The following is a 72,089-nucleotide window of genomic DNA, read 5'->3' on the forward strand; positions in this document are numbered from 1 at the left end:
GAAAAATGTGTAACATTTCCGATCGTTCAATTATACGGTTGCTAAAGGGTGAAGTCCGGCCGGTCCTTGTGCCATTTGGTACATTAAATTAATTTTCCCAAGATGGAATCTGTATGAAGTTCCAAACTTCTACCTCAAAAAACACAAAAACTATGCCATTTTCGGTCAATCAGTTATATCAAAGTTATAAAATACATGTGGCCATCCATGGTGCAGACGTTTTGAGGTATGCACAAAGCCCAAGTTTTGTGAATGTTCCGAGCACATCGTAAAGGACGGAGAGAAGAGGCACACTACATATGCACTTAGCATGCCGGCTGTGCACACGAAATTGCGGAACCTTGCAGGAGTGTCCGGCAACGCCGCATTCCTTGCGGAATGGGCGGCATCATCATAAACGTCATCTTCCCCTTTTACATCGAGGCCACAGGGATCCCGTCCAAGCCAGTTGCTGTGCACACCGACAAGAGGGTGTGGCAATGCTGTTGAGGATATAGTCAGAGACTTCTAATGTGAATGGTGGACAAGCCAACTCGTATGCATTCATCGACGACGGGTCATCCCCAACCTTGATCGATGCCCCATTGATAGGGGACCTCGGAGTAAAGGAAGGAGATGATGTGCACATGATGTTATGTTATAAATTTTGGGTTATTTGCATAAATCATTGATAATAGAATTCTTATGTCCGTTCACATGTCCGTACTGAATGTCTTTAAATTCTTACCAGCTAAATGGAACGCATTAATGAAGATTTAAATTGGACTTACCATTTTTTAAATCAGACGCATTTCTTATAAATATGGCTTTTGTCGGTGTCAGGGAAGCTAGCAGCATAAATGGACATTGGTTAATTAATTTTGATTGGTTTATGTCAACTGTATATGTTTATGTCTGGATGCCAATTGAATGGAAAAGGAGGAGCGTCTAACCTATTTGAATTATTCCCACATTACGATCTGAAATTATGTTTTTATATGAATTAATAGGTATTATAGGGTATTCTGGTTGTATCCAGGTTTCAATATCTAGGGTATTTGCGGGAACACATGGGAACGTTTTATGAAAAAAATGAACTTTTTGGTCACTAGAAATTTCACTAAAAAATTTATTTCGGCGAAAAAAAGTTTGTGCGTGAAAAGTCGATCGTTCAATCTCAGAAAAATTTTATTACGAACATTTTAAAGAATTTGAAGAAAATCGGAAAATCGGTAGCAGTTTTTCGCCAATCCACGTCACCACAAAGTCATTTTTCAAAAAACACCATTTCGAAATTTTCGCGTTTAAAGTTTAAAGTTCAGTGTATAAAAGTTAGTCAAGTGAACTTACACGTCATCGTCGATTCCAGGACCATATAGCGAATCATCTGCGCCATCTTCACCCTCCAAAGAACCGATTTGCCTGCGTCGGCTGGCTATCCGATCCTCCCTTTTCGCCGCTTGCGACTGTACCTCGGCCGTCGAAATGCGATTATCGTCTTGTTGCGCTGCGTAATCGTACGCATTTCTGCCACAGGGCACTCCCATCGCATCGAAGATCTTCAAAACAGATGCTTGCCCCTCTTTGAAAATGCAGGCTTCTGTGTAAGCTGAAATTCCCACTGGCACAGCACCTCCTGGCTGATGTTGCGGGCTCAATTTCCAAATCAGATGGTTGTAGCCGAAGAAACACTTCCTTCACGGTGGTAAAAATGTTTTTCCTGATGGAATCGTACGATTTCTGTTTCAAAAACAGTGACATATCCATGAATCCACAAAACTTGGTACAACCCGCCAACCCCAAACCAAGCAATCGCATTGTCATTATGAAACGTCGGTTGACTTCATATGCACCATTAATAACAGCACTTGCGTTTATTTTACGCTGCTCACAATTATCACAAGTCACAGCTATTTTGAATCTCAGTCCTCGCATCTCGATAGGATTAAATTGTACCGCTCCGTCTAATAATAAAGATTTTTCTGCTTGGAATCGAACCAATGACCTTACGATTATCAGACAGATACCTTAATCATTGAACCATGGGGTTGAAGTTTTTCGAGTAGAATATTTAGAATGACCATGAATAAATATGCGTAATCTCGAACTTTAGCAGCAGCAGAGAGCCGGAGAATTACTTCGCTTACTTTGTTTTGACGTTCGAAGGACAAACCTTATTGAAATTTGACATTACGGCCGGAAAAGGTGGTGACAGGAATTTCAGTACTGCTGGGTTTTTTGAGCTTGTTCATGTATGTATGTGTGCAATAAACTGGAAAATATAGAGTAAATTCTTTGAACTTTTACTTTATTTGTCTATCGGACGACTATATCCTATAGCTGCCATATAACTGATTGATCGGAAATGCCATAACTTTGGGGTTTTTTAAGTTGGAGGGTTGGGACTTTCCACAAATGGTATATTTGGGCAAAACATCTTATGGGCAAAATTCATAAGGATCGGCCACTTAAATCCTATAGCTGTCATATGATAATGCTGTAGCATGTTTTTTAAGTTAGAAAGGGGGTTAAGTTAGAAATCCTATGTTTCATAAGGATCGGCCGACTATATCCTTTATCTGCCATATAACTGCACGATCGGAAATGGCACAACCTTGCTATTTTTAAAGATGCTTGTTTCCAATATTTTGATTATAAATTTTTTTGATGGTGAAATTCTCATAAGGATTGGAAAACTATATACGATCCGATATATATAATAATAATATAAGCTTCTTCTTAACTGCAAGGGTATATCAACTTCGGCTCTATTCGAAGTTAGCTTTCCTTTCTTGTTTTTTTTTTTTATTATTTTTTTTATTTAAAAAAAAATCTAATGCAGACGTATAGGGTTGATGGGTGAAAGTGCTCACTTACATGACTTTTACGTTGGGTGTCAGCTAATTAAGTTAATTTGTAGTAATAATAGTTGGTCCCTCGTTGATGACGAAATCTTCTGATGCGGGAGGTGAATATTGTCCCTGGCGGTTGCATAGGGGGTTCTTCCTTCTTGCGGGAAGTTATGGTGGGAGTTACTAACTCCGTTGCTACTGCCCTTAAGGCCAGGTAACCAATTTGACAAGACTTTTAGTGACTTTTTGACTTTTTGAATTGACTTTTACGGCTATGCCGGAGTATTAATGAAAGACTTCTTTATTGTATGAAGCTCAAATATAAACTGAAACTTAAAGCTAACAAAATATATTTCTTGGCGGCCACGCAAATAGGCAGTGTTCGCCGGCTATGCATGGGCATCCGGCCAGACGCTGTGTCACCAGTTTGGCAAGAGCGAGCTCTTAAGTAATCGGACATTGCCGTTGCGCGGTTAACTTTAGTTAACTTAAAAATTGAATTTAATTTATATTCTTCCCACCTCGCCATTCATCTTCAACCCATCTGTGCATATGTCTAGGAAGCCACTTTTCCCTGGGATTAGTGCGCTCCATTCCTCTCTCGAGGTGATGGAGACTTGATGATGAGCGGCGGGATGATCCACGGATATACAGTAGTCTGTACCCTTCCTCCATAGACCACCCCCTCGCATCCTTATTACTGAGAGTCTAGCTATTTTGACCCGCATAATCTCTACTAGTAGTAAGTCAAGGATAAAGTCTAGGGCTTCCCCCTCGACCACCCCCTCGCATCCTTATTACTGAGAGTCTAGCTATTTTGACCCGCATAATCTCTACTAGTAGTAAGTCAAGGATAAAGTCTAGGGCTTCGATTGGTGTGGTGCGCAGGCTGCCTGTTATGCACACCTCCGCCATGTGTCGCGTTGCAGTCCACATACGCAATCACTCAGCAGCCACCCCTCCAAGGATCTTAGTAGTTTATAGACCGCCCTTCGGAGTGTCTCTCCCAAAGTATCTCTGAATAGACGATCCTCCTAGTGCCGCCTCGACACGATTCTCCAAGTATCGTCCTGACACTCCCCTTGACTAGGATCTGTCATATTAGGTGAACGGATGGATCGTCTGCTTCTATGTACAGCCGTCCCTGCATCGGTAATTGAGCATGGCAGGATGTTGTTGAGAGCACCTTTGTTTATTTTTTTTTATTACATTTTGTGTGAAGTTTTATTTTTTGTTACGCCTTCTTCAGACTCCAAAAATGGAATCTTTCCGTAGCCCCAGTTAAAAAAGTTATTATGCAAACTTTACCCAAATCAAAACCAAAACAAATAATTTTATTTTAAGAGACATTTTATTTAAAATTGTATCTAGAACACAACATTTACCCAAGTCGAATTTATCGAATTCGTTTTAAGAGAAGTTATCGACTTTTCCACTTCCTTCCTTTCTCGACTGTTTCACTTGTATCACCGAATCCCAAAATTTATGCAACAAAATTTATGCACACAAGAGATTGATACGACTTAGATCAGCAGTACCCTACCTTTACCCTTCGCACATTTTTTGACTATTTTTTGATACAGCTAATCCAATGCAAGTGGCTCGTTACTTAGAGTTCGTTACTTTTGTATCCAACAAAAAAATTTTTTCCGCGGCTGCAAGAGATGTTGATATTTGCTTATCGAGCAACAGAACATTTACTATTCCTAATAACAAGTAACCATCTGGATGCCCTATTAAAATTATATATGTAATAACATATTAATAAAGATATTTACTTGATATACCCCTTCAGCGGGAATTATAATTTTGGACAAAAGTGTGCAACGCAATGAAGAAAACATTTCCGACCCTATAAAGTGTACATATTATGATATGATCAGGTTCATCTCCTGAGTCGATAAGATCATCTCCGTCTGTCTGTCTTTCTGTCTGCCACTAATCTCTCAGTATTAAACTATCGAGTTGAAACTTTGCACACATCCTTCTTTTGTTTGCAGGCATAAGTCGGAATGGCCGATAGCTGATAGACAAGTTCGAGCAGAAATAAATTGACGGACGGATTGTTAGTATCGGCTTAGCAGGTGATCCTGATAAAAAATGTATAACGTTTATAGGGTTCTTTACTGAGTTGCACACTTTTAACCAAAATTATAATACCCTCTGCAAAGGTATAAAACCGGGAAAATTGTTTTTTTTTAGTTCGGTTGTTATTTCGTTTAGTTAGTTAGTAATCAACTCGTATTAAAGAGAATTAGTATAAGTGATTAGTAAATATAATTAGACGAAAAAAAACTACGATGTTCCCAATGACCAATTGGTCGAATTTGACCAAAATTATAAATATATACAAATCCTCTTTCGATTTTATTTATTCAAATAAAGGAAATTCCCCATCAAATATACATGGATCCATGGATGTACACATGTACATATGTACATATGTGTACGTACCACCAAGCTTTGCAGGTGGCTGCACAAAATTGGTAGCTCTACTTATAAGAGTATATCTTGAATTTTGCCGGATATAAGGCCTGGCATTTGTACGCGGACTGGCAAAATGAGGTGTGACTTCCAAGTAAGCTAAGAAGCTTGGATGTTATGATAATTATTTTTTATTCTTGTGTGCTTATGAAAACATATATATAATGAAAACATAAACATAAATATAATATTTATCAATTTAATGTCTCGAGCTGTCCCTCCGCGGAAGCTAGAACCCGCCCTAGGGACAAACTACAATGGGTAAGGAGTAGAGGACGCATGTATCTAGTCCTTCTAGTAGGAACGTTGAATTTTAAGCGTGTTAGTAGATGATGGCAGTCTACATTACCTGTTGGGACTTGCGCCAGCATTAAATATTGTTATTATCACTAAGCGGTTCACTAATTGCCCGTGTTCACATGTGTGTTTGAAATGATCCGGTGAAAATTCATTGAGATACACATGTTTAAAGGTAGGGGCGTCCGGTTTATGTAATAGTGAGTTGAAACTTTAAACACGTTTTTCACAAAACTACGTTTTTGAAGTCGGTGACCACTCTTACTCGAAAAGTAGTGACCCGATTGTCTTGAAACATAATACATAATAATCGAGTACTTAATAGAAGGATTGATTTTTTTATGCAAAACTTTTTTTTTACAGCTGAAAAACAACCGCTTTTTTTAACGAAAAACGATTGTTCAACTTTGATAGGTCGCCATTTTGTCGAATATTTTTTTTTTTAATATGCGTCGATCAAGTACTAGATAAACTTTCAATAAATGTAAATCCGTTTTATTTTTTGATTTCCGACAATATATCCTCAATATTTTCTACTTTTTTTCAAATTTAAGTTAAAACAAGAAAGGAAAGCTAACTCTGGGTGAAGCCGAAGTTGATATACCCTTGCAGTTGTGCCATTTCCGATCATTCAGTTATATGGCGGCTATTGAATATAGTTGGCCGATCCCTATGAAATTTGGCAAATAAGATTATTTTGCCCCAAATGGAATCTGTACCAAGTCCCATATTTCTAACTTACAGTAAAACAGCAAAGTTATGCCACTTCCGATTGTTCTATGACAGCTATAGGATATAGTCAGCCGATCCTTATGAAATTTTGTACACAAGATATTTTGGTCAAACATAACATGTGTAGAAAGTCCCAACCCTCTAACTTAAAAAACACCAAAGTTATAGCATTTTCGATCAATCAGTTATATGGCAGCTATAGGATATAGTCGACCGATCCCGGCCGTTCCGACTTATTGCCGTACTGCCTGCAACAGAAAGAAGGGTGTGTGCAAAGTTTCAACTCGATAGCTTTAAAACTGAGAGACTAGTTTGCGTAGAAACAGACAGACTGACGGACATGCTCATATCGACTCAGGAGGTGATCCTGATCAAGAATATATATACTTTATAGGGTCGGAGATGTCTTCTTCACTGTGTTGCACACTTTTGACCAAAATTATAATACCCTCTGCAAGGGTATAATGATGTACTTTCACATAATAAAGCGATATTTCAAAAAAATTCAATAGTTTACGAGAAAAAATTCGGGAAAAATGTCTATTTTTTGGCACTCCAACTGTGCATGCCCCCTTAAAGTGCCTATAGGAAACCTTTTAAAGGAAAACTTGTTACTTTTGCTCGAAAAAGCAGAGGTGACCAATTAGGATATGGAAGCCCTGCATCATAAAGTCAAGGCTGCATTGGAGAAGAACGATTTTATTATCATGGTACTGGAGCCTTTGGAAATTTTGTTGCGTAATAAATTCACCATGCTATTTTGCAAGTTCTCCCAGCTTGCTACTGTTGTGTGTGTTGACATCCATGTGGTAATAGCCAAGCACTCCATGAGGCTAGCTCCACTAGTCTTGACGGCAACAATAGTCCCAGTGCTTCGTCGCTCATGCAGTCAGGATTTCCCGCTGGACCACGACATTCAATGGGGTTCTTGCGATTTGAAACTGGAACGAAACCTGAAAAACGATCACGATAACCAGAACGTGGCCAATTGCATTTCATTAATAGCCCCGCGTTAACCTGTATTAATTGTTCTAAAGCTGACCCATATAGAAAGTAGGTAGCCTGGTAAGGGATCAATAAAATTACATGAATTTACATATTGATCCAATAAGCTTTAGGTTTAGGAATTAGTTATGGCATTGGCTTCCTTGGGGCACACCAGATTTGACGCGGACTAAACGCGAGTGAGCATCTTTAAAAAGACACGTTTAGTTTTTCCATTTTTTTTTTTTTTCGGCCGACTGTCGTCGCATGCAGACGTGTTTTTTATTGTGCTCCGGGAAAAAATATTCAATAAAATCATAAAAGTGCAGTGACTGGTCTAAGAAATTTACAATAACGCGAAAAGACGCTTTTTGCGATGAAATCGCTAATGTTTATATTGAATAATTAATTAATTAATTAATATAAAACACAACTCTCAAAACTCAAACTAAATTAATCTCGACTGCAATGAGCTTAAACGACGTTCGCACACAACGTCAACGTGAGCAAGACGAGAGACGGCTCTCAGTACAAAGAAACAACGGGTACTTCTCTTTTAAAGCAACCGAAAACCATGCAAGCTCTGATCAAGCGCGGTCAATTACCCCCAACTTGACCGAATTCTTAAACGTAGAGAGCGAGAGAGCGCGTTCCTGCTCCCCCTCGATACCATCGATGTCTCTGCAGCCAAAGAGTGCAGTAACTAGCACCTCAATTTCTTTAACAACGTCAACAGTAACAACAACAACAACCGCAACTGTATCGACAGCGCGTTTAACGACGTCATCAGCTAGCAGCGCAAATAGTAATACGTCCGCGCTGCCCGAAAACCAAAACAAAAACAATGACTATATTAAGCCGGCTGTGCAGACTGGCATGGATCGCTACATCCAAATCAAAAGGAAGCTGAGCCCCCTCAATTCCAAACGCAAAATAACCCGTGGCAATGCTAGCCTAGCAGCAAAAGAAACGCCCATTAACTCAAACCGATTTAAAATCTTGGCAGACGCCGATGAGGTTGAGGCGGGCGAATCCACTGAAGTTGAGAAAAGGAAGCCGAAACCTCCGCCTATCTATATACGCGAAAAAAGTTCCAATGTTCTTGTCAACAAAATTATTGAGCTTATTGGTAAGGAAAACTTCCACATAATACCCCTTGTAAAGGGCAACATTCAAGAAACAAAAGTTCAAATGAAGTCTGAAGATAACTACAGAGTATTATCAAAACATCTAACCGAGAATAAAAAGAACTTTTACACATATCAGCTAAAAAGCAGCAAGGGCCTGCAAGTCGTACTTAAGGGCATAGAGCCCGAAGTAACGACTGCAGAGATAAAAAGGCGCTACAGGAGAAGGGTTTTAGCGCCAAGACAGTCTTTAATATCCTTAACAGGTTCGAACCAAAAACCATGCTCCTGAAGAAATACGAAGTGCACCCAATATACAATCTTCAGTACCTGCTGCACCGCAGAATTACAGTTGAGGAACCGCACAAACGCAATGGCCCGGTGCAATGTGCGAACTGCCAGGAATATGGCCACACAAGGTCATACTGTAAACTGCGCCCGGTGTGTGTAGTTTGCGGAGAGCTTCATGACTCCGCACACTGCCCAGCGAGCAAAAATGACAGCAACTCGAAAAAGTGCGGCAACTGCGGTGGCAACCACACTGCTAATTATAGAGGATGCCCAGTCTATAAGGAGCTGAAAAGTCGCATCCACCAGAAAGGAATAGCTGCCCGCACCCAAAATGGACAGTTCACGGCGTCCAGATTAAACCCTGAAGTCTTCTTCTCGACTGCAGCCAGATCCTCACTAGGACCCATTAACTCTGACAAAAACGTGACATATGCAAGTGCCTTAAAATCAGGACCGGCGACACCTGCCTCAAGAAGCTCATTTCTGCAATCAGCATATCAAGAACCGTACACGGCTCAGCAACATCAACCAACAGAGCAGCCAAAAAGCAACTCTGAAGCTATGATATGCAGCCTACAACAAAGCCTGACGGAATTTATGCCGTTTATGCGCACAACTATGCAAGATTTAATGCGAAACCAAAATCTATTGATTCAAATGCTGGTTTCACAACAATCCAAATAATGGCTTTCCTACGGATATCTACGTGGAACGCTAACGGCATTTCGCAACATAAACTTGAGTTAGCTCAATTCCTACTCGACAATCATATCGATGTAATGCTGCTTTCGGAAACACACCTTACAAACAAATACAATTTTCAACTACGAGGATATTCATTCTACGGAACAAATCATCCAGATGGTAAAGCTCATGGTGGGACTGGAATTCTAATCAGAAGCCGCATAAAGCACCATTATCAAAACAAATCTGCTAAAAACTACCTACAGGCCACATCTATAAATATACAACTAAATACTGGCAACCAACTTACACTAGCCGCCGTATACTGCCCCCTCGCTTCAATATAGCTGAAGATGAGTTTATGCAGTTTTTCAACACACTTGGAGACCACTTCATAGCAGCAGGAGACTACAATGCCAAGCACACACACTGGGGATCCCGTCTCGTGACTCCAAAAGGGAAGCAGCTCTATAATGCAATTATCAAAGCCAAGAACAAGCTCGACTATGTTTCTTCTGGCACACCAACATACTGGCCGGCAGACCCAAGGAAACTACCAGATTTAATAGACTTTGCGATTACCAAAAACATCCCTAAAAATCTGATAAGCGCCAATTGCCTATCGGATCTCTCATCTGATCACTCGCCTGTCCTGTTTATTCTACTGCGACATCCAGGAACATTGGAACAACCATTAAAATTGACCTCACAGAAAACCAATTGGGTTAAGTACAGAAAATATATCAGCTCACACATTGAGCTAAGTCCTCATCTCCACGATGAAGCCAACGTAGACAGCTTTGTTAATTCACTTGCAAACATCGCAAACTATAAATACACAAAGCAATAAAAAGACAAATCTACAAATCGAACAGCTCGTCCTCGAAAAGCGGCGTTCACGTCGCGAGTGGCAATTCCACAGATCGCCATCTACTAAGCAAAGCTTTAGACATGCCTCACGTCAACTTACTAAAGCCCTACAGCAAGAAGAAGCTTATGTCCACCGCCGCTATATAGAGCAATTGTCAACTTCTAGTACAAAACACTCACTATGGAGAGCTCACCCAACTCTAAGCTCACCGAAAGAAACAGTGATGCCTATTAGAAATCCCACAGGCGGCTGGGCGCGCAGCGATGCAGACAGAGCCAGCACGTTTGCCAATCACCTCAAAAATATCTTCCAACCAAATCCGGCCACTAGTGCCTTTACTCTGCCGACTTTACCATATGAGCCTCAGCTTCAACATGAACCAATCGAGTTTCGCCCAAACGAAATCGCTAATATCATCAAAAACCAACTAAATCCGAAAAAATCACCAGGCTGCGACCTCATAACTCCCAAAATGATCATTGAGCTTCCATATTGCGCCGTCTGCACTATCACCCAGCTCTTCAATGCCATCGCAAAACTTGGCCACTTTCCAGCGAGATGGAAAAAGTCAATTATAATAATGGTAGCAAAGCCGGGAAAAGACCACACAATTCCCACGTCGTATAGACCTATAAGCCTACTTTCATGCTTATCTAAACTCTTTGAGAAATGCATTCTGACTCGAATAAACACATACCTAAGGATCCAGGAAGGAATCCCGTCACATCAGTTTGGGTTTCCCGTCACATCAATTGAGCAGGTCAACCGGATAACAGCAGAAATTCGGAATGCATTCGAAAAACGCGAGTACTGTACCGCAATATTTCTAGATGTCTCTCAAGCATTTGATAGAGTCTGGCTAGAAGGTCTAATGTACAAAATCAAGACAATGCTCCCTTGTAATACCCACAAGCTTTTAGAGTCTTACCTCTACGACAGAAAATTTGCTGTGAGGTGCAACACTGATATATCTGACGAATTCACTGTTGGAGCTGGAGTTCCTCAAGGAAGCGTACTCGGACCAACATTATATGTTCTCTACACAGCAGACATCCCGACAAGCACACGATTAACAACATCTACGTTTGCTGATGATACAGCTATTCTTAGCCGCTCAAAATGCCCGATGCAAGCAACTGCGCAGCTAGCTCTTCATCTGGTGGATGTTGAAAAATGGCTATCAGACTGGCGAATTAAAGTAAACGAACAAAAATGCAAGCACGTTACGTTCACCTTGAATAGGCAAAACTGCCCGCCCCTTACGCTAAACAACACCCTACTCCCGCAAGCAAACGAGGTAACATATCTAGGAGTACACCTCGATAGAAGACTAACATGGCGTCGGCACATAGAAGCTAAAAGAACCCACCTAAAGCTAAAATCCAGCAGCCTTTATTGGATTATCAACGCTCGGTCTCCCCTTTGCCTTGAATATAAAGTCCTGCTGTATAACTCGGTACTTAAACCTATATGGATGTACGGCTCCCAGTTATGGGGGAATGCCAGCAATAGCAATATTGACATAGTCCAGCGAGCTCAGTCGAAGATCTTGAGAACAATCACCGGGGCACCGTGGTACGTTCGCAACGAAAACATACATCGCGACTTAAACATTCTTCCAGTCAAAGATGTGATCGCAGAACAGAAGGAAAAGTACTTTAGCAAGCTATTGTCGCACCCTAACCACCTGGCGAGAGGTCTAACAAGGTTGAGCAACCAATCACGACTTCGTCGCAATGACCTACCCACCCAGCGACCGTCTTGAGGAACGCGCAACCATAATGCAGTCTTAGTCTACTGTTAGTTAAATGTTAATGTTAGGATTTGAAAAAATTAAGAGAAGATCCAATAAATAAAAGCAAAAAGTTTTTCCAGATAAATAGCTCGAAATCCAGATCAGAAAAAGAGGTTGAAATACCAAAAGACTGAGTTTACTTTAGGGAATGGTTAACAAAGTCAAATACTTTACTGAAGTTACAATGAGTCTGTTTGTATGCCATGCCGGAATTTATCCGTGACAAAAGATGTTAGCTCCAATAAGTTGGTATTGTTGGTGCAGCGCTTCGTGAAGCCATGCTTGCACGGTGATATTCTTGAACTAAAAAGATGTGGCCTATGTGGAGTCATTAGTTTTTCAAAAAGTTTTGGTATAGCTGACAATTTAGAAATGCGTCTATAATTGCCAGCCTCGGGTTTTTTCCCTTATTTATGCAGAGGAATAATGATCGAAGTTTCCAGAGATTCCGGCGCAGTTTTCCAGAACACAGCCTGCTACTCCATCGGGGACTGACAAAAACAGGGGTTGAACCTTAAGAAGTTATCAAAAGATGGGCAAAATATAAGGTTGGCTGATTGTATATTATAGGAAAGGAAAATATAAGAAGTGAAAATTTGATTTTTTGACACCTTTTTGCAAAAAAGTTCAAATTGTGGTGAAATTTGTTAAACATTTTTTTTTAATTGTTGTTACCAACGAAAAAAAATCCTTCTTTCAAGTTTTGCCCGTGCAAAATTTGATCAAGATCGGTTGAGTCGTTTAAAAAATTTGCTTGAGAAAAACGCATTTAAAGGTTTGCGCTCTGCCTATACCTGACCTCAAGTGTCCTTTTCAAGGCTGTATCTCCGAAACTTTTATTCGAATCGATTTGAAAATTTAAGTAGGACAATATTCTCGAGATTCTGTAGAATTTTATAAGACAATAAAAAAATTCGATTTTTTTAAGGTAAACCCACCTAACCCCTTAATAAAAATTGACACATGGATTTTTAAAGTAAGGTAACAGGTTGGCTCCGTTGCGTGTCTGAATTAAAACTAATTATTCCAAAGCGCTCCGTTATTCTCCAGTCGTCCGTGTCGGCCCAACCGTGGGGATTTGCAGCGTCAGCGCCTCGTGCCGTTGTTGCCGACAACTTTATCCTATAGCTACCATAACTGATTGATCAGAAATGCCATAACTTTGGTGTTTTTAAGCTAGAGGGACTTTCCACACATGTTATAATTGGTCAAAATATATTATGTACAAAATTATGTACAAAACAAGAAAGGAAAGCTAACTTCGGGCGGAGCCGAAGTTTATATACCCTTGCAGTTGAGTCGCAGTCCGCTAGGTCATCTTATAATTTTATATATATAGCGGATCGTATATAGTCGGCCGATCCTTATGAAATTTGGCATTTCTAATTATTTTGCCGAAAGAGGAATCTATTGAAACTCCCATCCTTCTAACATGAAAAACGACCAAGTTATGGCATTTCCAATCAATCAGTTATATGGCAGCTATAGGATATAGACGGCCAATCCTTATAAAATTTGGCAGATCGGATAAGTTTCCCAAATTATAAGCCCAAATTAGAATGCACAGAATGTCCCATCCTTCTAACTTGAAAAACAACGAAGGTATGGCATTTCCGATCAATCAGTCATATGACAGCTATAGGATATAGTCGACCGATCCCGGCCGTTCCGACTTATATACTGCCTCGACTCAGGAGGTGATCCTGATCAAGAATATATATACATTATAAGGTCGGAGATGTCTCCTTCACTGCGTTGCACACTTTTGACCAAAATTATAATACCCTCTGTAAGGGTATAAAAAGGATCGGCCGACTATATCCTATAGCTGTCATAGAACGATTTAAATTGGCATAACTTCGGTGTTTTTTAAGTTAGAAAGATGGGACTTCTATGGATCCCATTTTGGGCAACATGGCACAACTTTTCACAACTAGCAATTCCGCGGTAGTTATCAATAAGTATTTGAACCTTTCTTTTTTTTCGCGCGGTTCCCACTGCATACGTACAGCCCAACCGACCGAGGGGCTCCTGCCGCATAACATACGGCTCGAATCGCGGGAATAAATTCCGGTTAGTAAATATAAGTTAAAATAGAAGGATTATAAAGAAAACGAGGAAGAATTAGTGTGCTCTTGAAGGTAATTTAAAATGGAAGTTTTCATATTTGACAGGGATGAAAGAGAAATAATATGATACAGACCATTATAGTTCGAACATAAAATCCTAAGGGGATCATGCTGTGCATATGTCGATCTACAGTGGCTTAAGAATAAAGGACTAAAGTTTCTGGTCCTTCTATTCGGAACGTTAAACTGTAAGCGTGTTGGTAAGTGCTGGCTATCTACATCACCATTAATAAGGTTGTGTAGGAAAACAACACCCAGCATTGTTCTACGATTTGTTAAGGAGGGTAAGTTTATTAGTAGGAGTCTACTATTATACGAAGGTAGGTGAAGATTTGCGTCCCAGTTAAGTCCTCTAAGAGAAAATAATAAGAAGTTCTTTTGTACGGATTCTATGCGGTCTTGATGAACACCGTATTGGGGACACCAGACACATGAACCGTACTCCAGTATCGGACGGACCAAGGGTATAAATAAGCTTTTAGTAATATAAGGGTCGTTAAATTCTTCAGCCCATCTTTTAATAAAACACCTTATTAACCATTGAAGAAATATGGTCGGAAAATTTAAGTTTTCTGTCTAAAAGGACACCAAGATCATTAACCTGAGTTAATTTTTCTAAGGCAATCCCAGAGAGATAGTACGAAGCCTACATGTTTACGCTTCGTGTTTACAAAGTTATAAAACTGCTATGGATCCTGAGTGAACTGAATCCGACAGCGGCGAATATAATTTTTATAACATTCGGCGTTATGCACGGTGAAATTTAGCCGAGCTATTAAGTATCTTGAGAAATCTATGCTGCTACAGGTTCTTTTATATTTATTTAAAAACCTGTCTTTGTCTGTTTTTAATTTTGTTAGGCACCTTGTAAACCATGGAGGATTATTTGTAGCGAACGGATATTTCCACGGCACACTTAAGTCAAAGAATGTATTTAATGTCAAATAAAATTTATCTAGGATGATATTTATATCAGTGCATGCCAGAATATCGGACCAGTCAAAAGTATCGATTAACAAATTAAGTTTACGAATATCAGCCTTACGAAAACAACGAATCTTCTTTGCTACGTGGGAAGGCTTCTGATTGACACCAAAATTGGTTTCAATTGAAACGTCAAGCGTAGGGTGGTATGGATCTTCAGGGGTTGAGAGAGGCAAAGCTCTGGAAAGTGTGGTACCATCTGGATCAAATACAAAACATAAGTCAAGAAGCCGACCTAACGAATTTCTAACATGGTTGATCTGGCCTAGGGACAAGTCAAAGATGCCCGCCGTGAAATCATGATAGGTGGAAAGTGATAAGAAAGTTACATTTTCAGTAATTGTCCAATTGAGTTCTGGTAAATTAAAGTTGCCAAGAACTACCAGAAGGTCAATATCTGACATAAGATTGGAAACAGACTGTATACCAGCATGTACGCGGAGGATGGTGGGATGTAAGAACATGTAATAAACAAAGATTGAGCAGACAATATGACTTTAACGCAAATGAATTCGAAATCACCAAACTCTGGTAACTTTACCTCTTCAGAAATGAAATTGGAGTCAATAGAAATTAAGACTCCTCCTCCTCTTCGCAGAGGACGGTCACGTATAAAAGTGGTCTACCTACTTGGAAAAACTTCGGAGCAAAAGATCTCCGGCTTTAACCAAGTTTCAGTAAAGACTATAATATGGGACGCAAAGGAAAGACTATCAGAATAGAGTCTAGGGAGCTTGCTACGTAGACCCCGACAATTCTGATACGTAAGATTGATAGAAGATGTTAGTTTTTTGAAGAGTCGGATTGGACAGATGTTGGGAGCTTGACTCCAGCAGGCTTCGAATTTTTTTCTTTACCTTACTCGGCTGATGCTCTTGTACAAATATGTCCTCTGGCCAGAAGCCAGGCGAACATAGCGTCACAAACATCGGCACTGGCACACGTACCATGAAGGATGACATGCGCCTCGAGTAGGAGTATTTAAATTTCCTAATGTGCTCCACTCTAATAACGGCCTTGGTTTAGATAAGCCGAGATATCAATCTCCGAGGTATCAGGGGCTAGCCGTGAGACAAATATTTGTCTAATAGGTGGGATTACCTGTAATGGTTTTGGTGCCACGGTCGGTAATACCGCGGCATCAGTCCGTTCCGGGGTCCGGGCGGCGGGTTACCATTTCTAGTGGAAGCTATGGGGGTTAATTCTAGGGTATTCCTGGGAATCACTTGGAGTGATGCCATGGAGGACAAAGCAGACAAGTTATGCTCTGCTACGGTAAATTCGGGTGCTGATTTTTCATTTACCGTCCCTGCTCTTGGAGTAGCAAGGGAAATAAGCGGCTGCATTATTGCGGGAGGATCCAGCTGTCCCGCGATCTCTGGAGCTGCGACTTCCCTAGTAGCAGATTTTTTCCGCTTAGGAGATTCATTCAACAGCTGAAGGCTATTGAATTGAACATCCAGCGCACTGAGTTGATCATTGATTTCTCAAATCTTTAAACCCACTCTTGGTCTGTCGCATGAATGATCTCATTTCATCTTGGACAGCCCGGCACCCACTGCAGCAATAATGGAGGCCAACACGGCGGGATGTGGCATCCGAGACAGATGCAGTAAGGTGAGCACTTTTGGCATGTGAGACACTTTCGCACAGCCAACAATAGATGCTGGCCTGGGACGCAGATATCGGCTTATTGCACGATTTTTTTCCATTTGTTGGGACTTGTGCCAGCATCAAAAATCATAATTATTTCTATTTCTATTCTCTCAGTGTAACCAGCCGCAGCGGTCCACTAATTGCCCGTTATCAGCTGCTTCATATTCTTTGTTTCTCCCAGATTCGCATGCGCTTTGTTGTTCTTTTGTAGCGCATGCAGTTTGGGAGCTTTGGTGGAGCTTCTGCGCAAGCTCTTAGGTTTTATGACTTGTAATTCGGCATTGTTTTGGACCGGCCGCGGAATTTGTTTTGGGGTTAAATTGACCCAATAAAAATATTGAAATCGAATTGTGGATTGTGTATTAATTCGGTCGCTATCAAAATTCTGATAGCTCAACATTGGTGACCCCGACGTGATCGCGCTCTAATTGATTTGTGATCATTAAAGTGCTTAAAGGAAACCTTGCAAAGGAAAACTTGTTGCTGTTGTTTCCATTGCATTGCACCTTGCACAAAAACAAATTGCATAATGGAGTCTGGAGATGTAGCTAGTGCCTCGGTTCCTGCAAGCAGGGAAAGGCTTTTGCGGCGAAGAGCAGAGGTGACCTACCAGGAGATGGAAGCCCTGCATAACAAGGTCAAGGCTGCAGTTCAGAAGGAAGATTTGACCATCATGGTACTCGAGCCGTTGGAAATTGCGTTGCGCAAGAAATTTACCACACTCCAGGATGAGTTAGAGCGATTGAGCTCTGTTGAAGTTGGGAGTGAATTATGCTGGAAGTTCTCCCAGCTTGCCGCTGATGTGCGCTTTGACATTCAGGTGGGAATGGCAAAGCACTCCATGAGGGTACCTGCACACCCCACTTGTCTCGACGGCCCCAATGGTCCCACTGCTTCGTCAATGGCAGAACCAACCATAGCGGTGGTGAAGGTGCAGGATGGTCTGTTGGAAAATCGTCGCTCATGCAGTCAGGATTACCCGCTGGACCGCGACATCCAATCGGGTTCTCGGGATTTGAAGTTGGAACAAACCTTGAACAACGATCACGATAGCCAGGACGTGGGCCATTGCGTCTCATCAGTGCCCCTGCTATCCACCGCTCCCCCCGTGGTCGCTATTTCAACGTCGCATCTGGCAGTTGTCTGCGATGGATTTTCTGAAGCTGCTATACTTAATCCCTCATCTGGCCCGGGATTTGGATTATTGTCACCGTTGCCGATTAAGTCAGCGCCCAGGTCTGACTCCATTCTGGACTCTAGCCTGCACCCTTCCAAAGGGGAGGTCGCCTGCATCGCTGCTGCCGCCGTCTGCAGCTGCCAAGGTGGCTGCTGCTCCAGCCGTGAAGGCTCCCGATCCTGCAATCGAAAGGTGCGCCTACGCGCAATTTCGGAATGAAGTTTCCTTCCACTTTCGCCACTCTATTGACGCCTGGCTCGAGCGCTCTCTGGATCTGGATGGACACGGCAGCCTGCAACTGAGAATTATGGACCTTGAGATCATCAGCAATAGTATGTGATGAAGCTGTCCCATGCCCCTAAGGATTTTTTGTTGAAAGATGGAATTCAACGGGGGAGGATGTTGGGACTTGTGCCAGCATTAAATAACATAATTATTTCAATTTAATTCTCCCAGTGTAACTAGCCGCAGCGGTCCACTAATTGCCCGTTATCAGCTGTATTATATTCTTTGTTTCTCCCAGATTCGTATGCGCTTTGTTGTTCTTTTGTAGCGCATGCACTTTGGGAGCTTTGGTGGAGCTTCTGCGCAAGCTCTTAGGTTTTATGACTTGTAATTCGGCATTGTTTTGGACCGGCCGCGGAATTTGTTTTGGGGTTAAATTGACCCAATAAAAATATTGAAATCGAATTGTGGATTGTTTATTAATTCGGTCGCTATCAAAATTCTGATAGCTCAACACCATTTTAAAATATTTATTAGCAAATTAGCAAAAATGAATTTATAATTTTTTAAATTTTCTATTTTTTTTTTTATTTTAAACAAATTAGCCTTCAACCACCAAGTTTTTAAATTAAGGTTTCAAACCCGTGTTTGACAAGAATAGAATTTATCGCAAGCGCAAAAAATAATCACGACCATTCGCTATGAAGCGGAATAATAAAAGAATCACTCCACCTCTTGGGAAGACATGAAAGGTCCGAAGATAAATTGATTTGGGTAGTAAAAGTATAGCTAGGATATCGGAGCAGTACCTGAGAATATAGCTCAGGACATTATCAAGACCAGCAGAAAATGTTATATCCATGGTAAAAGAGCATTAGAAACATCAAGATGATGAAATTTTGACAAGTAAATATGTTTTATGTTCGGAATTTAATAAGGGAATGTAGAATTTAAATCATATGAATCGGACGAATAGGTTGATTGAAAAAATGAAGCAAAGATATTAGCAATTCCTTGTGCTGAAAAATCGCACATATTTTTTAAGTTAGGGATGGAGGAAAAAGACTATGTTTCATATTGTTAGCATGAATATTCGGGACATCAATTAACACAGAAAGCAAAATTGTATTGGGAACAAACATTTTATAATCAGAGACAGAGAAATTAAGCCAGTTTTCAGTAAGTGCAATAGCGTCAAAATCAAAAGACTCTTTTGCACTCTTAGCAAAACACTGTCTCAAATTACCCAGAATACTTCGAACGTTTTGGTAGCAGCAAGAAAATACATTATTAATCCGTTTTTTGGAGCAAAATCAGCATAGTTGGGATTTAGAGGATCTTTGGCTAAAAATTCATTAATAAAACTGTGCTCAGACCAAACTAATGGATCAAGTGCTGTGGAAGTTTCATGTCAATCGGACTAAAGCTCGATGAGATACCGATTTTCTAGTTTCTTTCTCTCCATATACTTTCAATTGCTTTTAAAACTTTAGACGCGTTTTTCTCAAAACACCTTTTTCAAGTCGGTGGTTAACGTAACTCAAACAGTAATGCTCGGATCTAAAAACAATTTTTCACACATCTTTTATACAATAAATACTTGAGGATGGACAAACGCATTTTAAAAAAATTTTGTTTCCGACTTTACAACCGCGCCAAAATTGAAAATCGCATATTTTTCAATATTGGTTCGTTCATCCGCACAAGAAACTAATATTTTAAGTAAATCCATTCAATTTTTGTATTTCCGATAACACTGTAAGGTCAGACTTAACGCACCGCAAGATAATAATTTTTTTAAGCGACTCCGGCCGACTGCCCGTCACGGGATAAATACAATTTATTTCTTAAAAATAAAAATTCCTAGATACTCTCCAAATATAGCCATTTATGGTTTAAAAAAATTGAATAATTATATTCACTCAGAAAGGAAAAAAAATGGCAAAAATCTGTTTTTTTTCAGCCCCTTAAAAACCGATCCTTAAAAAACATCCTGCCCCCTTAAAAACCGATAATTCATTTGCAGCTACCTTAAGATGGTTTAAGAGGTGACTCATGACATCATCCACAGTGGCATCCGGCATAAGGCGGGATACAGGAACAACAGGACAACAGGAACTTGCAAGTATTCTAACGATGGAGGATCCAAGACGATTGGTGGATCAAGACACCTTGACGATTCCATTGGCTGACTTGGTGAACGGATCACTTCCACAGGAACATCCGTAGGTGTTCCCGATGATGTATTAGGCGTTAAAAATGTATACGAATATATCGCTTTAGAAGCAGGGGTACCCAATAAATTGGCCACCAGTTGGTTGTTGTTTGGAATTTTTCTCCTTGGAGATTCACTTAATAACTTGAGACCAAGAAATTGTGTCTCAAGTGTAAAAAAATTGTTCATTAAGTTCAGAAAATTGCCGACGGAAATCTAGAAAACCATTTCTCGTCTGCTTCATGAAGTTCCGCATCTCAGTCTCAATCTCTCTACAGGCAATCCAAGACCATGTCAGGCCAATATTCTTTGTCATAAGATCTCTTATCCGTTCATTGTGCCCACCACCAACACTTTTAATATGTGAGCAGTTATTGCAAAGCCAGCAGGACAGGTAAGAGTCACCAATAATGGATCCTCCAAACTCGCAAATTGGACTCATTATTAACGTAGATTTCTCCACTGTAGTGAGAGCGAGAAGAGTTCAATTAGAAACTCTGTGGTGGAGAGGCACGTTCGGATCATGCACGTCGAAGAGAAGACGAAACATAAGATATATCCGTCTAAGGCTGGATGTCGTGACGAATAACCGCTTCAGAGTAACGGTTCAGATGTAACGGGTTACTGAATAAAAATCAAGAAGAGAATATATGTATGAATTTTCGTAAAGCGCGGCAGAAATAATATTGAAAAATAATATTGTATTTAAGAAGTGTATGGTTCAATGGACTATATAGATCAAATATACTTCGGAAATGATTCAATATATTTTAGTTTGTCGCGAAAAGAGAAAGCTTGTATCAAAGATCAAAGATATAGGCAATCTGATGAGAGCAATTGAAAAAAACACGTCCGGATACGGCAAATCCAGATTAACGACCGATGTATAATGTTTAAGCTGCTAGGTAACTGCAACGGTATATCAGCTTCGGCTCCCCCGAAGTTAGCTTTCTCTTCTCATGATTTTTTTTGTGTATTTTAGAAAGGAACCAACTTTGAACATTTTATAAAAGTTCAATTCTCCAATTATTCTTTTATGCCTTTACTTGGACTCTTTGCTCGCTACTTTCGCCCGAGACGAGAGTAGCGATAAAGTTTTGCTCGTTTCTGAGTTTTATTCCGTTCCTTATGAACGGTACTTGGTTTCCTATTGCTCGCCAATTGTCAATATTGATATGGGAAGTTTACCTCGATCGCTACTCGCTGTACAATCATCTTTATGTAGGTTCTTGGAGACTGGCCCGTTTAGCGTAATTTGCGCACTTGACTTTACAAGAGTAAAGTCTTTACTTGGTATTCGGGCTTTCCAATACAGGTCGTAAGCCACAAGGCACCGTTGCACCGACTGTGCAATCGACTTCTCCTTGTCTTCTCCTACCTTGCCATTACTTCTCATCTTTCCGGGGTCGGATATATTATTGGGAATCTTCTCAACCCAGCCCCATTGCCATGTTGTCTGTGAGTTTCATGTCTATTATTCTTTTACTATTGCCCTGCACTTTATTAGGCGCTTTTAGATATACTATTTTCTTCAACTCTCGTATTTCGCTCCGTCGATGTGGCTATGCAATATCTTGGCATGCTTCTAGGACCGCTATATTTCACGACCTCTCTTTATGATTTATTACCACTCTTTATTATTTTTTTTACGAAAAAGAGATGCCTCTTTTTCAGTGTGACTTATCGGTTTCCCCTTCATTAGTTCATCGTCTTGGGTACCATAAGATATCTTTTGGGTACCATAAGATATCTTTATCTAATAATATTAATAATAATGTGTAATTTCTTTGCAGATTACCTCGACAAGATGTGAACTCTATCCATATTATTGGTGTACGTTTGGAAGGTGACACAGTAGAGGCCATGAATGGAGTACCAAGCGTTCTAATTGATAAGGACCAAGTATTTCGCGTCTTTGGTAGCGGTTTACAAAAAAATACTGTAATTACTTTTACCAATGAAGAAAACGATTACGGTGGATCGTGCTTAAAGCCAGCAACCGACCTGTTTTTTCCATTAGAAGTTTCGAGTAATGGCTATTCAGCGACATATTCTGTAAAATTTCCTTCTTCTAAAAATGTATTTTACGTTTGCGCAAAAAATTCGGAGGAAAAAAGTACTGTAAGTCTATAAGTTGAATACGTAAAACAAAAATTTCTTTTTGTAAAAATCAAAGTAGGTCAACAGTTTTTAACCACAATTGACAGGAAATTTTCGAACCTTTCCCAATCTACAACCCGAATAATTTCTGGAATGTTTTTAGAAGATTCGAAGTTGCATTTTTTTTTTGGTTTTTGCGATATAACAAAGTACTATGGTCGACTTTTAGATAATATTATAATATCGATAAAGCCTATAGAGTCGCTATAAGCATATCCGTTTGCGTCTGTTTTAATGCAAACGAGTCTCACTTTTTTAATGCAAATGCCGTTAAACTTTGCTCTTGTCCTTGTTTCCTTGCACACAGTATATAATTCGGATCTGATTAGGTCGGTCGAATACAGACTGTAGCTGCAATATAACTGACAATCGGTAATGATATCGATTGTTGTTATTAAAGATAGAAGCTTAGGACTTCTTTCAAAATTCATAAAATAAGAAATTGATGTTATAATAAAATCTATATAAGGATCAGGCAACTACATCAGATATTTGGCACTATATATATATAAAGTGTCACTTAATCGCAAGGTTATATTGACATCGCCCCTATGTTAGCTTTCCTTTTTTTGTTTTCAGTTAAAGTAGTTAACAAACAATTTGATACCACACAGTTCTCCACTAAAATATTACTAAAATCTTCTTGTATTATTTCTGAACACGTTGTAATATGATTCAGCTGGGCCCGGATTATCACAGAGAATATTTTTCGCCAAATCATAAAGTTCAGCAGCTGAATTTTAAAAATTCAACTAAGTTCAGAAACTAACCAAATCAAGAAGAACTCAGTTCAGTTATATGTGTTACCTTGCAATACCATACTTCGTGGAAAATCTGTATTGCAAGTATATATTTCGTGGAAAACCAGAACCACACAAGCGTGGTTTACTTTTACACCAATACTTTTACACCAATCACAAATTTTGACTAATTTTTACCAAATTTTCGTATGTCTTTTCATGACAAAAGTTAATTAGAAAAGTAGTAGTAAAAGTACATATAATTGAAACTCTAATTTTAGTTGGCACAAAAATTATATAACAATTTGGCAACTAAATATCACTTTCTGTTGAAAGCAACATACGATAAATTCGCGAAAAGGCGTCGATATTGTTTTTTCGTTGCAAGTCATTGTAAATATAATAAATAATATAAATAAATGTACTAATGTACTTAATTCGCATAGGCACGAAAAACCTAAAAACTGTGCTTAGCTCGGCGGTAGAGGCAGCGAAGAAAGAAAATGAGGAAAACACGAAAAATTGATCTTGTAATTTTCCTTCGCCAATGCTGAAAGCAACACATGTATATGACTTTGAAAAGAGCAAAACGCACAAAACAACAACGGAGGAACCAGGAGCAAATAAAGGAAAACGGTGCTAAAATAATGCAGAACTGCTTCATTGAATACTCAAAGAGGATACCGTGAGCGACGTGTTACAACAATCCGACAATTTTTTCGATCAACTTAGAAAAAAATACCACGTTTGTTAGCATGGTATCCGCAACGGACTGAAAGGAATCCTTTTATACAATGCAAGGTACGGCCGCAAAGGTGCTAAGTCTAGGTGAAAAAATCATCCTGCGTACGATTTAGCAAATCGTGTCTACCACAGACTTTGAGCTGCTCAAACGTTACAAAAGAGACGATAAACAGCTTTTTCTTGCATCGTTGGCACTTATATAACCGAAGACAATCTAGCACCACCAGAAGATTCTAACCTACCTATTGGGCTAAGCAGCCACCAGATAGGCTAATAAGAATATTGATAATTTGTTTATCTGCAGCGGCATTTAATCTTCTCTTTTGTCTCCCAGATTCGCATGCACTTTGTTGTCATTTTGTAGCGCATGCGCTTTTGGGAGCTTTGGAAGAGCTTCTGCGCCAAAGCGGTTCTTCTTCTTGTTATTTTGGGAGTTGTTATTGACGGGCCGCTATTTGTTTTATTGTGCGGAATTAGCTTAATAAATTGAATATAAACTATCGAATCTCGTCTTTAATTCGGTCGCTATCAAAACTCTGATCGCTCAACATTGGTGACCCCGACGTGATCGCGCCCGAAGTTCAATCAGTTTAATTTCCCGAGAAACTGAAAAAACTGCGGTACGAAAAACACAAAAATAAAAAAAAACATCTCTTGGTTGTCGATTTGCATCACTCGCACTGGAGATTTGCGGGATGGAGTCTGGATGTGGAACTACTGGATCTGCTGCCGCAAGCCGGGAAAGGATGCTGCGGAGAAGAGCAGAGGTGACGTGCCAGGAGATGGAGGCGCTGCATCATAAGGTGAAGGCTGCAGCGCGGAATGAGGATGGCACCATTATGGCGCTGGAGTCAGTGGAGAAGCGTTTGCGTGAGCGGTTCCAAGCACTCCATGAGAATCGCTGCCCACTCCACACTTCTCGACGGTGCCGGTGTCTCACCCATGCCATACAAGCCAGCCCCATCCTTACCACCGTTGCCGATGCCAACATTTAGCGGCGGCTATGTTGACTGGCCGGATTTCTTCGCCCTTTTTAAGGCGACGATTGACAGCCATCCTCACCTAACAAAAATGGAAAAGCTCCGGTGGCTCATTTCATGCCTGCGCGAGTCAGCCTTGGAGACGGTGAAAGTGCTGGAAATTACTGACGCGAACTACGATGTGGCTCTTGACCTATTGCGCAATCGGTTTAGTAATCGGCGATTAATTTTCCAGTCTCACATCAACGAGATCCTGCAGCTTCGTGTGGTCGAGCCCGGATCTGTTGCTACGTTGCGGGAGCTGTCGGATCGGTTCAATGGGCATATGCGTGCTCTCATGAGTTCCGGATCAGCTGCCGAGATCCAAGGATGCTTGCTCATCCAGATTGTCCTACAGAAGTTGGATCCTGTCACAAAAGCCAAGTGGGAAGACACTCTGGCCGGAAACAACGACAGCCTTCCGTCTTGGGAGTCCATGGCACGATTCTTGGAGCAAAGGTGCCGGACTCTTGAATGCGTCGACTTTTCTTTGGCTGCGTATCCACCAGCTAACCAAGTGGGCCGAGGGAGATCTACGAATAACCGATCGTCGTGCATGATTATCAACGCTCGTCCAGCTCTATGCGCCCTGTGTGGTGTTTTGGCGCACGCGCTTCCTACATGTCCCAGCTTCCTTGCCTTGCCACTTAGTCAACGGTACGACGAAGTGCGACGGCTGACCCGCTGCTTTGTATGTTTGGAGGATGGTCATTTTGCACGCGGATGTTCAGCTGCCCGATGTCCAAAGTGCAATCGCCGACATCATGCTTTGTTGCACCATTGCGGGCAGCTGCCCAGCTCTAACAATTCCCCACCACTACGAGGTTTGGTTTCCGCCGCTGGTGTTGCCGTTGCTGCCCCGCCTTCCCAGTCAATCAACACGATCTTGACGCAGGATCGCCCTACTGAAGTGCTTCTGCCAACCGCCAATATCCTCATCCGTGGTCGATCAGGTGCCTTTCTGCCTTGCAGAGTGTTATTGGACTCTGGTTCACAAGTTCACCTTATTTCATCGCGGCTGGCAAGTCAACTTCAGCTTCCTCGCACCAAAAGCTGTGTAGCGGTCGCAGGTCTCGGCGGCACTGAGTTTGCTACGGATGGATCCTCCGTTAATGTGTGTGTGAAGTCTCGACTAACCACATATTGTGCGAACCTAGAGGCGGTTATAGTGTCTCATATTGCGGACTGTCAGCCCAGCCTTAAAATTGATATTTCCAAATGGAAGATTCCTCACGGCGTAGCGCTGGCTGATCCCAACTTCCACAGACCGCAAGGTGTGGACCTGCTAATTGGAGCCAGCCTGTTCTTCAACCTATTGTCAGTTGGCCAAATCCAATTAGGTCACTGCCTCCCAGTTGTCCAAAATACACTATTTGGATGGGTGGTTTCTGGACGCAATGGACTATCGCGGGATGCTGGATTGCCCTATGCAGAAGGAGAAGAGGAGAAGAATCAACGTTCCGGCCCCCCTGCACTCGTTAGGAGAACTCGACTCCCGCATTGGTCTATTGGGGGGAGCAATGAATGGTCAAGGGTTTGGAAGAAATTGGTGTGCCTTTTTCGCCCTGTAAGTTCTTAATCTTCTTAATGAAACTACGCAACCTGTGGAATATCCCTTAAAAGATGTGTCTGCTGCCCTTCCAAAATTGTTATTGAAGGCACGCCCTTCAATAGGGGGAGGATGTTGGGCTAAGCAGCCACCAGATAGGCTAATAAGAATATTGATAATTTGTTTATCTGCAGCGGCATTTAATCTTCTCTTTTGTCTCCCAGATTCGCATGCACTTTGTTGTCATTTTGTAGCGCATGCGCTTTTGGGAGCTTTGGAAGAGCTTCTGCGCCAAAGCGGTTCTTCTTCTTGTTATTTTGGGAGTTGTTATTGACGGGCCGCTATTTGTTTTATTGTGCGGAATTAGCTTAATAAATTGAATATAAACTATCGAATCTCGTCTTTAATTCGGTCGCTATCAAAACTCTGATCGCTCAACACTACCCTAAGATGCAAAACAGTCAGTCTTACTCTCCAAAAATAGATACTATTATAGGAGAGATTACAGGAGAGAAAAATGCATTGTCGTGCCCAAGCCGTACGTACTATTTTATTGAATCATCAATAAAAAACAATGTAGCTCTAGAGACTCTATAGAAGTTCTTCAGAAGAGATGCATCATGTGGCTCAATTAAAACCCAAAAAAAAGTATAAAGCATGGTACGTTTATGTACCTCAACTACTAATAACCCCAAAAATCGAAAGATAACATGCCTTTAATAAATTTACCTTTGAGACGAATAATCAAAACCAGGAAGATTTCGTAATTGTAGTAGACATCAAAACGTCGTTTGGAATGTTTTTGAGTGTAATCACGTGGCAAGGTTCAGTATTTCTAGAAGAGGTCACAACCCATTGGATGGCAATTAAAACATAAAAGGCTGAAGATACAATGCACTTGCACAACTTATTAAAAGTTTAATTCTCTAAACCTGTTTCCGTGTTCCTTTGAAAAAATTTCGAAAACTTGAATTAGTAAAATATGATAGATTTGGTAAATGCGTGTTTAAAAACAATAATTTTAAACCTATTACTTCTGTTATAGAAAATATGGCTTACCCAACTATAATAAATTCAGTAAAATTTTTCGGAACTTTTCTTTAAGTCCTACCTTAAACCATACATATATGGTATGATTCACTGATTTTGTATAAGATAATAAATCTTCCAGAGAAAATTTGTTGGGGAAAATATCATACAGACAATTATAAATTTATAAAATGGGAGATATTAACTTGATAGATGGAATTTTTATACCCTATCAGAGCGCATTATTGATCGATTGAAAATTGATTGAATCGTGAAATTTGTATAATATATATAATATATTCTACGCAAACTAGTCTCTCAGGTTTAAAGCTATCCAGTTGAAACTTTGCACACATCTTTCTTTTGTTTGCAGGCAGTATAAGTCGGAACGGCCCGGATCTGTCGACTATATCCTATAGCTATCATATATCTGATTGATCGGACATGCCGTAACTTTGGTGTTTTTTAAAAAATAGTCAGACTGAAAAAATCGTTCTTTAAAGTGTTTAAAAGTAGTTTAATATAACGTATAACGTATTTATTGTGGCAACCATAGTCATTATTTTTTTCTGTTCTGTTGCTCTACAATCAAATCATATGAGTTACGAGAGAATTTTGACCAAATTCTACCAACTGAAGATGATACCATACATTTTCTCAAAATACGTTCTTCAGCTTTGAAAAATAATCAGCGCAAGGCAATATAATAAACATTTTGTTTCATTTCTTTTCATATCACTGAAAAAATTTATTGTAACATTTTCAACAGAAAAAAAATATATAAAAATAAATAAATTAAAAATGAAAAATTCACATTTTGGCAAACATTTTTATAAAATTCCCATCCAAAAATCGTTTAAACGCTGACCAAGAAAACCGTACTCTTACGGCAACGAGAACTTCTAGTGAACTAAATTTATTTTCATAAATTTACCATCTAAGTTTTATATGTGTATTTTTTTAGCTATAAATATTTTAGATTTATATCAATAAAGTCAGGTTAGGAAAAATTTTATTGTTCCAATATATACATAATTCTAAGATACGGCGACAACTCACAATTTAGTTTACGTAACTTATTCTCAATTTATCGGAAAAAGTTGAATAATTGAATAATTTTGAAAGTATTATAATATTTGGTATTTTTTTTGTAGCACAGCTCTGCTAAAACTACGGCTCCTTTTGCTCATCAAGGAAATTCAGAGTGGATGAAAATTAAAACTCATGAACCATTATTACCAGTGTGGATTGCAATAATTATAATTGTAACGTGTCTTTGCTTCTCTGCTTTATTTTCTGGTCTTAACTTGGGCTTAATGGCTATGGACCGCACAGAATTAAAGGTAGTTTTTCATTTAACATAACTTAAGCTTAATCTTGAAAACAATATTTCAGATACTACGAAACACTGGTACCGAAAAAGAAAAGAAATATGCGTCAAAAATTGCACCTGTTCGAGATCAAGGTAATTATCTCTTGTGCAGTATTCTCTTGGGTAATGTGTTGGTTAACTCAACCTTTACCATTCTACTGGATGGCTTGACCTCTGGACTTTTTGCTGTTATATTTTCAACTTTGGCTATTGTCCTTTTTGGGGAAATTACACCACAGGTAAGTAAATTAACACATTTTAGGGCTTATTTAAAAAAAAAAACATTACAAATGTGTTTGTGGTTTTGGGAGTTGAGACCTCTCGATAGTGGGAATTTATGCTATGTATAAAAATTACACAGCGAGAAAATGCGCTAATAAGGGAAGCTTCAATGAAATCCTCTTTTTATACCCTTGCAGAGGGTATAACATTTTTGGTCAAAAGTGTGCAACGCAGTGAAGGAGACATCTCCGACCCTTTAAAGTATATATATTCTTAATCAGGATCACCTCCTAAGTCGATATAAGCATGTCCGTCTGTCCGTCTGACCGTCTGTCCGTCTGTCTGTTTCTACGCAAACTAGTCTCTCAGTTTTAGAGCTATTAAGTTGAAACTTTGCACACATCCTTCTTTTGTTTGCAGGCAGTATATAAGTCGGAACGGCCGGGATCGGACGACTATATCCTATAGCTGCCATATAACTGATTGTTAGGAAATGCCATAACTTTGGTGTTTTTTAAGTTAGAGGGTTGGTACTATCCACACATGTTATATTTGACCAAAATATAGTAAATAAAAAATTTCATAAGGATCGGCCGACTATATCCTATAGCTGTTGTAGACCGATCGGAATTGGCATAACTTTGTTGTTTTTTAAGTTAGAAAGATGGGACTTGGTACAGATTCTATTTTGAACAAAATAATCTTTTCTGCCGAATTTCATAAGGCCGACTATATCATATAGCTGCCATATAACTGAACGATCGGAATTGGCATAACTTTGCTGTTTTTTAAGTTAGAAAGATGGGACTTTCTACGGATTCTATTTTGGGCAATCGAATCAGATCTGCCAAATTTCATCAGGATCGGCCAACCCTATAGCCTCCATATAAATTAACGATCAGAAATGGAACAACCTTAACTGCAAGGGTGGCTTTCCTTTCTTGTTTATCAATACTACCTGCGAGGAATTGGCTCTCATGCAAAGGATGAAATTTGCGTGCTGGTCGACGATAGTCAATACCGCACAATCTCTTCTATATGCTCTTGTAGAGGATACTATAATTTTGGTCTATAAAGAGCAAAGCAGTGAAGGAGACATCTCTGACCCAATATAGTACATATATTCTTCATCAGGGCACCTCCTGAGCTAATATAAACTTGTCCGTTTTTCTGTCTGTCTTTCTTTACGGGAACTTGTTTTAAAGCTACGGAATCTAAACATTGCACATGTCCTTCTGTCATTTGCACACAGTATATAACTCAGAACATCCTGGATTTTAAAACTTTATTCGTCAGCTACCATATAACTTATTGAATTGTATTTGTTTGTCGAACATTTCGGCTTGAAACGGCGGTGACATGAATTTCAGTACTTCAGGGTTGTTCTATTGATTTAACTTACTATTACAAACCTGATTTTTTGAACCTGATTCTTAATTAATTTTGTCAGCTTGCAACAATCTCTCGTTCCTCCGCGCCTTTACTATCTCAAAAGTTGAAAAAATTTGTTCGTGATAGTTCTTAAGTCATGATTCACTACTAATTTTTAATAACGCGGAATTTATGCACTCCGAGATCAATAATCAATATGAATTTTTTTTTAGGTAGATTTATCGGTCAAAAATAGTTATTTAGTTTTGTTTTCAATTTTTTGATTTTTCTGCTCAGTATTCACCTATTTGATGTTTGGCTTCGAAAAAACGTTAGTAATATATGCTACGTTGAAACTTTTATTATGTATGTCGATTGCTCGACCAGAACTTTAGAACAAAGACTTTTACTATTCTCTTGTTCCAATTATTGAAAATTTTTAAACAGAAAGAATTCTTCCGTCTCATTGTACTTATAAAATTTATATTCTGTTTCTTACCACTTGTGGGGGAAAACAGAATCAATTATTTTTAGCTACCTTTAGATTTAGCATTACCACTTCGCAGAACTTTTTCCCTACCGGCCCTTACCTCGGAGTCTCTTATCACTGATGGGGGAAAACTACATAAAATCTTAAATCTATGTAAAACTGCTCGTGGAAACGTGGAAACGTTGTTTCTGGTAGCCTAAAATTGTGCCTTGCCGCAAGAAATAAGTTTAATTTTTATGCTTATAAAGTTTAACGCAGCCTTTAAAATTTTTGGGATGGGAGGTTGTTTATGGTTGTAAAAGGTGGGGTGCCTACATTTTGGGACCCCTTCTTGGAGCCCATACTTCTAAAAAATTAGGGTGTTTACTATCCGCTACCTGCAACCTGTTTAGTAGCTTTAGTTCTCGTTACATCCTTCAAGTCATACTCTTTAAATTTTGTTTTTTTAAGTTAGAGAGTTTGGGACTTTCCACACATGTTGTATTTCGAGTGGAAAGTCCCAAACCTCTAACTTAAACATGACTAAAGTTGTGGCATTTTCCGATTATACCGAAGCTATAGGATATAGTCGACCGATCCCGGCCGTTCCGACTTATATACTGCCAGCAAATAAAAGAAGGATGTGTGCAAAGTTTTAACTCGACAGCTTTAAAACTGAAAGGCTAGTTTGCGTAGAAACAGACAAGCAGACAGACAGACTCAGGAGGTGATCCTGATCAAGAATATAGATACTTTATAGGGTCGGATATGTCTCTTTCAATGCGTTGCACACTTTTGACCAAAATTGTAATACCCCCTGCAAGGGTATAAAAAATAACTGCAAGAATGAAAAACTTGGGATGGAATTTACTTTTTTTGAATCGTTTATACTATCGTAGGTACATATAAATGTAAATTAAATATATATTTTTTGAAATACTTATTTCAGGCTGTTTGTTCAAGGCATGGCTTGGCTATTGGGGCAAAAACCATATTAATAACAAAAACTGTAATGGCTATAACAGCACCTCTGTCATACCCTATTTCTCGTATTCTCGATAAGTTATTAGGTGAAGAAATTGGCAATGTTTATAACAGAGAACGTTTAAAAGAACTTGTTAGAGTAAGTAACCAAAATATTTTTAAAAAAGATCGCATTAATTAAAACTGTTTTAATATACTGATGTAGGTTACCAACGATGTAAATGATCTTGATAAAAACGAGGTCAACATCATATCTGGAGCTCTGGAATTACGAAAAAAACCGTCGCAGACGTAATGACTCATATAAATGATGCTTTCATGCTTTCGTTAGATGCAATTCTAGACTTTGAAACTGTATCTGATATTATGAATTCTGGGTATTCCCGTATTCCCGTCTTTGATGGGGATCGAAAAAATATTGTTACGTTACTTTACATAAAAGATTTGGCTTTTGTTGATACAGATGATAACACTCCACTGAAAACTCTTTGTGAATTTTATCAGAATCCAGTGCACTTTGTTTTTGAAGATTACACATTAGATATTATGTTTAATCAATTCAAAGAAGGAACTATAGGACATATAGCTTTTGTCCATCGCGTTAATAATGAAGGAGATGGTGATCCGTTTTATGAAACTGTCGGTTTAGTGACTTTAGAAGATGTAATCGAAGAATTAATTCAAGCGGAAATCGTTGATGAAACTGATGTTTTTGTTGATAATCGTACAAAAACCAGACGCAATCGTTACAAAAAAGCAGATTTTTCAGCGTTTGCTGAACGTCGTGAAGTGCAAGCAGTACGAATATCACCACAATTGACATTGGCTACATTTCAATATTTAAGCACTGGTAATGTAATGAATATTATAAGTTCAATTTTCAGTCCAATTTTAATAAACCAAAATAATTGAATTTAGCTGTGGATGCGTTTAAAAAAGATGTAATTTCGGAGCCCATCTTAAGAAGACTTCTCAATCAAGACGTTTTTCACAATATTAAAACGAAGGGAAAAAGTAAAGAAGATCAAAGTCTTTTTATTTTCACGCAGGGAAAAGCTGTTGATTTCTTTGTACTTATTTTGGAGGGTCGAGTGGAGGTCACAATTGGAAAGGAGGCGTTAATGTTTGAAAGTGGCCCTTTTACTTATTTTGGAACCCAAGCTTTGGTTCCAAATGTAGTCATTGGTAAGTATGAGAGAATGAAACAATACTTTAAATATCCATTTAATATATTTTTTAAAAATATATTATTTTATTTTATATTATTTTTTTTTTAAAAATCTCTGTGATCCTTTTAACTTTCTTTTTAACTTTATACTTATACTTATGTTTATACTTTATGTTTATACTTTTTAAATGATGATTAGGTGAGGTAAGAAACCATTCGGGGTTGATTGTAACTCACTTGAAACTCGAATCCCGATTCGTGGTCTACCAGCTTCCCCACTCCGAGGCTTGGTTGAACTCCTGTTGTTTACTTTGATCTGTATATTTAACCATATATATAATATATGTAACTAAATAATTAACTAATATATTTGTTCATCATATCTCTGCATTGTTGTAACTCTAATGTCAGTACTAATATGTGTGCTTTTTATACTAAATAATTGAGAAATTCTTTTAAGTTATGATATGAGGCTATTGGTATCAATTTTCAATTTCGCTTTGGAGCGGCGTGGTGGTGTCAATGCGAGCCAATTCGTTTAGCAAACTCATTACATGGCAATAAAACCGATTAAAATTATTCTACCCTGTTCTCGTATAGTACAAGCCTATTATAGGAGTTCTAATACCAACGCAGTACAAGTTTGTTTCAAATTCTTTTCATGCCCCTTTTCGAAATGCAATTCCAATTTTAATTAACCAAAATAGATGAATTTAGCTGTGGATGCGTTAAAAAGGAAGGAATTTCGGAGAAAATCTTTTTCCCATCAACAAAGGGAAAAAGTAAAGAAGATCTGCCAAATTTTATAAGGATCGGCCGACTTTATCCTATAGCTACCATACAACGGAAGGATCGGAAGTGGCATAACCTTACTATTTTTGAAGATGCTTGAGTAAATGGCCCTATATATGTCCCTATATATGTCATGGCTATTTAAAACTTTTTCTATGTTCAAAACGTATCTAATGCAGGCTCAGCTGGTTTAGTAAAGTATTAAGGGGTTTGGTGGGTTTGCGGGGCCAAAAAATGGACTATTTTCAAAAATTTTTTTTTTATTTAAAGAATGAAATATTTTTATGGAGCTTTTTGGTTTCTCAAATATACATATTTAAAGAAGAATTTCTGAAATTTTGAGAAAAAAATATTTAACAGTTAGCCATTGAGACGTCATTTCCCATGACCTATTGGAAAAAAGGTGCTTTCGCGGTGACAGCACAATTCCTGACAGAATTATCCGAAATGAAAAAACTAAATATTTTCCTTTTGTACAGGCCTAAAACTAGAAACTGAACGAAGAAAAAAAAATGAAGTAAAAAATGGATTTTTTGGGACACCTGTTTTCAAAAAAATTCAAATTTTGGTGAAATTTTTCGAACATTTTTTTTTTTTAAATAGTTGTAATCATCGAAACATTAAATCCTTCGTTCAAGTTCTAGATAATCGTATCTCGAAGGCCTGTGAAATTTTATCAAGATCGGTTGAGTAGTTTCCGAGAAATCTTGACAACCGACTTTGAAAGCACACTTTTGAGAAAAACGCGCTTAAAGTTAGCTCTCTGCCTATGCCTGACCTCGAGCGTCCACCTTTTTAGGGCTGTATCTCCGAAAGTTTTATCGAAGCTACTTGAAAATTTGGGAGAATATTCTCAAGATTCTGTAGAATTTTATAAAAAAATACAAAAAAAAAGATTTTTTTTTTGCCGTCAAACCCACCTAACCCCTTAAAGAAATTGTAGATAGCCATGACTTTTTGAAAATATGAGATTAAAAACTCCTTTTTAATTGAAGAAAATATTGTTTAACTAACTATAATAAATTTAATAAAATTATTTCGAGTTTCCCCTTAAACCCAAAATTAAAACATGGTGATATACTGATTTCAATAAGAAAATAAAAATCTTCCATAGGAAAATGTTTGGGGAAAAATCATAGAAGACCAAAAATTAATGTAGAAAATAGGAGATTTCAACTTTGGATGAGTATTCCAAAGATATGGTACTTGCTAGATACCATTTTTTAATTTTAGTTGCTACACATACATTTCAAAAATAATATGCACTAAAAACAATGACGGTCAACGCAACTACACGGCCAACATAATTCAATATATGGTAAAATTTTATCAATTTCTTCTTAGGTATACCGCGGAAACTGTGGGTGATATTACCTATATTTGTTCTGGACTTTGGTTCAGGGGAGCATAAAGGTTATGGAGCAGGAAAAATTATGCGTGGAGGAAAAAAAAGTTGGAAGTTGTCGGCCTGTGTTATTTGAATTGTTGGGAAATCAGCATTTATTTTAGAAGATTTTGGTATCGCATAAATTCTAGCATAGTTGTCCCCAAGAATGATATAAAATCTGTAAGACTTTGTGGTGGGGTAGATAGCATAACTTCAAAATTATGTTTCTTCAAAATAGAATGTATTATATTTAAATTACAAATAAAGATTGAATATTAAATACAAAAATAGAATGTATATTTTGGTTATAAATATGCATTCAAGTTCATATCGTAAGTTTTTGCCAAATAATTGCTCAAAAAATGAAGATTTATTCCAACTAGGAACAAAAATGTAATCTTCCATCTTTGTTATAAATGTCAGTGTAGAGTCAAACCAAGACTCTACAGCTCTCACTACGCCACAATATATTGTCGTTCCTACGTAGGGTCTGGATGCCCTTAATGAAGGGTACTGGAGGAAATCGGCAGTGTTGTAGTTCAGGTGGGAATTATTTTGAATTCGAAACTGCAAGCGTTCTTTTAAGGTCTTGTACTTGTATAGTTTGGTGATTTGGTGATTTTTGCATCACCCTTACTGGATGTACAGGATGCGGTGGCGTGTAGATCTTCACATGCAATGCACACTGAGCTCAGGGTGTTAAATTAGTCATCGACTCAAAAATGTTTTGGCATTTGGTGCATTTTACTGTGGTTTTCCTCTTTGTGTGGTTCTTCCACAGATGTATGACAACTGGGTGAACTGATTTTTTTTGATTTGCTTCATTTCTGGACTTTATTTCTTCTGCAGAACTTTATTCTTGATAATTACGTTTATGGCTCCTTTTACAGAGAAGTTTTCCAGTTCCAAAGCATATCTTTGGTGAACTCTTACTAGGTACGTTGAATTTAATTCCTTTAAGGGGGCAGGATGGTTTCAGGGGCTGAAAAAAAGCACATTTTTGCGATTTTTTTTCTCATTTCTGAGTGAATGAAATGATCCAATTTTTTTACACGATAAATGGCCATATTTGTAGAGTATTTAAGAATATTTTTTATTAAGAAATAATTATTATTTATTCCGTGACGGCAGTCGGCCGGAGTCGCTTCAAAAATTGGTCTCTTGCGGTGCGTAAAGTCTGGCCTTACAGTGTTATATAAAATCAAAAAATTGAATTGATTTACTTAAAATATTTGTTTCTTGTGCGGATGAACGAAACCATTTTGAAAAATATGCAATTTTGGATTTTTGGCGCGGTTTCAAAGTCAAAAGTGCCATTTTTACATAAAAATCCGCCCATTTTTGCCCCTAAAAAAAGTAAAAAAAATTAAAAAAAAAAAAGCGTTCGTTCATCCGCAAGTATTTATTGTATTAAGATGTGTACAAAATTTTATTAAGATCCGAGCATTACTTTTTGAGTTACGTTACGCACCGACTTGAAAAAGTTTTTTTGAGCAAAACGCGTCTAAAGTTTTTAAAGCAATGGAAAGTATATGGAGAGAAAACAACTAGAAAATCGGCATCTCAGCAAGTTTTAGTCCGATCGACATGAAACTTTCACCTAAGATAATGTTCTATTATATAAAAAATTTCTGAAAAAATTTTTTTTTTGAAGTCTCAAACCATCCTGCCCCCTTAATTATCACTTTTAACCCTTTGCTACTTTTAAGTAGCGTATAAAATACAAAGCAATAGTTTTTGCTTTGTAGCGATTTAGTTACGCGAATTTCCTCATTTAGAATATAGTTTCATTTCTTTCAAGTGACCCTAGGTTAGTGATGTTACGCAAAAAGTCTTTCAGTAATAGAGTGATCCTTTCAGTAATACTTAAATATTTACGTTCCGTTCCTTTGTAATTCCTTAGTGCGCCAGAGCTTGGGCAAACAAATTTTCTATGCCCCTGTAGTAGAGCTCTGTAATAGAGCTCTGCAGATCACTGCCAATTACTTCGGAGTCGCCGAAGATATCTTTTATCTACTTAACATTAATTAAGTTTTCTATATAAAAATAAAGTAATAAGTGAGAATTAATTATTATTTTTCAGATTCTCCAACTCAATTGGGATCTTTGCAGTCACTAAACATGGATTCAAAAATCCGACAATCCTTCGTACCTGATTACTCAGTTCGTGCTATATCAGATGTTATATACATTGCTATTAAACGGGTTTTGTATCTTACGGCCAAAAAGGCAACTTTATTAGAGAAGAGTCGTAAGTCTGGGACATTTTCAAGTGAAACATTCGACGATGAAGTTGAACGACTATTGCATTCAATAACGGAAGATGAAAAACCCCGATTTGTAACAGGGTCTCAAAGCATAAGGCGACAATCAAAGTCAAACAGAAGCATTACCCCCTCTCCGACAAATTTATCCCATGAAGAGAAAAGTGCGCCCCACCGAAAAACATTTAACTCTGAGCAAACCGATAATGCTTCAATAAGCAGCTTAGTTGTTTCAGATCTGACAGCTGATCAAAATGGAGAACATGACGAAAGAGACACCACTGCTGCGTTGACACCACTACTGCATAAATTAGAAGATGGCACAGAAAATAAACTTTAAAAAGTTTAAGACGCTTGTTAAAGATATATAAATTTCCTGAGTTCAGTTTAGGTAGCTGTTAGCTTCCTAAATATCTTGTTTGATTTCCACGAATGTAGTTTACTGAATTTAACAGAATTTTTATATTTTCTGAGTAATTGGCTTTTTCATCCTTCCAAATATGGCTAACTTGAACTAATGGCTAACATATACCCAACAAGAAAAATATATTGTAAATCATGTAAAAAGAAACATATTTTACCTTTCTTTACAAAAAGTGATTTTTCGAAATGAGTACTTAATAAAATGTTTTTTTTCTTACGGCTTTAAGTTTCCAAATCCTTTGAAAGCATTATAATAACTGGTTGAAGCCGGAGCCTACCTTTTCAAATGTAAACTTGTGAGTTTAACGTCATCCAAAAACTTAACTATTTACATAAGTAAAAGCGAATATAAAGCTGTTGGTATATTTAGCTATGAATGAAAAATCTTGATGTGAAAATTTTTGTTTTTGTAAGCTAATTGTAGATGAATTGTTAGAAAATGTCAATTTTACAAAAATATGTATTCGCCCCTGCGGAATCAAAGGGTTCGTTAAAAAGAAAATTATAAAATTAATTTGTTATTTGTAAACCGAGAGCTTGAGTAAATAATTTAAAACATATTTTCTTTATCAAAAAATCTAAAAATGAGAGATTTGCATTTGTTAAAACTAAAACCATTTATTTTAAAATAAAAAAATTACTGCATATGAGAATATTAAATTACATTAATATTAATTAAATTTATTTAATCGTAAATTTTCCTTAAATGATGCAGAAGAAAGAAAAGAAAGCTAAATTCAGGCAGAGCCGAAGGCGATATACCTTTGCAGTTAAGTAACATCTTATATCATTTTGATTTCGCGCGGCTTCCCCTGCACATCTACAGGAAAGCGATATAATGCGGTAGAGCCCATTGCAGTTCGAACATACTACTCTGAAATGGTCATGTTGGGCATACGTCGAACTACTTTTTATAAATGTAGAAATTTTATTCTTATGATTAGCGCACTGCTACCCAATTGGCAGCTTAATCTAATCGTCTTTAGCAATTTAATACAAAACTACGTCTAAGCGATGCTTAGGGCAAGAAGTGATTACATGGAATGGAAATTGAATGTGGTTAATGGATTTACTATATGAAGATCCGGTCTTGAGGGTGGATTGTCGAACTACGATAGCTGAGGAACAGAAGACTGAAAAATCTACTTAAGGGGGGTTAGGGTTTTAAAAATTTTTTTTTTCGATTTTTTTTTGTTTTTATTTTCTTATTAAAAAACCTTTCAAGAATACTGTGTCCAGATGGATGGAGATGGAGGAAAAAAATTGGCTAATTTGTTATTTAAAAAATAGAAATTTAAACAAATTTGGAAAAAACTCTCCAGCGTTACATCCCAAAACTCACTTTTTCAAAGACGGTGCCTATCATAACTTCAAAACTACTGAATCGATCGTTTTAAAATTTTTACCACTTCTTGCCAACATAATTGACGAGGTAACGCTGGAGAGTTTTTTCCAAATTTGTTTAAATTTCTATTTTTTAAATAACAAATTAGCCGATTTTTTCCCTCAAAAATCACGTTTTTCACTTCAAAGTGTTCCCAAAAATGTAAAAATCGGAACTTCTAAAAACCCTCCCAGGGTTACCTGGGAAAAATGTCTATCTAACGATAGAACTTTGATTTTTTGATTTCAGATAATCTACAACCGATATATGAGGGGCACCGCAATGCAACTTTTTTTCGAGGAGCCTGCTAATAATGGTCGCCATTGCCGTAGTTCTTATTATTTTTTTCTGAAAATTTTTCAAAACATTCTTCAAATGTTGTACTTCAATCTAAAAATAGTTTAAATAAATATATGTTTACCAGATCCTCAAAAAAAAAAACATGAAAATGTGTCTTTTTTTGCTCGCTCAGACCCTAACCCCCCTTAAGGATGTTTAAAGGAAATCCTAAAATATTCAGTTTACTCAACAGGATTGAGTAATTGGGAGCAACCGATACCCCATGTACAAGCAAGGCGGTGGGTCAAATAGAAGGGGATGTTAGTGCTTTAGCTTAACCTGAACCACTGTATAGCGCCTCAGGATGTACTACAGCAGACTGTGCGCGAGCAAACGTAGCCCTCCTTAGCTAACCCTACAGAGTGGGCCAAGACAACCGGTGGTCTGTAGATCTCACAGGAAAAGCGGCGATCTGAAGCTGCGGCACAAATATCCCAACTATGCACTAGGTGTATAGTGCGGGGGACACGTCAGGGGAAGGATCGGTGGCACGTGAATTTATAGTTGCTACCTCGCATCCAGCCTAGCTTTCAATGTTTTTCAAATAAATATTGACGACTTGCGCAGGTCTGGGGCTGCCCGAGAACCAATGAATAAAATAGAGTCGTAAGGGAAACATTCGCTTCCTTCGACCTTGTGCTGCTGAACGAGGGCAGCCAACACACGTTCACCAGAGCAAGGGCAGGCTCAGTCATACGCCATGCGTACGCCAGCTCCTCTATAGCGCCCGATGTAACTGGCGCTTAAGCAGTTTTAATTAATAAAGCGGAAGTGCTTTCTGGAAAAAGGCATACAATCGCCAAAATGCACCAAATTCCCAGGGCGAGCTATACACAAAGCACCAAGCCGGTAGCCGAAGGTGTCCGCACTTCGAAGAGGCAGTGAAAGCGTCGGTCGAGGTCAATATGGACTTGCAAAAAGCTTACAGAGGCGCCAAGACGAGCGAAGAGAGGCAAAGGGATTGTGCGATTGTGAAGAGTATACTGCTGCGTCTAAAAATGTTGTACTTGTCTGGAAAAACTGAAAAAAGTAACTATAAAAGGCAGTGCCGGCGTTAGCCAACGCGAGGCCCTGGGCCGTGGATTTATCGCGAGGCCTTATTGACATAATTAAAAGAAATATTTTTACATTCGTTTAATTCAATTAGATTTATTTCTTTCAATTTAGACATGTAAGTTAAACTTCTGAGCTTTTTTTTGTGCGAATGTGTCGATGACAGTGTCGAAATCAGTCGATCGTGAAACATCCTTTTCGATTGACAAAATAACGAGCTATGATAAGCGATCCTGAGCCATACTTGATCTTAAATAGTTTTTAATTCATTTTAATTTTGAGAACGATCTCTCACCGCTAGCCACAGATCACTGTGGACGGAAGTCCACGCGGTGACGACCTGCATGCCTCGGCGTGCGCGAGGAAACTCTATATACAGCCGAAGAATTAACAATTTTCTGTAGGCAACCGATCTAAATGAGTTACCAATAGAAAGGTATTGTTTCAATTAGATAACACAGGCCGACAATTTCCAACTTTTTTTTCCTCCACGTATAATTTTACCTGCTCCATAACCTTTAGACTCCCCTGAACCAAAGTCCAGAACAAACATAGGTTCTATCACCCACAGTTTCCGCGGTACACCTATGAGAAGAAATTGATAAAATTTTACCATATATTGAATTATGTAGGCCGTGTAATGGCGATGACCATCATTGTTTCTAGTACATATCATTTTTGAAATGTATGTGTACCAACTAAAATTAAAAAATGGTATCTAGCTGTTACCATATCTTTGGAATACTCATCCAAAGTTGAAATCTTCGATTTTCTACATTAATTTTTGGTCTTCTATGATTTTTCCCCAAACATTTTCCTATGGAAGATTTTTATTTTCTTATTGAAATCATTAGATCATACTAAGTTTTAATTTAGATCATACTAAGCTTTAAGACCAAACGCACCAAAAATGCACTAAAAATACATTTTTTTTAAGAATTTGCTCATTTGATCCTATTTATATTGCACGTGGAGATAGCTTTTGGGAGGAAGCAACTTTTGATATATCGCTCATATCTGGCAAAATTCTGCTACATATCTGCTACCCATTTTGTGCAGCCTCCTGTGAAGCTTGCATTTACTTATACATGTGTGTGTATTTGATTGGCAACTTTGCATTTTGGAGTCTGCATATATTTGGTCAATACCCTAAAAAATATGGAGTATACATATCTTTTCAGATTTTAGTTTATTTATTTAAAAATAAAATCCAAATAAAAAAAGTGCTTAAAAAGTAAAACATAAACATTGACTCAACTAGGACTCGAACCCCTCCGTGTTAGGAACCACGACGCTCTCCACTCGGCTAACCTCGAACTTTGCTGCTTGATGGAACATTTTTATCTAATTCTGCTTTGTGTTTCAGTGCCTCGTGTCTTAATGAGAAGACTCACAAGATTGGTACCTCAATCGACCCGGTCCGACATTTCTTTCATCAGATGTTATTCTAGAAATTCGATTTTTACAGCTTTTTCGAAATGTCAGAAGTTATTCAAGAAATTCGATTTTTAGAGCTTCTTCAAAATGAAGCCAGTGTGACTGGTTGTCTGTTGCACTATTTTTTTCTTGGCAAAAAAAAAATAATAATACATGTTTATTATATGATTGATCGGATATGCCATAACTTTGTTTTTTTTTATAATTAAGAAAGATGGGAATTTCTATGGATCCCACTTTGGGGAAAATTATCCGATCTGACAAATTTTGATAGGGATCGGCCGACTATATCCTATAGCTGCTATATCCATCGGATCCATCGGAAATACCAAAACATTGGTGTTTTTTAAGTTGGAGGGCCCCGCATCGCCGCACTAGATAAGCTAGGCTTAAGTTTTTGTTGATGGAATATAATCGAATTTATAACGTTGGAAAGAGTGCACGCATTTTTCGTTTTCGTTCGTTTTTTTTTTGCAATTTAATTTAATTTCTACAGCCACCTTTGTTTCCTTTCGTTTTCGCGAAGAGATAAACTAATCTCAATTAACATTTCGGCGCCCCCGGGTGGACTGTAGTGAATAATTAAATAAAAAAGCAACAAAAAATAGTGACAGTGACACATAACATATATAAACATTATATATAACATATATATATTCAAAAAAAAAAGAGTTGCTCGCGACGGTTGTGTTAGTGAATTCAAAATACAAATTAAAGAATTCTCCGCGTCGCGAAACAAACTTTTCCAATCAACTACATAGCTGCTACTGGAAGGATTCGTCGTCCCCATGCCCTGCACCTGCATCGATTGTGAAAGGAAAGTGGCCGCAGGATTAAAGGATCCGAAAGCAGAACCCCAGGTATTTGTGCAAAAAATTGAAAGTTGAGATAAGACAAATTAAAATCCCTCTTGTGCTGGAATATTGCACCCTCCTTTCAATTCTTGGCGCATACGTACGTAGAAAAAATAGTAGAGCAAAAATAAATAACAACATATATAAAAATTCTAAAATTTAATTATAAATATATGTGCTAACCTAAATGTACTGCCTGTGGAGAAAATAAAAAAGAAAATATTTATATTATTTGCAATCACTGTCGCCCCCTACCCCTCGTTCTCGAATTTACAATCTTCCAAATAAATACTAAAGTGCAGCCAAAAATTATTATATTTATTACAGATAAAATAAAGGTGCATATATATTTGGTTTACATACATACAAATAGATGCAGCGATAATATTCTCGTTTTCGTTTCCCACCGTTATCCGCTGCTGTATGTATGTATGTATATGCACTTTTTGGCGCGTATAGTTTACCGGTCCGCCAAGTGACGCGCTCCCCTACAATTTGGTCGGGCATATTGGTTTCAGTGTCATTGGCGACCAACTATTTTTTTTGGATACTCTGTGCCTCGACTGTCAATAATTCGTTATCAATTAATTAATCAATTTAGATTTTGTTTTTTTTTGGTTAAATTTAATAAATTATGCAGTGCAGCAGTGAAAAAACACTTGTGAAACGAGATAGTGTAGGTTGTTAATCTGGTCGAAGAGAACTCAAAAATATTTTTTGTTTATATTTTTGGAACCCTCCAATTTGTATTTATTTAAAAAAAACCGTTTTTCGGGACTTTTTTGCGCTCAAAAGTTCCTGAACGCTTTTTTTTCAACCGATTTCAAAATTTTCGGTGCCTTTCAATAGTTAAATGTTGAACCTTTTGAAAAAAAATGTATCTTCGATTTTGTTGAACAAAAAGGACAAAATTTTTACACCTGAAACTGAAGTATTCTTTTATTCGTGTTTTTCGGATTTTGATGCCAGTTTTTCGGTACAACTTACAAAAATTCGGCCATTTTTAATACATATCAATTTTGTCTCATTCATTCTTAATAAAACGAGACAAATTTCATCAAAAAATTATGAAAATTGGTGAAGTTATAACGCTTTTCCCAAAAAAAAGTCAATTCATTGTTGAATTAAATTCAATAAATTTTTAAATAAATTTGAGAAAAATTTAATAAATAAAAATTTAATAAATTTTTAATATTAATATTTTAAAATTAATAAAAAATTTTAAATAAATTATTAAGTCTTAAATTTGCATTGTTTTCGTTTTTGTATTGAAAAAACAAATTTTTTAAAATGGAAAGTACTAAACAAAAACTTAATTCCACAACTCTTATTGACTTAAAGAGAAGATTAAATGTCAAAGTTAAAAGCATTCGCCGGTTGGAGAAACGTTTGGAAGATGGATCACTTCCTCTAAATAAAACCGAGCTAGAGTGCAGGCTTCAGGTTTTAGATGAGGCAATTTCTAAAGCAAATGAGTTGCAAGACCAGATCGAGCAAATAGATGAATTGGATGATTTCGGAGCCGAGTTGGAAGAATTAGGAATAACTACCAAGGCAAGGATCATGTCCTTATGTAATGCCTTTAATTCAGCTGAAGACTCCCGTTCAGCTACTGCAATTTCTGCAGCCCCAACTCGAGCTCGACTTCCCAACTCGAGTTTTTGGCATTGCCAAAATTCAGTGGAAATTATTCGGATTTCAAAAATTTCATAAGTCTTTTCGAGACATTGGTTGACAAAGATGTGAACATTCCAGTTATCGAGAAATTTAATCATTTTATTTCTTGCCTCTCTGGTGAAGCCTTAGGAACTGTCAAGGCATTCCAGGTCACCGAGAGTAATTACGACAAAGCTATCGCTAGTCTAAAGAGAGTTTATGATAATTCAAAGCTATCGCTAGTCTAAAGAGAGTTTATGATAACGAATGTCTCATCTTTGCGAACCAAATACGTCAACTGTTCAGCCTTCCGAAAATTTCCCAGCCGTCTGCGTCGTCGTTGAGGGGTCTCATCGACAATGTATCATCAATTTATGGATCACTATTATCCATAGAAGATGATACTAAAATTGCAAACTCAATGATTATTCATTTAGTTTTGAGTAGAGTGGATCCAGTGACCAAGCAAAAATGGGAAGAGTCACTGGATTATGAGGAATTGCCACTATGGTCCGATTTCGAAAAAATACTAAATCGTAGATACCAGCATCTGTCCGCTGAAGAGACTGGCAAACCAAAACAAGAAAGAACTGGGTTCGGCAAGCAACTGAATAGAACTTCGTTGGCTTGTTCTTCTACCAACGCCAAACCAGCTTGCAGTTATTGTAACGCGAACAACCATTTTTTGGCCCAGTGCAGTCCGTTCGCTCGTCTTGCTGTAATGCAAAGGTTTGAGTTTGTTAAGTCAGCCTCCCTATGTTTGTCTGCGAAAAGGTCACACGGTAGCGAATTGTAAATCGACCAGGTGCCAAATCTGTTCAAGATCGCACCATAAACTTCTGCACCGATTTACAGTGACCGAAAATAGCTTAGCATTACCACCACCCACACAAAATCCTCCTCCAGAGTTAACGAATGATGGCCCTTCTACTTCACATGCTTTGCATGCGTCGTCTGTAGAAAGGGTTTTGTTAGCAACGTCGATCGTAAGCGTTCGCACAAAAAATGGTGAGCACATCTTGGCGCCCCGAGCATTACTTGACTCAGGGTCACAAATGAATTTTATTACAGAAGATCTTGCTCAACGCTTACAGATCCGTAGGGAGGAATCGTGCATCAACTTGCTGGAATTTGGTCAAACTAATTCACAAGTTAAGAAAAAGATACACACCGTGGTGAAGTCGAGAGTCAATGGTAGCGAGGTTTCCGTTCGACTTTTGGGTTTTGAAAACCATTTCAGGCTATCACCCTGACCAGTCGGTGAACGTGAAAGATTGGACCCTACCAAAGAACTTGCCGTTAGCAGACCCATATTTTTACAAACCTCAGCGGATAGATATGCTAATTGGAGCTGAGTCATTTTTCGAACTGTTGTCCGTTGGCCAAATAAAACAAGGTCCGAACCATCCCATCCTTCAAAAAAAGTCTCCTTGGGTGGATAGTATCGGGAAAATATCTGGCAAATTCCTCAACTCCTCCACAGCGGTCTCTAGTCTGAATTGCCAAGAGGAAGTATTAGAGTCAATAGACAAAAACTTGAAAAAATTCTGGTCGTTGGAAGAAGTTCCATCTTCTAAAAAGATGTTGTCGCCAGAACAAGAGCTATGTGAGGAACATTATCGGAAAACTACAAGAATACTGCCTTCAGGTCGATTTGAAGTTAAACTTTCATTTAAGTCGGATCCAAGTCAAAAAGTCGGCCGACTGTCGTCGCATGCAGACGTGTTTTTTATTGTGCTCCGGGAAAAAATATTCAATAAAATCATAAAAGTGCAGTGACTGGTCTAAGAAATCTACAATAACGCGAAAAGACGCTTTTTGCGATGAAATCGCTAATGTTTATATTGAATAATTAATTAATTAATTAATATAAAACACAACTCTCAAAACTCAAACTAAATTAATCTCGACTGCAATGAGCTTAAACGACGTTCGCACACAACGTCAACGTGAGCAAGACGAGAGACGGCTCTCAGTACAAAGAAACAACGCGTACTTCTCTTTTAAAGCAACCGAAAACCATGCAAGCTCCGATCAAGCGCGGTCAATTACCCCCAAATTGACCGAATTCTTAACGTAGAGAGCGAGAGAGCGCGTTCCTGCTCCCCCTCGATACCATCGATGTCTCTGCAGCCAAAGAGTGCAGTAACTTACTTTTACACCAATCACAAATTTTGACTAATTTTTACCAAATTTTCGTATGTCTTTTCATGACAAAAGTTAATTAGAAAAGTAGTAGTAAAAGTACATATAATTGAAACTCTAATTTTAGTTGGCACAAAAAATTATATAACAATTTGGCAACTAAATATCACTTTCTGTTGAAAGCAACATACGATAAATTCGCGAAAAGGCGTCGATATTGTTTTTTCGTTGCAAGTCATTGTAAATATAATAAATAATATAAATAAATGTACTAATGTACTTAATTCGCATAGGCACGAAAACCTAAAAACTGTGCTTAGCTCGGCGGTAGAGGCAGCGAAGAAAGAAAATGAGGAAAACACGAAAAATTGATCTTGTAATTTTCCTTCGCCAATGCTGAAAGCAACACATGTATATGACTTTGAAAAGAGCAAAACGCACAAAACAACAACGGAGGAACCAGGAGCAAATAAAGGAAAACGGTGCTAAAAATAATGCAGAACTGCTTCATTGAATACTCAAAGAGGATACCGTGAGCGACGTGTTACAACAATCCGACAATTTTTTCGATCAACTTAGAAAAAAAATACCACGTTTGTTAGCATGGTATCCGCAACGGACTGAAAGGAATCCTTTTATACAATGCAAGGTACGGCCGCAAAGGTGCTAAGTCTAGGTGAAAAAATCTCCTGCGTACGATTTAGCAAATCGTGTCTACCACAGACTTTGAGCTGCTCAAACGTTACAAAAGAGACGATAAACAGCTTTTTCTTGCATCGTTGGCACTTATATAACCGAAGACAATCTAGCACCACCAGAAGATTCTAACCTACCTATTGGGCTAAGCAGCCACCAGATAGGCTATAAGAATATTGATAATTTGTTTATCTGCAGCCGGCATTTAATCTTCTCTTTTGTCTCCCAGATTCGCATGCACTTTGTTGTCATTTTGTAGCGCATGCGCTTTGGGAGCTTTGGAAGAGCTTCTGCGCCAAAGCGGTTCTTCTTCTTGTTATTTTGGGAGTTGTTATTGACGGGCCGCTATTTGTTTTATTGTGCGGAATTAGCTTAATAAATTGAATATAAACTATCGAATCTCGTCTTTAATTCGGTCGCTATCAAAACTCTGATCGCTCAACATTGGTGACCCCGACGTGATCGCGCCCGAAGTTCAATCAGTTTAATTTCCCGAGAAACTGAAAAAACTGCGGTACGAAAAACACAAAAATAAAAAAAAAAACATCTCTTGGTTGTCGATTTGCATCACTCGCACTGGAGATTTGCGGGATGGAGTCTGGATGTGGAACTACTGGATCTGCTGCCGCAAGCCGGGAAAGGATGCTGCGGAGAAGAGCAGAGGTGACGTGCCAGGAGATGGAGGCGCTGCATCATAAGGTGAAGGCTGCAGCGCGGAATGAGGATGGCACCATTATGGCGCTGGAGTCAGTGGAGAAGCGTTTGCGTGAGCGGTTCCAAGCACTCCATGAGAATCGCTGCCCACTCCACACTTCTCGACGGTGCCGGTGTCTCACCCATGCCATACAAGCCAGCCCCATCCTTACCACCGTTGCCGATGCCAACATTTAGCGGCGGCTATGTTGACTGGCCGGATTCTTCGCCCTTTTTTAAGGCGACGATTGACAGCCATCCTCACCTAACAAAAATGGAAAAGCTCCGGTGGCTCATTTCATGCCTGCGCGAGTCAGCCTTGGAGACGGTGAAAGTGCTGGAAATTACTGACGCGAACTACGATGTGGCTCTTGACCTATTGCGCAATCGGTTTAGTAATCGGCGATTAATTTTCCAGTCTCACATCAACGAGATCCTGCAGCTTCGTGTGGTCGAGCCCGGATCTGTTGCTACGTTGCGGGAGCTGTCGGATCGGTTCAATGGGCATATGCGTGCTCTCATGAGTTCCGGATCAGCTGCCGAGATCCAAGGATGCTTGCTCATCCAGATTGTCCTACAGAAGTTGGATCCTGTCACAAAAGCCAAGTGGGAAGACACTCTGGCCGGAAACAACGACAGCCTTCCGTCTTGGGAGTCCATGGCACGATTCTTGGAGCAAAGGTGCCGGACTCTTGAATGCGTCGACTTTTCTTTGGCTGCGTATCCACCAGCTAACCAAGTGGGCCGAGGGAGATCTACGAATAACCGATCGTCGTGCATGATTATCAACGCTCGTCCAGCTCTATGCGCCCTGTGTGGTGTTTTGGCGCACGCGCTTCCTACATGTCCCAGCTTCCTTGCCTTGCCACTTAGTCAACGGTACGACGAAGTGCGACGGCTGACCCGCTGCTTTGTATGTTTGGAGGATGGTCATTTTGCACGCGGATGTTCAGCTGCCCGATGTCCAAAGTGCAATCGCCGACATCATGCTTTGTTGCACCATTGCGGGCAGCTGCCCAGCTCTAACAATTCCCACCACTACGAGGTTTGGTTTCCGCCGCTGGTGTTGCCGTTGCTGCCCCGCCTTCCCAGTCAATCAACACGATCTTGACGCAGGATCGCCCTACTGAAGTGCTTCTGCCAACCGCCAATATCCTCATCGTGGTCGATCAGGTGGCCTTTCTGCCTTGCAGAGTGTTATTGGACTCTGGTTTCACAAGTTCACCTTATTTCATCGCGGCTGGGCAAGTCAACTTCAGCTTCCTCGCACCAAAAGCTGTGTAGCGGTCGCAGGTCTCGGCGGCACTGAGTTTGCTACGGATGGATCCTCCGTTAATGTGTGTGTGAAGTCTCGACTAACCACATATTGTGCGAAACCTAGAGGCGGTTATAGTGTCTCATATTGCGGACTGTCAGCCCAGCCTTAAAATTGATATTTCCAAAGTGGAAGATTCCTCACGGCGTAGCGCTGGCTGATCCCAACTTCCACAGACCGCAAGGTGTGGACCTGCTAATTGGAGCCAGCCTGTTCTTCAACCTATTGTCAGTTGGCCAAATCCAATTAGGTCACTGCCTCCCAGTTGTCCAAAATACACTATTTGGATGGGTGGTTTCTGGACGCAATGGACTATCGCGGGATGCTGGATTGCCCTATGCAGAAGGAGAAGAGGAGAAGAATCAACGTTTCCGGCCCCCCTGCACTCGTTAGGAGAACTCGACTCCCGCATTGGTCTATTGGGGGGGAGCAATGAATGGTCAAGGGTTTGGAAGAAATTGGTGTGCCTTTTTCGCCCTGTAAGTTCTTAATCTTCTTAATGAAACTACGCAACCTGTGGAATATCCCTTAAAAGATGTGTCTGCTGCCCTTCCAAAATGTTATTGAAGGCACGCCCTTCAATAGGGGGGAGGATGTTGGGCTAAGCAGCCACCAGATAGGCTAATAAGAATATTGATAATTTGTTTATCTGCAGCGGCATTTAATCTTCTCTTTTGTCTCCCAGATTCGCATGCACTTTGTTGTCATTTTGTAGCGCATGCGCTTTTGGGAGCTTTGGAAGAGCTTCTGCGCCAAGCGGTTCTTCTTCTTGTTATTTTGGGAGTTGTTATTGACGGGGCCGCTATTTGTTTTATTGTGCGGAATTAAGCTTAATAAATTGAAATAAAACTATCGAATCTCGTCTTTAATTCGGTCGCTATCAAACTCTGATCGCTCAACACTACCCTAAGATGCAAACAGTCAGTCTTACTCTCCAAAAATAGATACTATTATAGGAGAGATTACAGGAGAGAAAAATGCATTGTCGTGCCCAAGCCGTACGTACTATTTTATTGAATCATCAAATAAAAAACAATGTAGCTCTAGAGACTCTATAGAAGTTCTTCAGAAGAGATGCATCATGTGGCTCAATTAAAACCCAAAAAAAAGTATAAAGCATGGTACGTTTATGTACCTCAACTACTAATAACCCCAAAAATCGAAAGATAACATGCCTTTAATAAATTTACCTTTGAGACGAATAATCAAAACCAGGAAGATTTCGTAATTGTAGTAGACATCAAAACGTCGTTTGGAATGTTTTTGAGTGTAATCACGTGGCAAGGTTCAGTATTTCTAGAAGAGGTCACAACCCATTGGATGGCAATTAAAACATAAAAGGCTGAAGATACAATGCACTTGCACAACTTATTAAAAGTTTAATTCTCTAAACCTGTTTCCGTGTTCCTTTGAAAAAATTTCGAAAACTTGAATTAGTAAAATATGATAGATTTGGTAAATGCGTGTTTAAAAACAATAATTTTAAACCTATTACTTCTGTTATAGAAAATATGGCTTACCCAACTATAATAAATTCAGTAAAATTTTTCGGAACTTTTCTTTAAGTCCTACCTTAAACCATACATATATGGTATGATTCACTGATTTTGTATAAGATAATAAATCTTCCAGAGAAAATTTGTTGGGGAAAATATCATACAGACAATTATAAATTTATAAAATGGGAGATATTAACTTGATAGATGGAATTTTTATACCCTATCAGAGCGCATTATTGATCGATTGAAAATTGATTGAATCGTGAAATTTGTATAATATATATAATATATTCTACGCAAACTAGTCTCTCAGGTTTAAAGCTATCCAGTTGAAACTTTGCACACATCTTTCTTTTGTTTGCAGGCAGTATAAGTCGGAACGGCCCGGATCTGTCGACTATATCCTATAGCTATCATATATCTGATTGATCGGACATGCCGTAACTTTGGTGTTTTTTAAAAAATAGTCAGACTGAAAAAATCGTTCTTTAAAGTGTTTAAAAGTAGTTTAATATAACGTATAACGTATTTATTGTGGCAACCATAGTCATTATTTTTTTCTGTTCTGTTGCTCTACAATCAAATCATATGAGTTACGAGAGAATTTTGACCAAATTCTACCAACTGAAGATGATACCATACATTTTCTCAAAATACGTTCTTCAGCTTTGAAAAATAATCAGCGCAAGGCAATATAATAAACATTTTGTTTCATTTCTTTTCATATCACTGAAAAAATTTATTGTAACATTTTCAACAGAAAAAAAATATATAAAAATAAATAAATTAAAAATGAAAAATTCACATTTTGGCAAACATTTTTATAAAATTCCCATCCAAAAATCGTTTAAACGCTGACCAAGAAAACCGTACTCTTACGGCAACGAGAACTTCTAGTGAACTAAATTTATTTTCATAATTTACCATCTAAGTTTTATATGTGTATTTTTTTAGCTATAAATATTTTAGATTTATATCAATAAATCAGGTTAGGAAAAATTTTATTGTTCCAATATATACATAATTCTAAGATACGGCGACAACTCACAATTTAGTTTTACGTAACTTATTCTCAATTTATCGGAAAAAGTTGAATAATTGAATAATTTTGAAAGTATTATAATATTTGGTATTTTTTTTGTAGCACAGCTCTGCTAAAACTCGGCTCCTTTTGCTCATCAAGGAAATTCAGAGTGATGAAAATTAAAACTCATGAACCATTAATACCAGTGTGGATTGCAATAATTATAATTGTAACGTGTCTTTGCTTCTCTGCTTTATTTTCTGGTCTAACTTGGGCTTATGGCTATGGACCCGCACAGAATTAAAGGTAGTTTTTCATTTAACATAACTTAAGCTTAATCTTGAAAACAATATTTCAGATACTACGAAACACTGGTACCGAAATAGAAAAGAAATATGCGTCAAAAATTGCACCTGTTCGAGATCAAGGAATTATCTCTTGTGCAGTATTCTCTTGGGTAATGTGTTGGTTAACTCAACCTTTACCATTCTACTGGATGGCTTGACCTCTGGACTTTTTGCTGTTATATTTTCAACTTTGGCTATGTCTTTTTGGGGAAAATTACACCACAGGTAAGTAAATTAACACATTTTAGGGCTTATTTAAAAAAAAAAAAACATTACAAATGTGTTTGTGGTTTTGGAGTTGAGACCTCTCGATAGTGGAATTTATGCTATGTATAAAAATTACACAGCGAGAAATGCGCTTATAAGGGAAGCTTCAATGAAATCCTCTTTTTATACCCTTGCAGAGGGTATAACATTTTTGGTCAAAAGTGTGCAACGCAGTGAAGGAGACATCTCCGACCCTTTAAAGTATATATATTCTTAATCAGGATCACCTCCTAAGTCGATATAAGCATGTCCGTCTGTCCGTCTGACCGTCTGTCCCGTCTGTCTGTTTCTACGCAAACTAGTCTCTCAGTTTTAGAGCTATTAAGTTGAAACTTTGCACACATCCTTCTTTTGTTTGCAGGCAGTATATAAGTCGGAACGGCCGGGATCGAACGACTATATCCTATAGCTGCCATATAACTGATTGTTAGGAAATGCCATAACTTTGGTGTTTTTTAAGTTAGAGGGTTGGTACTATCCACACATGTTATATTTGACCAAAATATAGTAAATAAAAAATTTCATAAGGATCGGCCGACTATATCCTATAGCTGTTGTAGACCGATCGAATTGGCATAACTTTGTTGTTTTTTAAGTTAGAAAGATGGGACTTGGTACAGATTCTATTTTGAACAAAATAATCTTTTCTGCCGAATTTCATAAGGCCCGACTATATCATATAGCTGCCATATAACTGAACGATCGGAATTGGCATAACTTTGCTGTTTTTTAAGTTAGAAAGATGGGACTTTCTACGGATTCTATTTTGGGCAATCGAATCAGATCTGCCAAATTTCATCAGGATCGGCCAACCTATAGCCTCCATATAAATTAACGATCAGAAATGGAACAACCTTAACTGCAAGGGTTGGCTTTCCTTTCTTGTTTATCAATACTACCTGCGAGGAATGGCTCTCATGCAAAGGATGAAATTTGCGTGCTGGTCGACGATAGTCAATACCGCACAATCTCTTCTATATGCTCTTGTAGAGGATACTATAATTTTGGTCTATAAAGAGCAAAGCAGGTGAAGGAGACATCTCTGACCCAATATAGTACATATATTCTTCATCAGGGCACCTCCTGAGCTAATATAAACTTGTCCGTTTTTCTGTCTGTCTTTCTTTACGGGAACTTGTTTTAAAGCTACGGAATCTAAACATTGCACATGTCCTTCTGTCATTTGCACACAGTATATAACTCAGAACATCCTGGATTTAAAACTTTATTCGTCAGCTACCATATAACTTATTGAATTGTATTTGTTTGTCGAACATTCGGCTTGAAACGGCGGGTGACATGAATTTCAGTACTTCAGGTTGTTCTATTGATTTAACTTACTATTACAAACCTGATTTTTTGAACCTGATTCTTAATTAATTTTGTCAGCTTGCAACAATCTCTCGTTCCTCCGCGCCTTTACTATCTCAAAAGTTGAAAAAATTTGTTCGTGATAGTTCTTAAGTCATGATTCACTACTAATTTTTAATAACGCGGAATTTATGCACTCCGAGATCAATAATCAATATGAATTTTTTTTTAGGTAGATTTATCGGTCAAAAATAGTATTTAGTTTTGTTTTCAATTTTTTGATTTTTCTGCTCATGTATTCACCTATTTGATGTTTGGCTTCGAAAAAAACGTTAGTATATATGCTACGTTGAAACTTTTATTATGTATGTCGACTTGCTCGACCAGAACTTTAGAACAAAGACTTTTACCTATTCTCTTGTTCCAATTATTGAAAATTTTTAAACAGAAAGAATTCTTCCGTCTCATTGTACTTATAAAATTTATATTCTGTTTCTTACCACTTGTGGGGGAAAACAGAATCAATTATTTTTAGCTACCTTTAGATTTAGCATTACCACTTCGCAGAACTTTTTCCCTACCGGCCCTTACCTCGGAGTCTCTTATCACTGATGGGGGAAGGAAACTACATAAAATCTTAAATCTATGTAAAACTGCTCGTGGAAACGTGGAAACGTTGTTTCTGGTAGCCTAAAATTGTGCCTTGCCGCAAGAAATAAGTTTAATTTTTATGCTTATAAAGTTTAAACGCAGCCTTTAAATTTTGGGATGGGAGGTTGTTATGGTTGTAAAAAGGTGGGGTGCCTACATTTTGGGACCCCTTCTTGGAGCCCAACTTCTAAAAAATTAGGTGTTTACTATCCGCTACCTGCAACCTGTTTAGTAGCTTTAGTTCTCGTTACATCCTTCAAGTCATACTCTTTTAAATTTTGTTTTTTTAAGTTAGAGAGTTTGGGACTTTCCACACATGTTGTATTTCGAGTGGAAGTCCCAAACCTCTAACTTAAACATGACTAAAGTTGTGGCATTTTCCGAATATACCGAAGCTATAGGATATAGTCGACCGAATCCCGGCCGTTCCGACTTATATACTGCCAGCAAATAAAAGAAGATGTGTGGCAAAAGTTTTAACTCGACAGCTTTAAAACTGAAAGGCTAGTTTGCGTAGAAACAGACAAGCAGACAGACAGACTCAGGAGGTGATCCTGATCAAGAATATAGATACTTTATAGGGTCGGATATGTCTCTTTCAATGCGTTGCACACTTTTGACCAAAATTGTAATACCCCCTGCAAGCGGTATAAAAATAACTGCAAGAATGAAAAACTTGGGATGGAATTTACTTTTTTGAATCGTTTATACTATCGTAGGTACTTATAAATGTAAAATTAAATATATATTTTTTGAAATACTTATTTCAGGCTGTTTGTTCAAGGCATGGCTTGGCTATTGGGGCAAAAACCATATTAATAACAAAAACTGTAATGGCTATAACAGCACCTCTGTCATACCCTATTTCTCGTATTCTCGATAAGTTATTAGGTGAAGAAATTGGCAATGTTTATAACAGAGAACGTTTAAAAGAACTTGTTAGAGTAAGTAACCAAAATATTTTTAAAAAAGATCGCATTAATTAAAACTGTTTTAATATACTGATGTAGGTTACCAACGATGTAAATGATCTTGATAAAAACGAGGTCAACATCATATCTGGAGCTCTGGAATTACGAAAAAAACCGTCGCAGACGTAATGACTCATATAAATGATGCTTTCATGCTTTCGTTAGATGCAATTCTAGACTTTGAAACTGTATCTGATATTATGAATTCTGGGTATTCCCGTATTCCCGTCTTTGATGGGGATCGAAAAAATATTGTTACGTTACTTTACATAAAAGATTTGGCTTTTGTTGATACAGATGATAACACTCCACTGAAAACTCTTTGTGAATTTTATCAGAATCCAGTGCACTTTGTTTTTGAAGATTACACATTAGATATTATGTTTAATCAATTCAAAGAAGGAACTATAGGACATATAGCTTTTGTCCATCGCGTTAATAATGAAGGAGATGGTGATCCGTTTTATGAAACTGTCGGTTTAGTGACTTTAGAAGATGTAATCGAAGAATTAATTCAAGCGGAAATCGTTGATGAAACTGATGTTTTTGTTGATAATCGTACAAAAACCAGACGCAATCGTTACAAAAAAGCAGATTTTTCAGCGTTTGCTGAACGTCGTGAAGTGCAAGCAGTACGAATATCACCACAATTGACATTGGCTACATTTCAATATTTAAGCACTGGTAATGTAATGAATATTATAAGTTCAATTTTCAGTCCAATTTTAATAAACCAAAATAATTGAATTTAGCTGTGGATGCGTTTAAAAAAGATGTAATTTCGGAGCCCATCTTAAGAAGACTTCTCAATCAAGACGTTTTTCACAATATTAAAACGAAGGGAAAAAGTAAAGAAGATCAAAGTCTTTTTATTTTCACGCAGGGAAAAGCTGTTGATTTCTTTGTACTTATTTTGGAGGGTCGAGTGGAGGTCACAATTGGAAAGGAGGCGTTAATGTTTGAAAGTGGCCCTTTTACTTATTTTGGAACCCAAGCTTTGGTTCCAAATGTAGTCATTGGTAAGTATGAGAGAATGAAACAATACTTTAAATATCCATTTAATATATTTTTTAAAAATATATTATTTTATTTTATATTATTTTTTTTTTAAAAATCTCTGTGATCCTTTTAACTTTCTTTTTAACTTTATACTTATACTTATGTTTATACTTTATGTTTATACTTTTTAAATGATGATTAGGTGAGGTAAGAAACCATTCGGGGTTGATTGTAACTCACTTGAAACTCGAATCCCGATTCGTGGTCTACCAGCTTCCCCACTCCGAGGCTTGGTTGAACTCCTGTTGTTTACTTTGATCTGTATATTTAACCATATATATAATATATGTAACTAAATAATTAACTAATATATTTGTTCATCATATCTCTGCATTGTTGTAACTCTAATGTCAGTACTAATATGTGTGCTTTTTATACTAAATAATTGAGAAATTCTTTTAAGTTATGATATGAGGCTATTGGTATCAATTTTCAATTTCGCTTTGGAGCGGCGTGGTGGTGTCAATGCGAGCCAATTCGTTTAGCAAACTCATTACATGGCAATAAAACCGATTAAAATTATTCTACCCTGTTCTCGTATAGTACAAGCCTATTATAGGAGTTCTAATACCAACGCAGTACAAGTTTGTTTCAAATTCTTTTCATGCCCCTTTTCGAAATGCAATTCCAATTTTAATTAACCAAAATAGATGAATTTAGCTGTGGATGCGTTAAAAAGGAAGGAATTTCGGAGAAAATCTTTTTCCCATCAACAAAGGGAAAAAGTAAAGAAGATCTGCCAAATTTTATAAGGATCGGCCGACTTTATCCTATAGCTACCATACAACGGAAGGATCGGAAGTGGCATAACCTTACTATTTTTGAAGATGCTTGAGTAAATGGCCCTATATATGTCCCTATATATGTCATGGCTATTTAAAACTTTTTCTATGTTCAAAACGTATCTAATGCAGGCTCAGCTGGTTTAGTAAAGTATTAAGGGGTTTGGTGGGTTTGCGGGGCCAAAAAATGGACTATTTTCAAAAATTTTTTTTTTATTTAAAGAATGAAATATTTTTATGGAGCTTTTTGGTTTCTCAAATATACATATTTAAAGAAGAATTTCTGAAATTTTGAGAAAAAAATATTTAACAGTTAGCCATTGAGACGTCATTTCCCATGACCTATTGGAAAAAAGGTGCTTTCGCGGTGACAGCACAATTCCTGACAGAATTATCCGAAATGAAAAAACTAAATATTTTCCTTTTGTACAGGCCTAAAACTAGAAACTGAACGAAGAAAAAAAAATGAAGTAAAAAATGGATTTTTTGGGACACCTGTTTTCAAAAAAATTCAAATTTTGGTGAAATTTTTCGAACATTTTTTTTTTTTAAATAGTTGTAATCATCGAAACATTAAATCCTTCGTTCAAGTTCTAGATAATCGTATCTCGAAGGCCTGTGAAATTTTATCAAGATCGGTTGAGTAGTTTCCGAGAAATCTTGACAACCGACTTTGAAAGCACACTTTTGAGAAAAACGCGCTTAAAGTTAGCTCTCTGCCTATGCCTGACCTCGAGCGTCCACCTTTTTAGGGCTGTATCTCCGAAAGTTTTATCGAAGCTACTTGAAAATTTGGGAGAATATTCTCAAGATTCTGTAGAATTTTATAAAAAAATACAAAAAAAAAGATTTTTTTTTTGCCGTCAAACCCACCTAACCCCTTAAAGAAATTGTAGATAGCCATGACTTTTTGAAAATATGAGATTAAAAACTCCTTTTTAATTGAAGAAAATATTGTTTAACTAACTATAATAAATTTAATAAAATTATTTCGAGTTTCCCCTTAAACCCAAAATTAAAACATGGTGATATACTGATTTCAATAAGAAAATAAAAATCTTCCATAGGAAAATGTTTGGGGAAAAATCATAGAAGACCAAAAATTAATGTAGAAAATAGGAGATTTCAACTTTGGATGAGTATTCCAAAGATATGGTACTTGCTAGATACCATTTTTTAATTTTAGTTGCTACACATACATTTCAAAAATAATATGCACTAAAAACAATGACGGTCAACGCAACTACACGGCCAACATAATTCAATATATGGTAAAATTTTATCAATTTCTTCTTAGGTATACCGCGGAAACTGTGGGTGATATTACCTATATTTGTTCTGGACTTTGGTTCAGGGGAGCATAAAGGTTATGGAGCAGGAAAAATTATGCGTGGAGGAAAAAAAAGTTGGAAGTTGTCGGCCTGTGTTATTTGAATTGTTGGGAAATCAGCATTTATTTTAGAAGATTTTGGTATCGCATAAATTCTAGCATAGTTGTCCCCAAGAATGATATAAAATCTGTAAGACTTTGTGGTGGGGTAGATAGCATAACTTCAAAATTATGTTTCTTCAAAATAGAATGTATTATATTTAAATTACAAATAAAGATTGAATATTAAATACAAAAATAGAATGTATATTTTGGTTATAAATATGCATTCAAGTTCATATCGTAAGTTTTTGCCAAATAATTGCTCAAAAAATGAAGATTTATTCCAACTAGGAACAAAAATGTAATCTTCCATCTTTGTTATAAATGTCAGTGTAGAGTCAAACCAAGACTCTACAGCTCTCACTACGCCACAATATATTGTCGTTCCTACGTAGGGTCTGGATGCCCTTAATGAAGGGTACTGGAGGAAATCGGCAGTGTTGTAGTTCAGGTGGGAATTATTTTGAATTCGAAACTGCAAGCGTTCTTTTAAGGTCTTGTACTTGTATAGTTTGGTGATTTGGTGATTTTTGCATCACCCTTACTGGATGTACAGGATGCGGTGGCGTGTAGATCTTCACATGCAATGCACACTGAGCTCAGGGTGTTAAATTAGTCATCGACTCAAAAATGTTTTGGCATTTGGTGCATTTTACTGTGGTTTTCCTCTTTGTGTGGTTCTTCCACAGATGTATGACAACTGGGTGAACTGATTTTTTTTGATTTGCTTCATTTCTGGACTTTATTTCTTCTGCAGAACTTTATTCTTGATAATTACGTTTATGGCTCCTTTTACAGAGAAGTTTTCCAGTTCCAAAGCATATCTTTGGTGAACTCTTACTAGGTACGTTGAATTTAATTCCTTTAAGGGGGCAGGATGGTTTCAGGGGCTGAAAAAAAGCACATTTTTGCGATTTTTTTCTCATTTCTGAGTGAATGAAATGATCCAATTTTTTTACACGATAAATGGCCATATTTGTAGAGTATTTAAGAATATTTTTTATTAAGAAATAATTATTATTTATTCCGTGACGGCAGTCGGCCGGAGTCGCTTCAAAAAATTGGTCTCTTGCGGTGCGTAAAGTCTGGCCTTACAGTGTTATATAAAATCAAAAAATTGAATTGATTTACTTAAAATATTTGTTTCTTGTGCGGATGAACGAAACCATTTTGAAAAATATGCAATTTTGGATTTTTGGCGCGGTTTCAAAGTCAAAAGTGCCATTTTTACATAAAAATCCGCCCATTTTTGCCCCTAAAAAAAGTAAAAAAAATTAAAAAAAAAAAAGCGTTCGTTCATCCGCAAGTATTTATTGTATTAAAGATGTGTACAAAATTTTATTAAGATCCGAGCATTACTTTTTGAGTTACGTTACGCACCGACTTGAAAAAGTTTTTTTGAGCAAAACGCGTCTAAAGTTTTTAAAGCAATGGAAAGTATATGGAGAGAAAACAACTAGAAAATCGGCATCTCAGCAAGTTTTAGTCCGATCGACATGAAACTTTCACCTAAGATAATGTTCTATTATATAAAAAATTTCTGAAAAAAATTTTTTTTTGAAGTCTCAAACCATCCTGCCCCCTTAATTATCACTTTTAACCCTTTGCTACTTTTAAGTAGCGTATAAAATACAAAGCAATAGTTTTTGCTTTGTAGCGATTTAGTTACGCGAATTTTCCTCATTTAGAATATAGTTTCATTTCTTTCAAGTGACCCTAGGTTAGTGATGTTACGCAAAAAGTCTTTCAGTAATAGAGTGATCCTTTCAGTAATACTTAAATATTTACGTTCCGTTCCTTTGTAATTCCTTAGTGCGCCAGAGCTTGGGCAAACAAATTTTCTATGCCCCTGTAGTAGAGCTCTGTAATAGAGCTCTGCAGATCACTGCCAATTACTTCGGAGTCGCCGAAGATATCTTTTATCTACTTAACATTAATTAAGTTTTCTATATAAAAATAAAGTAATAAGTGAGAATTAATTATTATTTTTCAGATTCTCCAACTCAATTGGGATCTTTGCAGTCACTAAACATGGATTCAAAAATCCGACAATCCTTCGTACCTGATTACTCAGTTCGTGCTATATCAGATGTTATATACATTGCTATTAAACGGGTTTTGTATCTTACGGCCAAAAAGGCAACTTTATTAGAGAAGAGTCGTAAGTCTGGGACATTTTCAAGTGAAACATTCGACGATGAAGTTGAACGACTATTGCATTCAATAACGGAAGATGAAAAACCCCGATTTGTAACAGGGTCTCAAAGCATAAGGCGACAATCAAAGTCAAACAGAAGCATTACCCCCTCTCCGACAAATTTATCCCATGAAGAGAAAAGTGCGCCCCACCGAAAAACATTTAACTCTGAGCAAACCGATAATGCTTCAATAAGCAGCTTAGTTGTTTCAGATCTGACAGCTGATCAAAATGGAGAACATGACGAAAGAGACACCACTGCTGCGTTGACACCACTACTGCATAAATTAGAAGATGGCACAGAAAATAAACTTTAAAAAGTTTAAGACGCTTGTTAAAGATATATAAATTTCCTGAGTTCAGTTTAGGTAGCTGTTAGCTTCCTAAATATCTTGTTTGATTTCCACGAATGTAGTTTACTGAATTTAACAGAATTTTTATATTTTCTGAGTAATTGGCTTTTTCATCCTTCCAAATATGGCTAACTTGAACTAATGGCTAACATATACCCAACAAGAAAAATATATTGTAAATCATGTAAAAAGAAACATATTTTACCTTTCTTTACAAAAAGTGATTTTTCGAAATGAGTACTTAATAAAATGTTTTTTTTCTTACGGCTTTAAGTTTCCAAATCCTTTGAAAGCATTATAATAACTGGTTGAAGCCGGAGCCTACCTTTTCAAATGTAAACTTGTGAGTTTAACGTCATCCAAAAACTTAACTATTTACATAAGTAAAAGCGAATATAAAGCTGTTGGTATATTTAGCTATGAATGAAAAATCTTGATGTGAAAATTTTTGTTTTTGTAAGCTAATTGTAGATGAATTGTTAGAAAATGTCAATTTTACAAAAATATGTATTCGCCCCTGCGGAATCAAAGGGTTCGTTAAAAAGAAAATTATAAAATTAATTTGTTATTTGTAAACCGAGAGCTTGAGTAAATAATTTAAAACATATTTTCTTTATCAAAAAATCTAAAAATGAGAGATTTGCATTTGTTAAAACTAAAACCATTTATTTTAAAATAAAAAAATTACTGCATATGAGAATATTAAATTACATTAATATTAATTAAATTTATTTAATCGTAAATTTTCCTTAAATGATGCAGAAGAAAGAAAAGAAAGCTAAATTCAGGCAGAGCCGAAGGCGATATACCTTTGCAGTTAAGTAACATCTTATATCATTTTGATTTCGCGCGGCTTCCCCTGCACATCTACAGGAAAGCGATATAATGCGGTAGAGCCCATTGCAGTTCGAACATACTACTCTGAAATGGTCATGTTGGGCATACGTCGAACTACTTTTTATAAATGTAGAAATTTTATTCTTATGATTAGCGCACTGCTACCCAATTGGCAGCTTAATCTAATCGTCTTTAGCAATTTAATACAAAACTACGTCTAAGCGATGCTTAGGGCAAGAAGTGATTACATGGAATGGAAATTGAATGTGGTTAATGGATTTACTATATGAAGATCCGGTCTTGAGGGTGGATTGTCGAACTACGATAGCTGAGGAACAGAAGACTGAAAAATCTACTTAAGGGGGGTTAGGGTTTTAAAAATTTTTTTTTCGATTTTTTTTTGTTTTTATTTTCTTATTAAAAAACCTTTCAAGAATACTGTGTCCAGATGGATGGAGATGGAGGAAAAAAATTGGCTAATTTGTTATTTAAAAAATAGAAATTTAAACAAATTTGGAAAAAACTCTCCAGCGTTACATCCCAAAACTCACTTTTTCAAAGACGGTGCCTATCATAACTTCAAAACTACTGAATCGATCGTTTTAAAATTTTTACCACTTCTTGCCAACATAATTGACGAGGTAACGCTGGAGAGTTTTTTCCAAATTTGTTTAAATTTCTATTTTTTAAATAACAAATTAGCCGATTTTTTCCCTCAAAAATCACGTTTTTCACTTCAAAGTGTTCCCAAAAATGTAAAAATCGGAACTTCTAAAAACCCTCCCAGGGTTACCTGGGAAAAATGTCTATCTAACGATAGAACTTTGATTTTTTGATTTCAGATAATCTACAACCGATATATGAGGGGCACCGCAATGCAACTTTTTTCGAGGAGCCTGCTAATAATGGTCGCCATTGCCGTAGTTCTTATTATTTTTTTCTGAAAATTTTTCAAAACATTCTTCAAATGTTGTACTTCAATCTAAAAATAGTTTAAATAAATATATGTTTACCAGATCCTCAAAAAAAAAAAACATGAAAATGTGTCTTTTTTTGCTCGCTCAGACCCTAACCCCCCTTAAGGATGTTTAAAGGAAATCCTAAAATATTCAGTTTACTCAACAGGATTGAGTAATTGGGAGCAACCGATACCCCATGTACAAGCAAGGCGGTGGGTCAAATAGAAGGGGATGTTAGTGCTTTAGCTTAACCTGAACCACTGTATAGCGCCTCAGGATGTACTACAGCAGACTGTGCGCGAGCAAACGTAGCCCTCCTTAGCTAACCCTACAGAGTGGGCCAAGACAACCGGTGGTCTGTAGATCTCACAGGAAAAGCGGCGATCTGAAGCTGCGGCACAAATATCCCAACTATGCACTAGGTGTATAGTGCGGGGGACACGTCAGGGGAAGGATCGGTGGCACGTGAATTTATAGTTGCTACCTCGCATCCAGCCTAGCTTTCAATGTTTTTCAAATAAATATTGACGACTTGCGCAGGTCTGGGGCTGCCCGAGAACCAATGAATAAAATAGAGTCGTAAGGGAAACATTCGCTTCCTTCGACCTTGTGCTGCTGAACGAGGGCAGCCAACACACGTTCACCAGAGCAAGGGCAGGCTCAGTCATACGCCATGCGTACGCCAGCTCCTCTATAGCGCCCGATGTAACTGGCGCTTAAGCAGTTTTAATTAATAAAGCGGAAGTGCTTTCTGGAAAAAGGCATACAATCGCCAAAATGCACCAAATTCCCAGGGCGAGCTATACACAAAGCACCAAGCCGGTAGCCGAAGGTGTCCGCACTTCGAAGAGGCAGTGAAAGCGTCGGTCGAGGTCAATATGGACTTGCAAAAAGCTTACAGAGGCGCCAAGACGAGCGAAGAGAGGCAAAGGGATTGTGCGATTGTGAAGAGTATACTGCTGCGTCTAAAAATGTTGTACTTGTCTGGAAAAACTGAAAAAAGTAACTATAAAAGGCAGTGCCGGCGTTAGCCAACGCGAGGCCCTGGGCCGTGGATTTATCGCGAGGCCTTATTGACATAATTAAAAGAAATATTTTTACATTCGTTTAATTCAATTAGATTTATTTCTTTCAATTTAGACATGTAAGTTAAACTTCTGAGCTTTTTTTTGTGCGAATGTGTCGATGACAGTGTCGAAATCAGTCGATCGTGAAACATCCTTTTCGATTGACAAAATAACGAGCTATGATAAGCGATCCTGAGCCATACTTGATCTTAAATAGTTTTTAATTCATTTTAATTTTGAGAACGATCTCTCACCGCTAGCCACAGATCACTGTGGACGGAAGTCCACGCGGTGACGACCTGCATGCCTCGGCGTGCGCGAGGAAACTCTATATACAGCCGAAGAATTAACAATTTTCTGTAGGCAACCGATCTAAATGAGTTACCAATAGAAAGGTATTGTTTCAATTAGATAACACAGGCCGACAATTTCCAACTTTTTTTTCCTCCACGTATAATTTTACCTGCTCCATAACCTTTAGACTCCCCTGAACCAAAGTCCAGAACAAACATAGGTTCTATCACCCACAGTTTCCGCGGTACACCTATGAGAAGAAATTGATAAAATTTTACCATATATTGAATTATGTAGGCCGTGTAATGGCGATGACCATCATTGTTTCTAGTACATATCATTTTTGAAATGTATGTGTACCAACTAAAATTAAAAAATGGTATCTAGCTGTTACCATATCTTTGGAATACTCATCCAAAGTTGAAATCTTCGATTTTCTACATTAATTTTTGGTCTTCTATGATTTTTCCCCAAACATTTTCCTATGGAAGATTTTTATTTTCTTATTGAAATCATTAGATCATACTAAGTTTTAATTTAGATCATACTAAGCTTTAAGACCAAACGCACCAAAAATGCACTAAAAATACATTTTTTTTAAGAATTTGCTCATTTGATCCTATTTATATTGCACGTGGAGATAGCTTTTGGGAGGAAGCAACTTTTGATATATCGCTCATATCTGGCAAAATTCTGCTACATATCTGCTACCCATTTTGTGCAGCCTCCTGTGAAGCTTGCATTTACTTATACATGTGTGTGTATTTGATTGGCAACTTTGCATTTTGGAGTCTGCATATATTTGGTCAATACCCTAAAAAATATGGAGTATACATATCTTTTCAGATTTTAGTTTATTTATTTAAAAATAAAATCCAAATAAAAAAAGTGCTTAAAAAGTAAAACATAAACATTGACTCAACTAGGACTCGAACCCCTCCGTGTTAGGAACCACGACGCTCTCCACTCGGCTAACCTCGAACTTTGCTGCTTGATGGAACATTTTTATCTAATTCTGCTTTGTGTTTCAGTGCCTCGTGTCTTAATGAGAAGACTCACAAGATTGGTACCTCAATCGACCCGGTCCGACATTTCTTTCATCAGATGTTATTCTAGAAATTCGATTTTTACAGCTTTTTCGAAATGTCAGAAGTTATTCAAGAAATTCGATTTTTAGAGCTTCTTCAAAATGAAGCCAGTGTGACTGGTTGTCTGTTGCACTATTTTTTTCTTGGCAAAAAAAAAAATAATAATACATGTTTATTATATGATTGATCGGATATGCCATAACTTTGTTTTTTTTTATAATTAAGAAAGATGGGAATTTCTATGGATCCCACTTTGGGGAAAATTATCCGATCTGACAAATTTTGATAGGGATCGGCCGACTATATCCTATAGCTGCTATATCCATCGGATCCATCGGAAATACCAAAACATTGGTGTTTTTTAAGTTGGAGGGCCCCGCTTCGCCGCACTAGATAAGCTAGGCTTAAGTTTTTGTTGATGGAATATAATCGAATTTATAACGTTGGAAAGAGTGCACGCATTTTTCGTTTTTCGTTCGTTTTTTTTTTTGCAATTTAATTTAATTCTACAGCCACCTTTGTTTCCTTTCGTTTTCGCGAAGAGATAAACTAATCTCAATTAACATTTCGGCGCCCCCGGGTGGACTGTAGTGAATAATTAAATAAAAAAGCAACAAAAAATAGTGACAGTGACACATACATATATAAACATTATATATAACATATATATATTCAAAAAAAAAAGAGTTGCTCGCGACGGTTGTGTCTAGTGAATTCAAAATACAATTAAAGAATTCTCCGCGTCGCGAAACAAACTTTTCCAATCAACTACATAGCTGCTACTGGAAGGATTCGTCGTCCCCATGCCCTGCACCTGCATCGATTGTGAAAGGAAAGTGGCCGCAGGATTTAAGGATCCGAAAGCAGAACCCAGGTATTTGTGCAAAAAATTGAAAGTTGAGATAAGACAAATTACAATCCTCTTGTGCTGGAATATTGCACCCTCCTTTCAATTCTTGGCGCATACGTACGTAGAAAAAATAGTAGAGCAAAAATAAATAACAACATATATAAAAATTCTAAAAATTAATTATAAATATAGTGCTAACCTAAATGTACTGCTGTGGAGAAAATAAAAAGAAAATATTTATATTATTTGCAATCACTGTCGCCCCCTACCCCTCGTTCTCGAATTTACAAATCTTCCAAATAAATACTAAAGTGCAGCCAAAAATTATTATATTTATTACAGATAAAATAAAGGTGCATATATATTTGGTTTACATACATACAAATAGATGCAGCGATAATATTCTCGTTTTCGTTTCCCACCGTTATCCGCTGCTGTATGTATGTATGTATATGCACTTTTTGGCGCGTATAGTTTACCGGTCCGCAAGTGACGCGCTCCCCTACAATTTGGTCGGGCATATTGGTTTCAGTGTCATTGGCGACCAACTATTTTTTTTGGATACTCTGTGCCTCGACTGTCAATAATTCGTTATCAATTATTAATCAATTTAGATTTTGTTTTTTTTTGGTTAAATTTAATAAATTATGCAGTGCAGCAGTGAAAAAACACTTGTGAAAACGAGATAGTGTAGGTTGTTAATCTGGTCGAAGAGAACTCAAAAATATTTTTTGTTTATATTTTTGGAACCCTCAATTTGAATTTATTTAAAAAAAAAACCGTTTTTCGGGACTTTTTTGCGCTCAAAAGTTCCTGACGCTTTTTTTTTTCAACCGATTTCAAAATTTTCGGTGCCTTTCAATAGTTAAATGTTGAACCTTTTGAAAAAAAATGTATCTTCGATTTTGTTGAACAAAAGGACAAAATTTTTACACCTGAAACTGAAGTATTCTTTATTCGTGTTTTTCGGATTTTGATGCCAGTTTTTCGGTACAACTTACAAAAATTCGGCCATTTTTAATACATATCAATTTTGTCTCATTCATTCTTAATAAAACGAGACAAATTTCATCAAAAAATTATGAAAATTGGTGAAGTTATAACGCTTTTCCCAAAAAAAAGTCAATTCATTGTTGAATTAAATTCAATAAATTTTTAAATAAATTTGAGAAAAATTTAATAAATAAAACTTTAATAAATTTTTAATATTAATATTTTAAAATTAATAAAAAATTTTAAATAAATTATTAAGTCTTAAATTTGCATTGTTTTCGTTTTTGTATTGAAAAAACAAATTTTTTAAAATGGAAAGTACTAAACAAAAACTTAATTCCACAACTCTTATTGACTTAAAGAGAAGATTAAATGTCAAAGTTAAAAGCATTCGCCGGTTGGAGAAACGTTTGGAAGATGGATCACTTCCTCTAAATAAAACCGAGCTAGAGTGCAGGCTTCAGGTTTTAGATGAGGCAATTTCTAAAGCAAATGAGTTGCAAGACCAGATCGAGCAAATAGATGAATTGGATGATTTCGGAGCCGAGTTGGAAGAATTAGGAATAACTACCAAGGCAAGGATCATGTCCTTATGTAATGCCTTTAATTCAGCTGAAGACTCCCGTTCAGCTACTGCAATTTCTGCAGCCCCAACTCGAGCTCGACTTCCCAACTCGAGTTTTTGGCATTGCCAAAATTCAGTGGAAATTATTCGGATTTCAAAAATTTCATAAGTCTTTTCGAGACATTGGTTGACAAAGATGTGAACATTCCAGTTATCGAGAAATTTAATCATTTTATTTCTTGCCTCTCTGGTGAAGCCTTAGGAACTGTCAAGGCATTCCAGGTCACCGAGAGTAATTACGACAAAGCTATCGCTAGTCTAAAGAGAGTTTATGATAATTCAAAGCTATCGCTAGTCTAAAGAGAGTTTATGATAACGAATGTCTCATCTTTGCGAACCAAATACGTCAACTGTTCAGCCTTCCGAAAATTTCCCAGCCGTCTGCGTCGTCGTTGAGGGGTCTCATCGACAATGTATCATCAATTTATGGATCACTATTATCCATAGAAGATGATACTAAAATTGCAAACTCAATGATTATTCATTTAGTTTTGAGTAGAGTGGATCCAGTGACCAAGCAAAAATGGGAAGAGTCACTGGATTATGAGGAATTGCCACTATGGTCCGATTTCGAAAAAATACTAAATCGTAGATACCAGCATCTGTCCGCTGAAGAGACTGGCAAACCAAAACAAGAAAGAACTGGGTTCGGCAAGCAACTGAATAGAACTTCGTTGGCTTGTTCTTCTACCAACGCCAAACCAGCTTGCAGTTATTGTAACGCGAACAACCATTTTTTGGCCCAGTGCAGTCCGTTCGCTCGTCTTGCTGTAATGCAAAGGTTTGAGTTTGTTAAGTCAGCCTCCCTATGTTTGTCTGCGAAAAGGTCACACGGTAGCGAATTGTAAATCGACCAGGTGCCAAATCTGTTCAAGATCGCACCATAAACTTCTGCACCGATTTACAGTGACCGAAAATAGCTTAGCATTACCACCACCCACACAAAATCCTCCTCCAGAGTTAACGAATGATGGCCCTTCTACTTCACATGCTTTGCATGCGTCGTCTGTAGAAAGGGTTTTGTTAGCAACGTCGATCGTAAGCGTTCGCACAAAAAATGGTGAGCACATCTTGGCCCGAGCATTACTTGACTCAGGGTCACAAATGAATTTTATTACAGAAGATCTTGCTCAACGCTTACAGATCCGTAGGGAGGAATCGTGCATCAACTTGCTTGGAATTGGTCAAACTAATTCACAAGTTAAGAAAAAGATACACACCGTGGTGAAGTCGAGAGTCAATGGTAGCGAGTTTCCGTTCGACTTTTGGGTTTTGAAAACCATTTCAGGCTATCACCCTGACCAGTCGGTGAACGTGAAAGATTGGACCCTACCAAAGAACTTGCCGTTAGCAGACCCATATTTTTACAAACCTCAGCGGATAGATATGCTAATTGGAGCTGAGTCATTTTTCGAACTGTTGTCCGTTGGCCAAATAAAACAAGGTCCGAACCATCCCATCCTTCAAAAAAGTCTCCTTGGGTGGATAGTATCGGGAAAATATCTGGCAAATTCCTCAACTCCTCCACAGCCGGTCTCTAGTCTGAATTGCCAAGAGGAAGTATTAGAGTCAATAGACAAAAACTTGAAAAAATTCTGGTCGTTGGAAGAAGTTCCATCTTCTAAAAAGATGTTGTCGCCAGAACAAGAGCTATGTGAGGAACATTATCGGAAAACTACAAGAATACTGCCTTCAGGTCGATTTGAAGTTAAACTTTCATTTAAGTCGGATCCAAGTCAAAAAGTCGGCCGACTGTCGTCGCATGCAGACGTGTTTTTTATTGTGCTCCGGGAAAAAATATTCAATAAAATCATAAAAGTGCAGTGACTGGTCTAAGAAATCTACAATAACGCGAAAAGACGCTTTTTGCGATGAAATCGCTAATGTTTATATTGAATAATTAATTAATTAATTAATATAAAACACAACTCTCAAAACTCAAACTAAATTAATCTCGACTGCAATGAGCTTAAACGACGTTCGCACACAACGTCAACGTGAGCAAGACGAGAGACGGCTCTCAGTACAAAGAAACAACGCGTACTTCTCTTTTAAAGCAACCGAAAACCATGCAAGCTCCGATCAAGCGCGGTCAATTACCCCCAAATTGACCGAATTCTTAAACGTAGAGAGCGAGAGAGCGCGTTCCTGCTCCCCCTCGATACCATCGATGTCTCTGCAGCCAAAGAGTGCAGTAACTAGCACCTCAATTTCTTTGACAACGTCAACAGTAACAACAACAACAACCTCAACTGTATCGACAGCGCGTTTAACGACGTCATCAGCTAGCAGCGCAAATAGTAATACGTCCGCGCTGCCCGAAAACCAAAACAAAAACAATGACTATATTAAGCCGGCTGTGCAGACTGGCATGGATAGCTACATCCAAATCAAAAGGAAGCTGAGCCCCCTCAATTCCAAACGCAAAATAACCCGTGGCAATGCTAGCCTAGCAGCAAAAGAAACGCCCATTAACTCAAACCGATTTAAAATCTTGGCAGACGCCGATGAGGTTGAGGCGGGCGAATCCACTGAAGTTGAGAAAAGGAAGCCGAAACCTCCGCCTATCTATATACGCGAAAAAAGTTCCAATGTTCTTGTCAACAAAATTATTGAGCTTATTGGTAAGGATAACTTCCACATAATACCCCTTGTAAAGGGCAACATTCAAGAAACAAAAGTTCAAATGAAGTCTGAAGATAACTACAGAGTATTATCAAAATATGTAACCGAGAATAAAAAGAACTTTTACACATATCAGCTAAAAAGCAGCAAGGGCCTGCAAGTCGTAATTAAGGGCATAGAGACAACCAACAGAGCAGCCAAAAAGTAACTTTGAAGCCGCCGCTATATAGAGCAACACTCACTATGGAGAGCTCACCCAACTCTAAGCTCACCGAAAAAAACAGTGATGCCTATTAGAAATCCCACAGGCGGCTGGGCGCGCAGCGATGCAGACAGAGCCAGCACGTTTGCCAATCACCTTAAAAATATCTTCCAACCAAATCCGGCCACTAGTGCCTTTACTTTGCCGACTTTACCATATGAGCCTCAGCTTCAACATGAACCAATCGAGTTTCGCCCAAACGAAATCGCTAATATCATCAAAAACCAACTAAATCCGAAAAAATCACCAGGCTGCGACCTCATAACTCCCAAAATGATCATTGAGCTTCCATATTGCGCCGTCTGCACTATCACCCAGCTCTTTAATGCCATCGCAAAACTTGGCCACTTTCCAGCGAGATGGAAAAAGTCAATTATAATAATGATAGCAAAGCCGGGAAAAGACCACACAATTCCCACGTCGTATCGACCTATAAGCCTTCTTTCATGCTTATCTAAACTCTTTGAGAAATGCATTCTGACTCGAATAAACACATACCTAAGGATCCAGGAAGGAATCCCGTCACATCAGTTTGGGTTTCGTGAAAAGCACGGAACAATTGAGCAGGTCAACCGGATAACAGCAGAAATTCGGGAATGCATTCGAAAAAACGCGAGTACTGCTACCGCAATATTTCTAGATGTCTCTCAAGCACTTTGATAGAGTCTGGCTAGAAGGTCTAATGTACAAGATCAAGACAATGCTCCCTTATAATACCCACAAGCTTTTAGAGTCTTACCTTTACGACAGAAAAATTTGCTGTGAGGTGCAACACAGATATTTCTGAGATTCACTGTTGGAGCCGGAGGTTCCTCAAGGAAGTGTACTCGGACCAACAATTATATGTTC

At 37.8% G+C, this 72,089-nt stretch overlaps 3 protein-coding genes across 3 annotated transcripts; all 3 read left to right on the forward strand.

Annotated features, from left to right (window-relative positions):
• Nucleotides 1–20,307: 20,307 nt before the first annotated feature.
• Nucleotides 20,308–38,822, forward strand: LOC26514280 (unextended protein-like). The gene is given in 9 exon segments (XM_044716152.1): nucleotides 20,308–20,492; nucleotides 22,276–22,603; nucleotides 28,878–29,066; nucleotides 29,119–29,334; nucleotides 32,107–32,280; nucleotides 32,347–32,410; nucleotides 32,413–32,991; nucleotides 33,060–33,326; nucleotides 37,572–38,822. Coding segments are annotated over 9 exon segments (2,508 nt in total). The 5' UTR covers nucleotides 20,308–20,322; the 3' UTR covers nucleotides 38,093–38,822.
• Nucleotides 38,823–52,660: 13,838 nt separating this feature from the next.
• On the forward strand, nucleotides 52,661–56,501 carry LOC116655250 (unextended protein-like). Its single transcript, XM_044716153.1, has 3 exons — nucleotides 52,661–52,698; nucleotides 55,617–55,790; nucleotides 55,857–56,501. Exons 1-3 carry the CDS (start codon nucleotides 52,666–52,668, stop codon nucleotides 55,944–55,946), a joined length of 297 nt encoding a protein of 98 aa, XP_044572088.1. The 5' UTR covers nucleotides 52,661–52,665; the 3' UTR covers nucleotides 55,947–56,501.
• A 2,935-nt stretch (nucleotides 56,502–59,436) lies between these two features.
• LOC116654464 (unextended protein) lies at nucleotides 59,437–62,334 on the forward strand. Its single transcript, XM_032452778.2, has 2 exons — nucleotides 59,437–59,541; nucleotides 61,084–62,334. Exons 1-2 carry the CDS (start codon nucleotides 59,493–59,495, stop codon nucleotides 61,602–61,604), a joined length of 570 nt encoding a protein of 189 aa, XP_032308669.1. The 5' UTR covers nucleotides 59,437–59,492; the 3' UTR covers nucleotides 61,605–62,334.
• The last annotated feature ends 9,755 nt before the right edge of the window (nucleotides 62,335–72,089 follow it).

The sequence above is a fragment of the Drosophila ananassae genome, chromosome 3R (genome assembly GCF_017639315.1).
Source record: "Drosophila ananassae strain 14024-0371.13 chromosome 3R, ASM1763931v2, whole genome shotgun sequence".
Classification (NCBI taxonomy): domain Eukaryota; kingdom Metazoa; phylum Arthropoda; class Insecta; order Diptera; family Drosophilidae; genus Drosophila; species Drosophila ananassae.

What these genes read in the sequence shown, in the direction of transcription:
- LOC116655250 (XM_044716153.1), top strand. Translation starts at nt 52,666, where the DNA reads ATGCGTCAAAAATTGCACCTGTTCGAGATCAAG. An exon ending in TGCACCTGTTCGAGATCAAG is followed by an intron (nt 52,699 to 55,616) that starts GAATTATCTCTT and finishes TACTTATTTCAG; the next exon opens with GCTGTTTGTTCAAGGCATGG. An exon ending in GTTTAAAAGAACTTGTTAGA is followed by an intron (nt 55,791 to 55,856) that starts GTAAGTAACCAA and finishes ATACTGATGTAG; the next exon opens with GTTACCAACGATGTAAATGA.
- LOC116654464 (XM_032452778.2), top strand. Translation starts at nt 59,493, where the DNA reads ATGCCCTTAATGAAGGGTACTGGAGGAAATCGGCAGTGTTGTAGTTCA. An exon ending in TCGGCAGTGTTGTAGTTCAG is followed by an intron (nt 59,542 to 61,083) that starts GTGGGAATTATT and finishes ATTATTTTTCAG; the next exon opens with ATTCTCCAACTCAATTGGGA.